This window comes from Mytilus edulis, chromosome 10 (genome assembly GCF_963676685.1).
Source record: "Mytilus edulis chromosome 10, xbMytEdul2.2, whole genome shotgun sequence".
Lineage (NCBI taxonomy): Eukaryota > Metazoa > Mollusca > Bivalvia > Mytilida > Mytilidae > Mytilus > Mytilus edulis.
The window spans coordinates 81,168,348-81,240,436 of record NC_092353.1 but is presented as its reverse complement, the minus strand read 5'-3'; the positions used below and the strand labels follow the sequence as shown (position 1 = coordinate 81,240,436).

The 72,089-nt window shown below is 33.3% G+C and overlaps 3 protein-coding genes across 3 annotated transcripts; all 3 read right to left on the bottom strand.

Annotated features, from left to right (window-relative positions):
* Positions 1–18,515: 18,515 nt before the first annotated feature.
* On the bottom strand, positions 18,516–19,589 carry LOC139493036 (uncharacterized). Its single transcript, XM_071281177.1, has one exon. The coding sequence runs from the start codon at positions 19,587–19,589 to the stop codon at positions 18,516–18,518; it is 1,074 nt and encodes a 357-aa protein (XP_071137278.1).
* A 25,248-nt stretch (positions 19,590–44,837) lies between these two features.
* On the bottom strand, positions 44,838–59,260 carry LOC139492016 (uncharacterized protein PF3D7_1120000-like). The gene is made up of 2 exons (XM_071280051.1): positions 59,126–59,260; positions 44,838–46,605 (listed from the first exon to the last, which is right to left on the bottom strand). The coding sequence occupies exon 2, from the start codon at positions 46,599–46,601 to the stop codon at positions 45,156–45,158; it is 1,446 nt and encodes a 481-aa protein (XP_071136152.1). The 5' UTR covers positions 46,602–46,605; positions 59,126–59,260; the 3' UTR covers positions 44,838–45,155.
* Positions 59,261–69,804: 10,544 nt separating this feature from the next.
* On the bottom strand, positions 69,805–70,959 carry LOC139493035 (uncharacterized). The gene has a single exon (XM_071281176.1). It carries the CDS (start codon positions 70,957–70,959, stop codon positions 69,805–69,807), a length of 1,155 nt encoding a protein of 384 aa, XP_071137277.1.
* Positions 70,960–72,089: the final 1,130 nt, after the last annotated feature.

Here is a 72,089-nt window from a genome sequence, read left to right as displayed (position 1 = left end):
AATGGTTCCAATAAATATAGATAATAACTTTCAACATTATCAGACCAAAGCACACCACAGTATTCTTCCGAAATCCATTCCGAAATGTATATCATCAGAACGATTTATCATTTATCATTTATTAAGGTTATTCGAATAATGAAAATGTTAACGGCATTTGTTTATTATTCAACATCGTACACGAACGCTTCACTTGCTCTATTTGCGACTTTAAGGAAAAACCTCATCTACATCTGTTGTCGTCCCACTACAAACACGTTACCGTCATGGTCTACAGATATACCGAATGGTGACTTCTGAACACTTTTATCACAGAACGTCCACAGTATATTACCGTGGTAATTACAACAAGTAACACTGTCATCTGTATAGTTTGTGTAGAAAAGTTTGTCGCCGAATGTTGTTACGTACGCCAAAGTTGACAGTTTGTTATCGATAACATTGGTTATGGACTCATTACTCAAACTTATCCTCTTCATCACTTTCTCTCTTGCACAAAATATCAAACATCCGTCTTTAAACACTACTCCATCGTTATATGAATTCACTTTTATTGATTTCTTAAATTTGTGCTTTTTAAAGTCGATTATTTTAATCTCATCTGATAGTCCTGGTTTTACTGCGACAGAGACATCACCAATAAATACCACATCAAATGTTTGACCTATTTTCTTTATTTCGAAATTTTTGAACCGTTAGCTTTTAATACTTTTATTTTATGCTGATCATGACAGGAAAAAAACATCTTACCACCAGGGAGAAGTGAACAACCTCGGACATCTGGCACCGTTGTATTGATACGTTTCTGTAAAGAAAGAGTCAGGTTGTCGATATTTCTGGTCGAAACAGCTATGATTATCTGTGCTTGTCTGTCCTTCCGTTTCAAAATGGAAAAATCACAATATTCAGAACGGACATTAATTTCTCCAAATCTCTGTACGCTGGCCGTGATTTGCTGTAAAGACTTGATAAGTTGCCATGAAATATTGACTTGATTTGTGGTGTCACTTGTTGTAAGGGATTGAATAATTTTTTCTTCGACTGCAATATCTTTTTCGATATTTTTCATGATTAAAAATGTTTGAAGTTCAAACGCATTCTGTTTAATACTTGCAACGTTTGCCTGTGATTGAATGATCTCTTTTTCTTTTTTTCCCAAAGTAATCAATATTTTTTCTAATTTTCTGCCTTCCTTTTGTTAAACGGTCATTAAATCTTTCATCAAATTATCCTGAAGTGTATCGAGGTGTAGATTTAAATTGGTCCTATATTTTTTAATTTCTACTTCAATTTCCATTTTCTTGTTTTCTAACGATTTTAAATTTTCTTTCCGATTAGCAGGGTTTGTTCAATCTCGTTAAAGGTGTTAGATGTTTTGATGTTGTGTATGACTTCATTTATGTCGGTTAAACCTTTACAATCGTTGTGAGATTTCACACATTTCTTACAGCACGGACAATCATGTTTTCTACAGAAAAGCTCGTACTTCTCATTATGTACTTTGCCAACTTGCGCGGTTTGCAAGACTTCTGCAGGTAACGTTGTGTATTCATCGATGGCAACAGTTTCATGTTATTTTGTTCCTTTGGAAATACTATGATGTTCCTTGCAATCTCCACATAGTAGCATATTAATCTATTGTAATAAGAATTCATAATATCTAATAAAATTTGTAGATTTAGCTAACAAGGTCCTTATATTTGTATAAAGTAACATTTGTTTATAGTGGAAAGTTGTTTTAACGTTAAATAAGCTACAATTAAAAATTGCTTGCTAGTTCTCTCTGTGATTACCTTTAGATAACCCTGGTTCATTTCCCAATCAATCTATCATGAAGGGAAGATAAAAAATACGAATTTCAATCATAGTCTTTTTCAAAAATGATGGACGGTTCTTTATATTGGTATGTAATCATTTTAAACGTTTCAAATTTATGAAATTATATTCGTACATCAATGTTTTTGATACACAAATAACAAAAACTGAAATATATTGAATTGATACATTTTGTAACTATTCAAATTTATATCAGAAACCTAAACTTAATTATAAAATAATGAACCTGTTAAAGGGAGACAATATTCGCATAACTTTTTCGAATTGGCACATAATACAACGGAATGTCACTCTTGCATACAAATGGCACATCAATATAATTAATTAACTGTGCAATCGCGCTCCACCTTCAATGATGATTCTAAATTATAAATATAACCAAAAGTTGTTAATCTATAGATAGTAAAGACTAATGAAATCTAACCGACTGTTAAAATATTTTTTTGGATTTTTTTAAAACTTCCTCAGTAAAATGCTTGAGCCACTTGACTTTCATAGCTCATAATTAACGTTTTTACACAATATCTAAATAAAGTAGCTAAAGATTATTCGCTTCTCAAAGTGTAAGACGCAATAAAAATCGTATGCTTGCACCATCTTACCCCAAAACAGATTAAGTTAAGTTCTGAACATTTCGACATTTCTTCGTTAAAACCGGTTTTAAACAAATCACAAGTACGTGTTAAGATCCGACTAAATACCCATATCCCGATATCGTAAGGTAAATTTGCTACACATAGTCCTTCGTCACATTCGGAACACCAGACTACTGATGATTTTGTTATTTGACGATTATCACAAACACCACAAAGACTCCAATTACTGGCCATGATCCTGCAACATATATATTTATAAGGAATTTTTATGTATATGATTTTCTGTCATTCAATGTACATTTGATTGTTTTTACTTACGCCGTTTTGCAAATATTTCATGCATATTCAGTACCAGAACAATAACAAAAAAAGAAAATATTTGTCCGTTGGACACCATGCCATGCTTGTATTATCTTATTTTCATGTAATTGGGGATAACCATTAAATTTTGTTATGTAGGGGATATTTATAGCAGACGGTATGATCATTTTTGTATTTTCTTGATAGTTATCACAATAGCAATATACATTGTACATGTGTATAAGATCTTCTTATTTCAATATGCATCCGTCTTGACTGTGTTTTTATGTTCATAAACACCAAAAGAGTGACTATGGATTATAGTTATTGTCACCTAGGTCTTTGATTTGGGTTTTGAAATATTGTCATTTAGGTATTTGATTGGGGACTAGAAATATTGTCACGTAGGTCTGTAATATTTGCCACAAACCGTTAATCAACCAGCAATCAACAATCAAACAATCTATGTTTGTGTTTATCTTTAGCCTTCTGTATGATTAAATAGAAATATTTCATCGCCAATGACCTTCGCAAAATGATACCTTTCAATTACAACACTTTCCAAAAGGCTTCTCCATGACAATGCAATTCTGTGGCCCCATTCTTATATTGTTATTAGTGTTGTCAACGGTTAACCGGTCGAACGACCGAATACCGAATACCAAAAACGCTAACCGGTTAACCGGACTTTTTTCAATTTTGATAGATTTGTTATAAATTTGTATTGAAATCATTAAATAGTTAGGTTTTATTTAAAAATTGTCGTTGTGGTAATTAGTTTGACAGATCAATTGTTCAGTAAATTGATTGCTATTGTTAATCATATAAACATAAAATTAATTAGAACTTGTTTCTCAGCTCGGGTCAGGATCTTAAAGAAACATAATTAGTATACATGTTTTTTTAACAGTAACTCTAAATCAGTAATGCGATTAAATTTTACGATTTACTTCATTATTTCGTTTCTGATCTAATATTGTGTAAACCTACATCTAATGTGCAACCTCCGTCGTGCAAGGCTTAGTCTTACTTTAAACGAAATGCTAACTCAAAAATTGTGAAATGCAAACCAATGTGAATGTACTCAATGTATACATGATAGTACGAGTAACATGCAAACAAAGTAAAGAAACAGGCCGTACGGTGACCTATAGTTGTTAATTTCTGTGTCATTTTGATCTCTTGTGGAGAATTGTCTCATTGGCAATCATTCCACATATTATTTTTATAATTATTCATTCAAACCGAAACACTCCACATCATTTTCGGAGACAACAAGTGAAAAGGAAAGAATAATCAGTTTCAGACATATTCAATTATAAGAGATCAAGAAGTCTTTTTTTTTTATTTTTCAATCTAAAGTTGGTACAAACGCTTTTGTTGATACGGTGTAGTTGGTTATTAAAAGTCAAACTTCGTCAGAAATCCTCACAGACAAGCCTTATAATGCCAGAGGACAAACTTCAATTCTAAAAGCGTAAATTTATGATTTATGATAAAATGTTGTCAAATTGACTATCATACCACATCTTATATCTAAGTGTAGGGTACTACAAGCACCAACTCAAACTACCGGTTAACCGGTTAATCGGTCGAACGATTATCCGAGTAACCGGTTAGGCAAAAGTGTACGATTTGACAACACTAATTGTTATGATACTTAATTACAGACTAGCAATATTATCTGACTATTTCCATTTAGAATCCTTATCCAGATATATGATGAGACACTCAACAATATTTCGCCAATATTTATTTTCTGAGTTAGTGCATATACCCTGTAGACCACGTTTATATGTACAGTTGAGTGCAGACCAAGCATTACATGAAGACGGGCAGAAAAAGTTTACGCGGCAAAAATACGCGATTCTACGCCAGAGGTTATGTCAAAATTGCGATCCGGTGCAAGTGCTTAAAATATCTCGATCCTTTATGTGTTGATTTGGCATTGGACGTCTTTTTTACTGGGGGGTTGTTGTGGTTGTGACACGGTGTTGACTGTTGTACCCCTTTTTAGACATTTTAACTATTATGTCTGTTTGTTTTATTCACGTATTGTTGTAAATTTAATGGAATGTGATGCGACTATGATACAAGTGAGAGGTTTAGCGCTTTAAAACCAGGTTCAGGAATATGACACGAAACAAACAACAAGCAATAAAGAGAAAAAAGACCATAAACACTCTACATAAAACTGTAAGAGTCAACCAAAAGCGTCGGGCGATCGAACAGGCTACCATTTAATTAACACTGGTTCAGTGGTAGAGGGAATACTTTGAAAAGGTTGACGTAAAAGAGATGCGTTAGATATATATTATCATTTAAATTCTTATTTGTCTTTGTTTTCTTTCATTTATCCTTCCTGAATATCTTATTTAATGATGAAAATGGCTTTGTAAATTATCAAATTAGTGAATTAATGTCGTCTTGAGCAAACATACTTTTTCAGAAGGGATGTGTTACATTTCTTAACTTCAATGAATAATTTCTATTATTCGTTGATCACTTGTCATGTTCTTGTACAAATGAACAAAGTGTGACCTCCGTTTAGTTCAGCGGAATGTTTCAAGTACGCAGCCATGTCAAATTATCATGGAGACGAGAGAGTGTCATGCTCGTAGCACGTTAAGAACCCTTGTGTCAAATCGTTGGCGGTCCATAGTTGTTCTGTTTCTGTCCCTATCCGTCTCATTCTCATATTTCAGATGGCAGTCTAAATTTCCCAGAAGACCCCAAACGCCCTCAATTACAGTTCCTACCTATTGTATCAGTCAAGAGAAACAGGACGGGTGGCTAATTGGAAGCAGAATCTTTTCGTGTTGAGTTTTTTATTGATGACATCCTTGTCGAGACTTTCCCATTATTTCGTCATTTGGTCAAGATCATAGTATTTAATGGGTTTTTTTTATCTTGTAACGCAGAAACATGCCATTACTAACCTTGTAGTGTTCTTTTCACACAAATATTTGCAGATATTTTTTTTTAATATTGATGTTACTTGTTGTTAAATCTTTCTTCTTCATGAGCATGAAAAATTTCAGTGGCGATAGAAACTATGAGAAAACACAGATATGAGGAGAGGTACTGATAAAACTGTGTCACACTAATTACATTTGACTTGGTCAATAACTAGATCACAAGAATTTGTTACAAATATTTCTTGTCTATCTTTACCTTCTATTTTTATCAAACATTCATATCTTATACACCACTAAAATATGTCTGCGCATGCCTCTTTGTTTAACTTAACTTGACAAATTTAAATTATTTGTATATAAAGCATATACCTTTGTTTATAATTGTATCGACAGGTACATTTTATTGCTCGGTTGATGATGTCTCCTCTTCATGATCTATACACTCTTTCGGTTGCATTTGTGTGTTTCTTTGTATCGTCAAGAATTTAGCGGTCAGATCTAGATTTTGGCGCTAAAAATAATAACTATTGAAAAGTATTTTTATAGATATCGCTCATTCTTCTTGTTTCGTTCAATTTGTCAACAGTCTTGTCGTACTGAAATAATTCTTCAAATTTTTGCTGATTTAGTGCAAGACACTTATATGAAAATATACGGTTGACGTTTGTTGATCTTGTTCATTAATGTTTCTCGTTTCTCGTTTTTTATATAGATTAGACCGTTTGTTTTTCCGATTGAATGAATTAACACTAGCAATTTTTGAGGCCCTTTATAGCTTGCTGTTAGGTGTGTGCCAATGATACGTGTTCAAGACCGTACTATGACCTATAATGGTTTACTTTTACAAAGTATGACTTATTTTATTCCATTATGATGGAGAGTTGTCTCATTGGCCCATACCACATCTTCCTATATCTATATAAATATATGTATAAACGCATAAAAAATGTATAAAACAACACCAATTTTGTGTACATATATCCTTACTCGTAACGATCACACGCCATCGTAAGAAAGATCGTCTTGCACTGTGCCCGACGCGTTATACCACTCGACTACAAAGTTAGGTTCTACAAAAATAAAGTTTTCGTTGGCCAGGTGTTACCTTTCCTCGTCAGTTTTGATATAGCGTCGTAACACAGTAATTGATATATTAGGCATGTGATGGAAATTTTACAAATCAGCTGAATTACCCATAGTACACGGGTGTCAATCGATTTAACGAGAGAAATGATCATGAAAGAATATCTAACGGAGGTCAAGTATCGCGAAACGATCGTGAAAGCTCTGGGAACGGATCATGAAAGAAATTTAATCGAGAAGACATATGAAAAGTCAATAAATAATCTAATTTAACTAATTACACAGACAAATTTACAACAAAGTAAAACTGTCTGTCAAAATGGTTCAACATTATGATCAGTATGTGAGAAAATCCTGTTTTAAAAGTACACAGTTGTTACAAAACAACTAAAGTCAGATTCCTTCTCGACATTTCAATGACATAAAATATGTAAACAAAAATGATTTTTTCACAAATTCGAATAAAATAAACTACTTTTATCCGAAAAGGGTTATTCTATTTAAATGAATCAAATGCTTCTTATAGTTATTTTGTATAAACATAACCTGAAACATGACAAAAAAGAAAGATCTGATGCTACGAAGACGTTCAAATTTTTCTTCAATTATATAATAATTAATATTTGTTATTTGGTATTGAGAAAAACGAGATTGGCCAAGATCCTCATTAAATTTAAGCATTTCAAAGTATTAATATTTTCAGAAACAAATTAGTATTTGTGCATTCGTGAACATGTTATTTGTATAATAGTTGGCTGATTGTAGGATGAAGATTATAATTGTCATGCGAAATACTCACTTAACCCGAGTTATAGGTAAACTACATTTTTTATACTGGATCCTATAATCTACATGTCCGTCAGACAGGATTCATCTGACCTCGACTTTGCCTCATTTCATGGATGAAGATTTAGTTGTGTGGTCAAGTCCGTATCGCGGATTCGTTTAGCTTTAGGATAACTGTAAGGTGTACATTTTCAACTTCTTTAAGGTTTCAAATAACATTGACCTCATTATCATGCATCATTTGGCAATGTGTTCGTTTTATATTGTTTGACCTTGTGCTTAGATACATTGCACCTGTATGCTATAGCGCCACCGTATTTGGTGTATGGTGTACATGTCTGTCAGTATCTTTCATATATGACGTAAATTGTATTTAATATATTTAATGATAGTAAGATGTCTATGTCTGGCTGTCGGACAGGGTTCATATACTTTCGACCTTATGTTCCGAATTAATTGGCCAGTTTGCCCATTCAGTTTTGTCATTCTAATTTCTAATTTGTACCAACGACCTCACAGCCTTAACACATTCGGGAAGAGTATTAACGTCTTTTTTTGCATTTATCCCTTTGCCTGGCATATTCCAGAGATGGAATACAACAGATACAGTTAAGTCTGCGTCATATCTTGACTAACATCTAGAAATTGACAATGAGGGTTGGTTGAAACAAAATTTTAAGACAAAAGAGATGATTTCAACTTCCGGATTGTGAACTTTCCATTTCTATGTAGCAACATAATGTCTGATCTATGACAGGACATACTTTTTTAATCCTCCCTTTTGTTTCAGGAACATATACCAATCGGCAAATGTTACACTATAAATTGATAGAATCTTCCTCTGATTATTTATGACCATATTGCCAAATAAGGTGGCAACTGGATGAAAATAATTCAAGTAAGCATCAGGAAATAAAAATGACTTACAGACTGGCGGATATACAAACAGACGGATAGACGGACGGATAGACGGACGGACGGATTAGGGTAAAATAATGCATTAGTATATGTGCCGCAAAGGAGGTTCGATACCGAAGTTGTCTAGCTTACAGTATGCATAGTTTTTGAATACACGCTGTCCGGCCCCATTTTAGGGAGCAAGTCATGCTTAAGAAATAAAACAAACGAAAAATGCATGTACCCTAAAATATATACAAAACTGTCTAAAACTAATGCAGTCAATTAAAAGTATATAAAATCTACAAGAAATCCTTAAAAGCAGTCCGAAATAAATGAGTCTTGAGTTGCTTTTTAAAAACATCTAAAGAATTTACACTCCGTAAAGACGATGGCAAATTGTTCCAGAGTGTAGGTGCAGCCTTGTCAAAACGCCTCTCACCGTAGCTTTTCGTTCGAACGTCATTTGGAGGATGTAGGAGCATACTATTCTCCGACCTGAGGGATCTACTTGGCTTGTATGTCGTAATTAAATTTTGAAGGTAACTAGGAGCCTTGCCATGCTGTGCTTTGTACACCTATAAAAGAAGTTTATATTGGCAACGGTAATGTATGGGTAGCCAGTGTAACGATATTAAAACAGGTGTAATTGAGTCAAATTTCCTTTTTCGTGTTATCAAATGTGCTGCTGTGTTTTGGACCCGTTGCAATTTACTGATAATGTTGGTGTTAGTACCGTACAACATTGCATTGCCATAGTCCAGTCTTGATGTAACTAGGGAGCACACTAGTGTTTTACAGGCTTCAACTGAAATAAAAGATCGATTTCGACCAATATTCCGAATTTGATAAAAACAAGCCTTGGTGATCGCACTGGCTTGATGTTCCATACTGATGGTTTTATCAAAGTACATTCCCAGATTTTTCACACAAGAAACGTTGCTTAAAACTGTTCCATCAAATGTCAGACGAAAATCTGAAAGATGCTTCAATTGATGTTTTGGTGCAAAGATTATTAATTCTGTCTTGTCTTCATTACGTTTCAGCATGTTGGCACTCATTCAATCACCAATATCAGATAAACATTTTTCAATGCGTTTGGACGGATCGCACCAGTCTCCTTTCGGTCTTATGATTTGATAAACCTGAGTATCGTCTGCGTATGAATGGTATGACATTCCGTGGCGCCTACAAATTTCGCCTACCGGTTTTGCAAAAATACAATACAGTTTCGGCCCTAAGACCGAGCCCTGTGGTACACCAAAATCGAGTTTGATATCGTCAGATTGTACTGATCCTATAGCAACACGTTGAGTCCTGTTCATAAGATACGATTGTAACCATAGCAAAGCATCTCCGGTAACGCCAAAAGAATATTCCAAACGATCAAAAAGAATCTGATGGTCGATGGTATCAAAAGCGGCCGATAGTTCGAGCATGAGCAAAACGGCACAACAGTTATTATCTAATGCATAGGCAATATCGTGATGAACACGTAAGAGAGCAGTTTCCTTTGAATGACATGTACGGTAGGCTGACTGAACACTATCATGTAGAGAATGTGAACTCATGTGATTTTCCAGTCGAATGTCGACAACCTTTTCCAGTGTCTTTGAAATAAAAGGTAAGTTGGAGACTAGTCGATAGTTTTTGAGCACCTCTTTATCTAGACTTGGTTTCTTAAGTAATGGTCTCACAACAGCTTGTTTGAACGACAGTGGTTAACATTGTTCTGAAAGCGACCTGTTGACTATATCTGTGATTGACGGCAACAAATGATCCACACAAGGCTTAAGAAGTTTTGTTGGCAACGGATCAAGTTCACAAGACGATAAAACCTTCTTATTCTTAACTAAATATGGTACTGAATTTGACCCATCGAACTTGAGATAAAGAATACAACATATACAGTTTAGTCTGCGTCATATCTTGAATTACTTCTAGAAATTTAAAATGAGGGTCGGTTGAAACAAAACTTTTCGACAAAAGAGATGATTTCAGCTTCCGGATTGTGAACTTTCCATTTCTATGTAGCAACATTCCAACAACGCCTGCATACGGAGTACATATCTTCCAGTTAATACGATATTCAATGGCTTGTGTTTCCTATCATAATTTCCTTCATAGAGGGTTGCTGCTCACAAAGAAGCTATAAAACTAAGAGTTTCGAGTGGTGAAGTTGAAATTCTACCTTTGTAATTTTTTACGAACGCCATCACGAATTGATTGACTGTTATAGAATATTTGTTTCCAGATGATAGCGGATATGTTCATAATGTCGTAACTACCATCCCGTTGCATTTTCCTGTATGTGACCTACCGAATTAAACTTATTACCAGGTGTGTACTTACATGAGCAACACGACAGGTGCCACAGGTGGAGAAGGATCTGCCTACCCTTCCGTAGCACCTGAGATCACTCCAGCTTTTGGTTTGGTTCGTGTTGCTCAGTCTTTAGTTGTCTATGTTGTGTTTTGTGTACTATAGTTTGTCTGTTTGTCTTTTTATTTTTTAAAAGTTTGAAAGTCAATTTGGCATCGTCCGCCTCTTTTTTGACTGCAGATTTTTATGTATGTCTGTTTTAAAGTTGCGATAATGCACAGATAGAAACATGTAAGTTTGTATCTATAATTAGAAATACAGTTATGACATCACGAAAATGCCCTTTTACGAGTTTTAGTGAAAAATAAACTAATTTTGAAAACTTTGACATAGTTTTTGAACCCGCGACTAGTTGCGCATGCAAGTACCAAATAAGCAATTTACCACTGTGATAATTTTTGACAAGTTAACAACCCTCAATAAAAAAAAAAATTTTTGGGGTATTTTTCAAAATTTCCAACTCATAATACATGTGAAAATATGTCATATTGTATATTCTAGTAGAATAATTCAATGTTTGCTATATTTCGACTATAATTAGTTATCAAAGGTACCAGGATTATAATTTTGTACACCAGACGCTCGTTTCGTCTACACAGGACTCATCAGTGACGCTCATATCAAAATATTTAAAGGCCAAACAAGTACAAAATTGAAGAGCATTGAGGATCCAAAATTTCAAAAAGTTGTACCAAATACACAATTCCGCAGGTTTTCACAATATTATAAAGTCAAAAATTTGCTTATACCTAATCGCTTATTTTTAAGCTAATATAACAAGGTTTTGTAATTTTCGTGCTGAAAAGGGCCCTAAGCGCACCTACTTTTTTAATATAATACATTACAACAACGACTGTCATCTTTTTGCAACAGACTAAGTAAAACAAAAATTTAAATTAAAGAAATGTCTATAGAAGATCTGTATTGTTGTTTAGTAGGTAATGTGTAAACCCTACTTCAAACCATGTATAATTTGACATATTCATATTTGTGTTTTCCGAATTCCACAAGGATATATTTTGCATGTTCGATAGGGTGTCAACAACATAAAAATGTACGTCATGGCATTTGCGGATTACATATACAATAGGCACGACAGATATACCTGAATTGTATGCAGAAGTTATCATTGTAAAGATCCATCTTCACTAAACCAAGGGTTTATTCCACTAAATATCCATCATCACTAAGCTAATGATTCATACCATGAAAGGTTGTGAGACTATTTTTGGCGATGACTTATGTCACAGTTTTGGTTGCTGAATCCTAGTTATGGCCACGTTAACCAGTAATGTCTGTTTGGATTGCTCATCCAATTTTGTCAATATAACAGAACTACTAAACAACTATCCTACAAGTGGGAGGTTAAATAAACTCATCATAGGTTAAGGTAGCTATCAAATCAGGTTTCACTCCTGGTTTTGGGGGAAATACTGTACCAACTAAGGAGTATGACAGTTGTTCTCTATTCGTTCCGTTGGTTGATAAAGTCGAGGTTGTCAAGTCTCATGGACTTCCCCCTTTTTTAATGTACCTTGGAGTTCGGTATTTTTGTTAATACTTTTTTTTTCGGTCCATTTTTACGAATTGTGATCATGACCTAAGCGATGATATAAAATTCAATGAGAATTCTTCACTGATGAAACTTAAAGACAGGTTGTGAGATTATGTGTTACGAAGACTAATTTCAATCCATTGTATTTAACTATAAAATTGAACTTAGATTTCTTTTTAAGTAATATGCATCTTCATTTCATCGTATTTGATTATATATCAAAGTATGGTTGCAATTCGATATAAAGAAATAAAGGAAGTATCCAGAAGCCACTTTTCATGCACAAATATCTGTTTATTTTTTGTAACTTCGAACTTGACCTTGAATGTTGCTATCTCAGATAAGATAAGAATCGTCCTCTGATTTTATTTTACGATATCTATAAGTATGGTTGCCTTCCGATACAACGCACCTGAGTAAGCACCAGGAAAACGCTTCCCATGTACAATAAACTCATCATATACACCAGGATTGAAATTTTATATTTGCGCCAGACGCGTGTTTCGTCTACAAAAGACTCATCAGTGACGCTCGAATAAAAAAATGTATGTCTTACCTTAGAAATTTCGACCTTTACCTTTGACGTAGTGAACACAAATAAATAGGGTTTGGCCTCTCATTATATATGACAATAGTGTGGTTGCAATCGAATCTGATACAAAGCATTGGAGTTGGAAAACACTTTTCTGCACAATTTTCTATCTGTTTTAGAAACTTCGACCTTAACTCAAACATTCATTATATTTGACTAAGTATGATTAAGATGGGTTTTTTTAACAAATACTTGTCGAGTTAAATTTTACGTACGATTTCAACGATTTCACGCGGAGAATTTGTAATTACGTACGATATCACACGGATATCTTTTGCTACATAAAATAATGTAGAGGATATTTCTCATAGGACATTTGCTATTACGTACGATTTGACGTGTGGTATCATTACCTACGACATTAGGTGGATCTGTTATTACCTATTTTATCATATACATATCCGATCATCTTATTTACATATTTGCCGAGTAACGACGAAATGCCATGCAATAACGTTAGGGAAGTGCATGTGATAATAGCCGGAGGCATGTGATATTTTTTTCATATCAGCCCGCTAAACACCATTTTGGAAAATATGGAATTCATGTAAATTTTATGCTATTATCATAATGCAAGAATTATAAGTTATTTACTCTAAGTATATTATAAGAAAAATTTGTCAATTACTTCCGACTATTATCACATGCCTTTCCGTAACGTTATCGCATGACATTCCATCGTTACTCGGAAAATTCCGGAAAATACACCTTAACGGTACGTTTTCGGTGAAAAAACATTACACAGTAGGGTATAAAACAATGATTAGTAAACAGGAAAATATATAATGTAAAATGCAAAAAAAAATAAAAAAATAATACAATACAATAGATGCATATTTCAAAGTTTCCAGCATAATTTAGAAAGTTACTTTACAAATATTGACTTTTCCAAATAGCGTTCATTATATCTTGTTGAATTTTTTTTATCGTCAATATAAGAATATATTATACTGTCGTTTTCTCCTCTGTTGAGGCATATGATAGACAGATTTCATATCGGATGTATTACATTTGGTGTCCGACGTCCGTAAATAAAGGCAACAGTAGTATACCGCTGTTCAAAACTCATAAATCAATGGATTAAAAACAAAATCGGGGTAACAAACTAAAACTGAGGGAAACGCATTAAATATAAGAGGAAAACAACGACACAACATTAAAATGTAACACACATACACACACGCACACACACACACACACACACAGAAACGGACTAAGCATTAGACAAAATCCTATGAGAATAACAAATATAACATCAAAAACAACATGACCAAATACATGAATTTGGGATAGTTAAGTACCGTGACACGTCTTATAGTAATGTGAATTCACACTCAAAAATAAGAGAAAACAAACGACACAACGGAAACACAATGTTAAAATGTAACACACTCAGAAACGAACTATAATATAACAATGGCCATATTCCTGACTTGGTACAGGAAATGTTTAAAGGAAAAAATGATGGGTTGAACCTGGTTTTGTGGCATGCCAAACCTCCCTCTTTTATGGCCATGTGAAACTTTTTATTAGGCAACGTAAACTTTTCATTTTTTGAACTTCTAATTGAGAACCACTTAAGAGGATCAATATGTTAAACTGTTATTTTTCTCCGTTGTTGAAGCATATGATAAAAAGATCATTACATGTCATTTTTTTAGCCTTCTGCTCTTGGGCTGATATTGAACCTTGGGCTGATTATACATCTGATATGAAAAATGCAATGTTATACTCTGATAATTAGTACGTTTTTCTGTGAACATCTGATATTACGTGCAATCTAATTCGGACATTATTTAATTACATACGAATTAACACGGAACATCATTTATCACATCCGATATGTAATACATACAATATCAAATGAGATATCTTTTTACGTATTATATCAAATGGAAGATATGTGATTATGTCCAAGATTTCGTTAGGCATCTGTTAGTGTGAACGTTTATAGTTGTAATTGTAATTATTTCATATCAATTAAGAATAAGCTTATCTTATTGGATAAATAGAGGCCACATGACATTCTTTATTCTTCAGTAATAAGTTCCATCGGTCATTAACAAAACAAACGGACCGGAAAACCGGTCATTAACAGACTTTTACATGATAATGACCGATGGGGCGTGGTTTGTCTGTTTGAGTGACGTTCCGTAATAAAACGCAACGCGATTCAGACATGTTTGCAGTTTACAGTTAGGAAAATTGTTGAGAAAGTCTGCACTAGCAGACAACTCTAATGACCGTTTTGCTATTGATGAAATTATAGTAAACTTTATTTTTTATTTCAAATATTGAAGTGACTTATATAGATATCTAAATCTATGACAGATCTGCACTCTTCCTAAAGAAATTGTACATTATCTAGAGGTTACTTTCAACGATTTGAACATTTTATATATTTTTTAAAACATAGTTTCTCAATGAAATAAACATAATAGATATTGAAAACTGGTCATTATCGTGATATATGGACAGCCCGTAGGACGGTAGTATTGACTGCGACAGCGATAATGACCTCGCCTTTGGTTCAGTCTTTATCGCTGTCTCAGTCAATACCACTTTCCTGTGGGCAGTCCATATATCACGATAATGACCAGTTTTTCAATAACTATTATGTAATTATTTCATATCAATTAAGAATAAGCTTCTCTTATTGGATAAAAAGTGACCACATGACATTCATTATTCTTCAGTAATAAATTCCATCGGTCATTGACAGAACAAAACGGACCAGAAAACCGGTCGTTAACGGATTTTTACATGATAATAATCGTTGGGACGTAGTTTCCGTCTGTTGATGACCGTTTGGGCGTGGTTTAACTGTGAATGACCGATGGGGCGTGGTTTCTCTGTTTAGAGAGATGTCCCTTTAATAAAACATTTACATGTTTTCAGTATAATATTTTTAAGTTGTTGAATTGTTTACCATATGTTTTCGTAAATTATAAAATTATAGAGAACTTGATTTAGTATACTGAAAAATTGAACTAAAATGAACGGCAGTATTACCACGGCTAGTCTTCAATCTTTGTCATAGAAAGCGCATGTAACTACTCGAGTTTTCTTTGGACATTTTGAATTTATGAGAATTTTTAAAAATATGGTTCCTCAATGAAATAAACATAATAGTTTTTGAAGAACTGGTCATTATCATTATCTTAGTCAATACCACTGTTCTGTGGGCAGTCCATGTTTAAAAATTCCCATGCATATATATTTGCCGATAACAAAAAAATATTACTATGCAACATAGCAATCACATAGTATGAAGACGACAACAGACCCATACCATACAATTTTAAGTTCTATAGTTATGTTGCAAAACATTTCTTTTTTTTAACCGCTCCGGCTAATTTATATATTAATTGGAAATTACGACGACAGATACATACAGATTATACCGTTTTTGAAACTTCAGAGTTTAACGTTACCGTGAACAACACGAATAGTCAATGACGTCATTGTTGCTCAATGAGAACTAAGTATAAAAAGTCCGGGAAGTATGATTTAAAAACAATCACCGGGGTAATAGTCTTTGAAAGTGATGGAATTAAATGGCACAAATGTTTAAGTATTTTATAAATAGAAAAAAAACCATACTGAGGTATAGTTAAACGTCACTTTTAACATCAGTTATAATCTACGTTCGACAAATCGACATCTAGGATTTAAAGTTTGCATAAGTTTTACGATATTAAGTACAAAATGTAGGGTATCTGTTAATACGTCCGATATCACGTTGTGCTTTAGTTGATAAATACGATATCAAGTAGGACATCTTTTGAAACATCCGAAATTACCTTATGCACTAGTTTATACGTCCGAAATCACGATGTTTACTTGTTGATACTTCCGATATCAGGTAGAGTATTTGTTGATATGTCTGCTATCACGTTGTGAATTAGTTGATATGCCCGATTTCAAGTAGGGTATCTGTTGATACGTCCGATATCACGTTGTGTATAAGTTGATACGTTCGATATCAAGTAGGGGAACTGTTGATACGTCTGATATCCCGTTGTACATTACTTGATACGTCCGATATCAAGAAGGGCATCTGTTGATACGTCCGACATCACGTTGTGTATTATAAATATAGCCTTTGTATAAGGTCGATACAAGCTATGATATATTGACCTGAAAGAAGTATCTTGACTGATGACGAAGTCCGAGGTCGATATACTTCTTTGGGTCGATATATCCTGTATTGACCTCATACAAAGGCTATAGTTGTTATATTATTAATTTCCGTTCATATTTATATCAAAATCGTCATTTGATTTTGTTGAAATTTTATAGATATCATATTGTCTCCTTGACAATAGCAAAATATTAGTTGTTATTTATTTATTTTTTTTATTTATTGACATCTTATGAAATAATTCTGTATTTGAAGATTGTTTTCGTCAAATAATCGATCACAGATATCCTTTGTGCCAAAACGTTTTACAATATCCTGAAATTTACTAGATGACGTCACTAAGTATATCGGTTTTTAGATATTCTAAAATAACCGGAGGAGTCCTTCAGCTGGCCCCTAAACAAATATGTTACTAGTTCAGTGATAATGGACGTCATACTAAACTCCGAATTATACACAAGAAACTAAAATTAAAAATCATACAAGACTAATAAAGGCCAGAGGCTCCTGACTTGGGACAGGCGCAAAAATGCGGCGGGGTTAAACATTTTTTTTGGAGATCTCAACCCTCCCCTATACCTCTAGTCAATGTAGAAAAAACAAACGCACAACAATACGCATAGTAAAACTCAGGTTAAGAAAGTCCGAGTCCAATGTCAGAATAGGTTACAAAAGAAACTAAACAAAATGACAATAATACATAAATTAACAAAGGACTACTAGCAGTTACTGACATGCCAGCTCCAGACCTCAATTAAACTGATTGAAAGATTATGGCTTCATCATATGAATATCAAGCACAATTCCTCCCGTTAGGGGTTTTGTATTATACCATCATAAAATATATGAGAAGAACATAACCCGTGTCATGCCAACAACTGGTTTCAGAATAAATATGTTTAATTCCGATGCAAAGACCCTATAAGTAAATCAATATTAAAACCAAAATGTGCAATATTTAATGACCTGACAACAGTATACTTTCTTCCATTCCCCCTTTTTGACGCACATAAGGCCGCATATAGTTATCTTACAGTATCATATCTCTTTATTTGACCATTTATAAACGAGTCTGACAAACCAATACCAAAAATAGATAAAAGTTAGAAAAGATACGTATTGTGAATGCCCTTTCACTGTGATAAATACGCAGGTGTTTCTTTAGGGATACATGCATTCACAATTTAGGCTGTCATCTGTATAGCCTTCACACACTTAAAGAATTAAACAAATGTTTTATTTTTTTATATTATTATAATTCTTGTTTTAAACTCAAACATTTATAATTAATACATGTTGTATTACTATGTACATGGTCTCAATTAACAAATTCTATAAAAGAAACCAAATCAGACAACACCAAATAATTCAAAATATTGTTTTGTAAGGTTATCTTAATACAGGGAATATCAATCATCACTACGTATCATTTAACTCTAAACAAGAACGCATCATTGGCCCTATTAGCAACTAACAATTTTTTATTAGATTGGTCATAATGCAGAACTTGCGGTCTGAACAGTCCATCTTCATGTGATAAAATTTGCCTGTATCGTTGTCCATCAGACGAGATGACGACCACATTGCTAGATCCAAATCCCACTACAAACACGTTTCCATCATTGTCTACAGATATACCGAGTGGATGACTCAGAACAGTTGTATTACAGAACATCCACAGTATGTTGCCATGGTAATCACAACAGGTTACACTGTGATTTTCTCTGTTTGTGTAGAACAGTTGGTCACTAAATGCTGCAACGTAGGCACGGGTCGGAAGTTCTTTATTGATAATATTTGTAACGGATAGATTTTTAAGACTAATCACCTGTAATCCTTTCTTCTCGGCACAATAAATCAAATGGCCATTTTTGTATGCTACTCCATCGTTTTGTGGATTCACTTCTATTGTTTTTTTCACTTGTTTGTTCTTCGTGTTGATTATGTTTATCCTATATGATTTGCCAGATGTAACAGCAGCACAATTATTACCGATAAATATCACATCAAACATACAACCGATATTGTTTATTTCAAAATCTTTGAATCCATCAGACCTGACTACTCTTAATTTGTTTTGGGCATAACAAGAGAAAACCATCCTGCCATCAGGGAGCAAAGAACAACCTCGGACCATGGACAACCGTGTATTGATACGTTTGTGTAACGTCACCGTCAGGTTATCGATACTTTTGGTGGGATAAGGTACACTAATTTGTGCTTGTTCGTCTTTCCGTCTCTGAAAATCGTATTTTCTACAGAAAACCTCGTATTTCTCATTCTGTTTTGTGCTGACCATTGCATTTTTCGTGACCTCGGTAGGTAACTTCTTGTATTCGTCGATGGAAACGGTTTTGTGGTTTTTTGTTCCCTTAGAAATACTATGATGTTCCTTGCAATCTTCACATAGTTGTTCTTCACAGTTAAAGCACCACAGTATTGATGGTTTGGTTATCTGACGATTTTCACAAACACCACAAATACTCTGATTATCTGTCATGATCCTGTCACAAATATTAGAAAAGAAGATTTCATGTTTGTATGTATCAAAATATACATTTATTAACTGCCACCTGATAAAAATAACTTTCACGCAAAATGTTTGTGTAATTGATAGTTTGATTGTTCTTTACATAAACTCTAGTGGCAAACAGTTCATGATTACTTAGAACGAGAACAATTAAAGAATGGATCAAAGACTCAAATTTCCGTTGATGGAGACATATTTAAAATTAACATTTGAATATATGGTAACATGAAACTTAAATAGAAATAAAAACGGTTCATGAATTTAAAGGTAAAGCAGAGATTTGATTTAGTTGAAAAGATAAAACTGTCAAACAGAAAATAAATGACACCCTTATCATAAAAGTGTCCACATTTTGAGTTATATCTAGTAGAATTTTCTATATCTTGTATACTATTTGTCCAAAAAGTTTATAAATATCTAAAATTCTTATAAGGAAATGCAGGAGGGATTTGTTTAATTTTCATGAACTGTTTAAAACAGTGGACTTTGGGTATAATCACTGTGTTCTTGGAAAGAAAGAAATAATGACTTAGAAATGTACAAAAACTTAAAAGAATGAAACACTCTACATAAATGTAGTGACTGATGAAGGCTGATAATGGCGATGATAATTATGAATTGATGTTAAATGTCCAGTGGCAAATATGACAATCATATCCAGACTACCAAATATAAATGTGATATGAATATGAAAGCTGCTTTGTACAAGACTAAAAGTTCAGGTTGATTTTTATACGGGCTTCTACTTGTGAACCTTCGCTGATTTTTTACGCCAGTAAAACTGAATTTGCGATCGTTGAATGTCCAATTGACGGTGGCTACTCTTCAACTTCAGTATAGCTATTCCTGCTACTGCTGACCGATTTTCAATTCTAACTTATAAAGTGTGTGGACTTTTTAACTAGTATATTATACCGTGGAAAATAAAAAGTAATAGACATGTAATATCGTTGGGTTCTTTTATCTTAAATTAAGAAAAGCAGTGCTGGAGTTGGACATGAGACGGTTGCAATAAAATAAAATTAACGGTACCAATTTTCTTGCACCAGATGCGCATTTCGACAATAGATGCTCGTGGCCAAAATATTTGAAATCCAAAGCTTATGTAAAAGATGACGAGCTATTATCCAAAAGGTCCAAAAAGTATAGCCAAATCCGTGAAAGGAATCAGAGCTTTGCATGAGGGAGATACATTCCTTAATTTATAATAATTTCCATCATTTTGTAACAGCAAATTTTAAAAACACAAAAAATCCGAATTTTCATGCCAGTACCGAAGTACTGGCTACTGGCCTGGTGATACCCTCGGGAACTAATAGTCCACCAGCAGAGGCATCAACTCAGTGGTAGTAATAAAATTAACGGTACCAATTTTCTTGCACCAGATGCGCATTTCGACAATACATGTCTCTTCAGTGATGCTCGTGGTCAAAATATTTGAAATCCAAAGCTTATGTAAAAGATGAAGAGCTATTATCCAAAAGGTCCAAAAAGTATAGCCAAATCCGTGAAAGGAATCAGAACTTTGCATGAGGGAGATACATTCCCTAATTTATAATAATTTCTATCATTTTGTAACAGCAAATTTTAATAACACAAAAAATCCGTATTTTCATGCCAGTACCGAAGTACTGGCTACTGGGCTGGTGATACCCTCGGGATAAATGGAGTTTTACTGGCGAAAAAAACATACGCGAAATTTCATAATGCTTTTTAAAACAATAATGTCATTGCAATACATGACGTCATACGAATGAAAACTATAAAGCTGAAGCTTATGCTTTAACATGTACCATATAAATTCGGATAATTTTTTATTAATACAACGTTTATTTGTAGGTGTTGTTTTATTTTTGATTTCATTGTATTTGTCGAAAATCTGTGGATTTCAGCAATTCAATATGGCGGCCCACGTTTTAGTTACGACATGTCAATCATGGAATTGATTATAAATAGTAGCCATTGAAACACTAATATTATCATACAAGTGAGAGGTTTATCTAGCTTTAAACTCAGGTTTGATCCACCATTTTCTACATTAGGAAATGTCTGTACCAAGTCAGTAATATGACAGTTGTTTTACATTCGTTTGAAGTGTTTGGGCTTGTTATTTTGTCATTTCTTAAAGGAATTTCCGTTTTTAATTTCCAATGGAGTGCGGTATTTTTGTTATTTTGCTTTTTGTTACTTAAACATATCATTAGAAATGGAACTTTTTAGTACCGACATTTGCCGAGACGATGCAATTATAAGGGTCATTTTTTGCATTTGTATAAAAGGCTGTGGAACGGAGAACTCTGCAGAAATTTTCTCACAAATATTCTATGAATATTTCCCTATGAAAACTGAATCCGTATATTTACTGAGACACCGAAATTTTGACAACCGTCCGCTGTATTTTTTTTTTTAAGTAGGTGTTTTTATCCCTTGTTTAGTTGAAGCAAACATTGTTTTTTATTAGTTAAAACTGGGCAGTGAGCTAGATTTCAGTAGCCGCGAGTACTCGTAGATCGATACTTTCTGTCTTTTTGTCTTTTTGTCTTTTTGTTAATTTAGAAGAATGCTTTATAGTACACTGTTTGTGTATAAGGAATTATAATGGACTGAATATTATAAGCCTTAAACAGATTTAAAGTCAATATCATTCTTTTATCTACTAATCATGCATAGTGTGTGTGCATTTCTACCATGATGGTATATATTCCTAATTATCTTTGGGTAAATATGTTATAAGTCATTATGTAACAGATTTTAGTATAAGAAAAATTCGCATGGCTTGACTAATGATTTTTTTTTTAAATACGAACACAGCAATGAAATTCAAAATACAATCTCTTGAAACGAGCAAAACTATTAAAACGATAAACCTAAGTCAACAATTTACCTCCTTCACGTGGATGTATGATACATCTATTCTACTAAAATATCGAGGTCCAATTTTTAGCCATGGCGGCAATCTTGGTCGGTTAGCCGTGTCATCGGACACATTTTTTAAACTAGATACCCAAATGATGATTGTGGCCAAGTTTGGTTAGATATGGCCCAGTAGTTTCAGAGGAGAAGATTTTTGTAAAAGTTAACGACGGACGACGACGACGGACGAAAGACGTCAAGCGAGATAAAAGCCCTGTCGGCCAGGTGAGCTAAAAAAAAGGATAAGGTCACCCCTCATGCCACACAAATGTCATAGCAACGAAGTTGAAACCGGTTAGGACATACTGTAGTAAGAAAACCAAGCGGATTCAAAGAGAAAGATTATGAAAGCAGAGAAAATTATGCACCTTATAATTAGCATGACTTTATCAGATGAAAATACGAATTTTAAAATTCCAGGGTGAATATAAGCGTATGTACTTCATTCAGTCACGTATCCGCGCGGGTTTGTTCTAGTCATTTATAAATTCATTATCAATATCGATGTTCACTTATAAAGATCCTTTAACGTTATTGTTATTCTGAAAGTACTTAGGTTTAAAACTATAAAACCAGGTTCAATCCACCATTTTCTACATTTGAAAATGCCTGTACCAAGTCAGGAATATGACAGTTCTTGTCCATTCGTTTTTGATGCGTTTTGTTATTTGATTTTGCCATGTGATTATGGACTTTCCGAATTGATTTTCCTCTGAGTTCAGTATTTTTGTGATTTTACTTTTCATTTGTAGTGCGTGTATATTTGAATTAATGCCGACTCTATAAAAGTGTTCTACCTTGGCGTTGGAACCGTTTTGCTTTCTGAATATTGTTCTTTATATGACGTTGAACATGTTGAAGGGCTTTCCTTTTGTTCTGATCTGTTATGATTGCTTTACCGTAGTGAAATGTCACATGATCGTCTGGGGTCAAATCTGATAAGTATTTTGCAAATGACAAAACAGTCCTCATCTGAACGTTGGTTTGACATACTCATGTTGTGTTATACAGTATTTTTCTCATAAACAATTTTTTAATGCAACATTTTTTTTACCAATTTCAGAATATGTTGGGTTTTTAATCAAACAAAATGTCAAAACTGTATTTGAACATTGTAAATTTTGAAATGAAAATTGAAGCGAACAAATGTGAAGGATATATTTCTGTTCATCCTATTACTGCTTCGGATGTTAAATAAGATAACAAATAATTAATATCTTTTTTTTGTGAATACTCCGTTATTAAGGTGTCAGACCATCAATTCACTTACTCCAATTAAGAACGTATGTAAAAGTAGTCCTTCTCTGACAAAAAGTCCAACTACTATATCACTAGCCAGTCAACGCTGAGGTTGTAAGTTCGAATCCACCACGGGGCAGGTGCACTCGACCCCAATCTTAATCGACTTGCAATGTCAGTTTTCCTACCGAACGTCGGTGGTTCTCTCCGGGCACTCTGGCTCCCACCACCAATAAAAACTGACCGCCACGAAATAGCATGAAAGTGTTGAAAGTGGCGTTAAACACCAATCAATCAATTAATCAATCCCTTACCAAAAATAGCTAGTTTGATGTCGCTGTTAACTTCAACTAACCAACAAATTTGCAGAAATGAAACTGTTGATGAGGGAGAAATATATTGAAATCATTTTGAGCCAAAATTTACCTAGCCATAAGTTTGCATTTAAAATTGAGGATTAGTGCGCTCCATAGTATACTTATTATAGATTTTTCAGAAAATCATAGGTTATTTTTAGTAGTAGATAACTTCTGAACGTTGGTATTTTAATACAAGACTTTAAACATTGGTTGAAAATTGGCATGTAGAAAGGTGATACATGTACAATTCGGGATAAACATGGTTTCTAAGAAGTTAAAATTAAGTTTAAATATTAAGAAAGCTGTGAAAATTGAAAAATTTGATTGTCAATGAATCAATGTTTTTGCTTTGTCTGACCAATGCCGCAGTTATCAGTGAAATCTAAAACAAAAGACACAGAGTGTAATGTTCTCTTTAGAACATATGTGTCTGTAATGAAATAATTTGTCTTCAGGTCATTTATCACACCCAAGACTATTAGACTGTTACAATTAGACATATACAGGAAATTACTTTGCTCTGTACCAATACCAAAGAGCATAAACACTGAATTTTGGGAAATACGTTTTATGTTCTCTTGCGACATGACTATGAGTTTAATGAAAAAACTTAGTCCTGTAACTTGGTTGCACAGTATCAGCCTTAATATTTTTTAGGGTATTCCCCCACCAATTAAAGGCCCCGTCGTAATCACTTCACATTTCTAAATTTAAATATAAAATCTGTTACCACCGTAATAAACAGAAGACCATCAATTTATCAAGTCAAATATTATAATGCTAAATGCTTTTGGGTTGTGTTTGGTATGACACTTATTAAAGGCTGTCTTTTAAGCTTAGTAGTAAGATCTTTACTATTGTTTTATAGGTACTAAAATGAGTTTTATTTTAACAGGTAAATATATAACTAAACATGTATTGCTATCCAAGTATTAGCACTGATTGTCCTAAATCATGTCGATACTTATAACTCTACATTGCACAAGGTAATCCTTTTCCGAAACTGCTCGTGACGTCTATATACTAATTCAATCGGATGCGTCCTGATTTATATTTTAGTTTGGGAGAACATGATTGATTTGGTAGATTAAATTAGATTTGAACTTGCTTTCAGTTCCTATATGTATCGTGTGTGTCCTTTGTCTGTTTGGGTAAGTTTCAATCCGATGAGTCAGTTCTTTATGATGTGATATTGCACCATTTTACATGGTTAGGAAATCTGCAATCCAGTGGTTGCCGTCTGTCATACTTGTTTATTTTTAAGTGTTTTAGTATAGATGAAGCAGTTGTTTTGTTCATTCGAATTGTTTTACATTTTGTTATATAAGAGTCTTGTTGAGATTATTAAACGGTATGGGTTGTGCTCTTTACTGAAAGCCGTATACGATCACGTGTTATTGTTCACAACTTTGTCCTCTGGTCTTTATGGATATTTGTCTTAATTGAAGGCATTCCACATCCTCTTATTAATATAAAATTAACCGTGTGTTTTATTTATCTTGAAATAAACCGAACCAGGCATAGGGGTCATACTTTTAACCTAATACATATAACCAATTAAGGCAGATCCTATCTGTCTATTTACCTGAGATCTCCCCTATTTTTGATTTGTTAGTTTTCGCTTTTATGTTTCATCTTTTCTTCGATTTTTTTTAAATAGTTTTGTCGGTTCCTCATCCTCTTTTTGTTTGCCCATTTGGTATCCTCCGCCGCTTTCGAAAACTGGATGTAAGAATGATTGTATTTAAACAGAAAAGAAGTGAATAGATGCCTTAAAGCTGAAGAAATGACACTTTTTAATGCACCTTGAGCATGGATTATTCAAAATTTTCATTAGATACGACAACTCTTATTTCGATATTTCACGGGAAATGTACTTTAATATGAATATGGATACAATACATTGTTTTGAAATAATAGTACATTTAAGGAATGACTGTAATATGTTTTCTGTCTATGAAGAAATAACATAAAAAATTTGGTACACACTGAATATCGCGCGTAGTGTTATTTCGAATAGACAGAAAAAATATTACAGTCATTTCTTATAATTTAATTCTAAATTCCATTTTAAACCGTAGAAAACCATGAAAAAACGTTGATGACGTCACGGTCACATGACTAAATTATGTCTATGGGCTCATAACAAAATAACGTCAGCCAATCAGAAGACGTGTTACATCCAAAATTAAATTATTGCGATTTGTATAGTTTGCATCTCTTTTCATTTTGAATATCGTTGCGAGAAGCAAGTCAGCCAAATATTTCATTGTAACAACTAACAGTTTAATTTTAAGTGTAATTTAATTATCTCCCTTTCTAGCTATATCTTAAGCGTTTATTGAAATCTGCAACGTAACATTATTTAGATATAGTAATAGTAATTCAGATTTGAACAAGGGGATAGTTCCTTTTTGAAAAACTCAATATAAGATGGATGAATAAATAAAGGTAACAGTAGTATACCGCTGTTTAAAACTCATAAATCCATGGACAAAAAAACAAAATCGGGGTAACAAACTAAAACTGAGGGAAACGCATTAAATATAAGAGGAGAACAACGACACAACATTAAAATGTAACACACACACAAACAGAAACGGACTAAGCATTAGACAAAATCCTATGATGATAACAAATATAACATCAAAACCAAATACATGAATTTGGGATAGATAAATACCGTGACATGTCTAATAGTAATGTGAATTCACACTCAAAAATAAGTGAAAACAAACGACACAACGGAAACACAACGTTAAAATGTAAAACACACAGAAACAAACTATAATACAACAATGGCCATATTCCTGAATTGGTACAGGACATTTTTAAAGGAAGAAATGGTGGATTGAACCTGGTTTTGTGGCATGCCAAACCTCCCTCTTTTATGGCCATGTGAATATGTCAATAGTGCTTAAGAATTATTTCCCCGGCATACAAATTTTACAGCAAAGCTATCACACGTATTTCTTTTTTTTTTTTGCTAATCCGAAAGCTGTTTTCTTTTATCTTGATTTTCATATATTCTTAATAGATTTTATGAAATTTCATAATCGGTAACCGCACTGTTTGTTTCTAATTTATTATATAATGATATATTTTCTATCGTAAACACATTTTTGAAGGGTACTTCATCAAACACGGTTTTAGGAGAATGAATTTGAAAAGCATAAAATGAAATACTAGTACAACATCTCTTGAAATGCTTAAATGTACTAATCAACTCAGCGGAAAACCTCTTTTATTATTTTCTTCTGATTGACATTTGTTAAATGATCTTAAAGGATAATTACAACTTAAAAGTCAAATTCTTAAAGAAAGGTCAATTTGTTCCTTTTGCTTACTTACTCTTATTTATTTATTTTATTTATTTCTTTAATTGTATGTGATTGTATTTTGTAATTTACCTCTTGTTTCACATGTCAATGTGACGGAGTGTTTTTGAAATAAAGCATATTGTATTGTATTGTATTGTACTCATTAAATGAACCATTATTGACGTGATTGACGGGATTATGAGCATAATTAAACTGCGAATAGAAATAAAAAAGTGTGCTTCCAACTTTCGTAGTTTCTTTTTTTTTTTTTCTTATCTCTCTTAATACATGTTTAAGGGTATTTAATGCAAGCTTGTTTGGGTTTCATGACTATTTGCTTTAGATGAGGTTTGTACATTTAATTGCTGGAAATGGATTGAAGCTATGCACAAAATGACTTATTAAATTATTAATAAATGGACTTCGTGGTACGTTGTTTTGAAGTAATCACTAAGCAGAAGAGAAAGCTTTACATCAAAGTTGAATCATTTAACAAAAATACAAGTGAAATTAGATATGGTCGTTTATAAAACTCGATCATTTGAAAAAAAGAAAGAGGACTTTTATACTTTTATACTTATACGCCTCGTTGATTTTTTTCATAATTTCTGTTTAAAACAAAGATTTTATATTGATATTTTGTGATTATTGTTTAATGAATTGTTTCATTTAACTGTTTATCAATGCATTGTTTAATGACAATAAAGCAATTTAAACTTTAAATAACTTAAACCTTTCAAGTCCTATATTGTCAGTCAAACATTATTTCATTACATAATTCCTTTATTGTTCGATTTTTCAATTATATTAGAAACAATTAAGTATGGTTTTGATAAAATCTAGTGTCCTTTTGAATAATCCTTTGACATTCATAATCAAATATAATATGCTGAAGTAATATAAAATTAGACAATTAAATTTTCCGCTCAACACATGCAAATCCGTGGTCTCATTAAGTTAGATTTACCTCCATCTGAAAAGCCCAAATCTGCAAATTTAAAACTTAAGGAAGTCTAAATACTTGAACCCCAGGCCCTCATGAGCTATATATGAACAAAATGGACATAAGAATAGTAGCCAAGTTGGAACCTTTGTTTCTTAATGATTTTAAATTTATCAAACATGTAAAATAAATATGACGGGGTAAGTTCCTATGGAAATTTTTTTTTTCAAGAGTATACATTTTCAAGTAATGATAAAAACTGATTTTTTGTTAATAGATGATTTCGTGGTTTTGATAGATTTCGCATACTAGTAAATAAACTCATCAAAGATACGAGGACTAAATTTTATATATACGCCAGACGCGCGTTTCGTCTACAAAAGACTCATCAAAAGCATGAGGGAAGTTTTCAAATGAATGCAACTTAAATTAACGAAATGTACAACCTCACCCACATAAAAAAAAATCAAGAGTATCGCTTTGTGTGCAACTAAGAGAAATCCCCACAAAACGCAAAAAAAAAGTCATAACGCACGCATCCCCCTTTATTTCAGTGTCTTTTAAATCTCAATTGCGAAAAAACACTTACCAGAAACAGCAAAAACTCAACTAGAGATAACCACACTTTAAACTACCTGAACATTAAGAAGAATACAGTTTTCCTGTGTCAACCTTTTGTGTAACGCATTGCTAATTTAAAGGTTACAATTCTACTTTGTTTTGGATTCAAGACCCCATGTATAAAGGCCGTTGGTGTTTAAATGCAAATACAACAAATTATATTCAATAATGTGAAAAAAGTATGCAAATAATAATAAAATGAATTTCAGATGTTCGTATACACTTACAAAGTATGCAGTTATACATATTATACAAGTTTGTAAAAACTTATAACCTAGAACAGAGATATTGTTTTAAAATCTAACTAATTTAATTTCAATGGACTGCACATAGAAATAAGAAGATGTAGTATGAGTGTCAATGTGACAACTCTACATCCAAGTCACAATGTGTAAAAAGTAAACAATTATAGGTCAAAGTACGGCCTTCAACATAGAGCCTTGGCTCACACCGAACAGCAAGCGTTAAAGTGCCCCCAAATGACTAGGGATAAACAATTAAAACAGAAAAATCATCGGTCTAATCTTTATAAATTAAAAATTAGAAACGAGAAACACTTATGGACCACACCAACAAACAACAACCACTGAACAATAGGCTCCTGCCTTAGGACAGGTGCATACAAAACATGTTTTTGAGCGTTCAACCCTCACCTTATCTGGTACAGTGGTGTAACATCACAATATAAGAACAACCAGTAAAATTTAGTTTGAAAGAGAATGTATAATCAGATCAACAGAAAAAAACCCACAATGTATCCATCTAAGTGTACTCACAGTGACGAGTAAGGCAGGAAGAAAGAGACACATAACAAAGCTAGTTCAAAGCTAATTTCAAACTTATAAGTAAGCCATGTTTTGCCAGACTAAAATATCTATCTGTACACATCCAATGGATTGTTTACACATTTTTCCATGCCCTTACTGTTCATAACTTGCAAAACAGTAGCGGTTTTGTTGCTCATTGGTGAATGCAGTACAAGTACGGTACTCATAATTGTCTAATTGGCAGTTATACCACATTTCCTTATCTTAATTTTTGCTATATTGAACTCGCATGAAAGATCGTTAATTGAATCTTCGGCAAATCTAATATACTTTCAACGTCAAGTGTCCCTTATATAAGTAACGTGGCATTCTTACAAAAATGAAAAGTATGCAAAAAAGAGGGAAAAGCAAGTGGTTTAGAGACATGTTTGTTACCAAAATTGTAAACTGTTTAGAACAAAAGTAATGATATATGTAAGTCTTCTAGAGACAAACTTGTTGACAAATTGGTATGGAGAGAGGACATAATATATTGTGCCACGCTAAACACCCAAAATAACGGATTGTTTATCGGCTTTTCAAGTTTAGAGAACCCCAACACATCAATTGGAACCATAACTTCAAAATAATTATGGATTCCATTGAGGACTACGCCAGAGCATGGGCTTAGCGATAAGATGTTGAACTGGACACTTTGTCAGAATGGGTTTAAACTATCAAATCTCTGATAAAACGTCGCATTCACAAGTTGAAAAACTGTGTGAACGATCGACCAAAGTCCGTTTTCAGAGACAAAGAGGCCATGAAATGTCTATCATCTCTTCATGATAAATATGTTGTTGTTCCTGCGGACAAAGCTTCAAATAATATTGTCTTTGTATGTAAATCGTATTACTACGAATGTCTTGTAAAATAATTGGATATAAAGGAGCACTCAGGTAATCCCACATACAAAGACATATCATTTGACAAGGATGAGATTTTAGAAAATCATAAGTCCTTCATGGCTTCAATAAACATTACATTGAACACCAAATCGGAGGACTTACCTTGTTTGTATTGGATACCAAAACTTCATAAAATTCCGTACAAACAACTGTATATTGCTGGCTCATCTTCATGTTCCACTAAAGAATTGACCATTAGTTTGACTAAAATTCTATCCGCAGTGAAAGAGGGTCTTCAGAAATACTGTGAACTGTTTACTCGCGTAGTGGTATTAACCATATGTGGATTCTTAAAAATTCTAAAGAACTTCTAAACAATTTTAAATCTCGGTCTTTTTCTGAAGTTAGTTCTATCAAAACTTTTGATTTTTCAACCCTGTATACCACCATTCCCCATGTGAAATTGAAAAATCGCCTAAAAGAAATAATCCACAATGCCTTTCAACATAAAAATGGTAGCATACGCTATAAATTTATTACTTTGGGATTTCATAAGGCATATTTCGTTAATAGTGACAAACTAAAAGGTAAAACATGCTACACAAAAGAACAAGTGGTCAGTATGCTGGAGTTTCTTATCGACAACATATTTGTTGAATTTGGAGGAAGACTTTTTCAACAAATTGTCGGCATTCCTATGGGAACGAACTGCGCGCCTCTCTTTGCTGACAACTTCTTATTTTCATATGAATCGGAGTTCCTTCAGACACTTGTAAAAAACAAGAAGATCAAAGAAGCCAGGTTATTTAATTTCACTTTCAGATATATTGATGATGTTGTTTCCATTAACAATCCGAACTTTTCTGATTGGGTTCCATTATGTATCCACCAGAACTAGAAATTAAAGAGACAACAGACACGACTTCCTCCGCCTCATTTTTAGACTTATACCTCGAATTTGACATACACAGTCATCTTAGAACCAGAATCTATGACAAACGAGACGATTTTGATTTTGAAATTATCAATTTCCCCCACCTTAGTAGCAATATACCAACTTCACCTGCATATGGAATATAAATTTCCCAACTTATTCGGTATTCAAGAGCTTGCAGCTCCTACTCAGACTTTGTAAAACGTCACCAATGTCTGAGCAGAAAGTTGATGAACCAGGGGTATGTCAAAAAATGTCTCGTCCTTTTTCTAAAAAAGTTCATCGGAAGGTACCCAGAACTTGTTGATAAATATTCAGTATCAACTTCACATATAATACACGATGGTCTTGAAGTATAGATTTTGCGTACTGACGTTGTTTATCATCTTAATAACGTGTTATATTATTCTTTTATTTGTCTTTATTAATATTACTTTTACTGTTAAGTCTGTTTTTTTAGATATCCTTTTTGACTTAACTCTGTGCTTATGTATCCCATCATACTTTGAACGACAAAATTATTTTATGATGTGACTCTGTACCTATGTATCTTGTCATACTTTGAATGACAAAATTATTTTATTTATTAATAGTACTTTTACTGTTGACCCACTTTTTTGTGATATACATTTGACGTGACTCTGTACTCATGTATCCCGTCATACTTTGAACCACACTATTATTTTATTTATTATTACTTTATACTGTTTAGTCAGTTTTTTTTATATCTATTTTGCGTGACTGTATTTATGCATCCCGTCATACTTTGAACGACAAAATTATTTCATGTCTACCTGTGCGAATTTTAAACGCGCAATTTTACACTAGTACTCAAAACCCTCCTTCCTTGATGGGTGCATTTTACATAGACAAATAAAATCGTATAATATAATCAAAATGAGGATGTTAATTTGATGTGTGCTTATTCGTTACATTTGTTGTTTTTATAGTGATTAATATGATAACACAATGTTGACTGCTGTACCCCTATTTTTGACTATTGTGTCTGTTTGTTTTGTTCAAACATCGGTGACAATATAATGGAATGTGATACGACTGTCATACAAGTGAGAGGTTTAGCTAGCTATAAAACCAAGTTCAATCCACCATTTTCTACATTTGAAAATGCCTGTACCAATTCAGGAATATGACAGTTCTTGTCCATTCGTTTTTGATGCGTTTTGTTATCTGATTTTGCCATGTGATTATGGACTTTCCGAATTGATTTTCTTCTGAGTTCAGTATTTTTGTGATTTTACTTTTTCAACGTTTGTATAAGGTTTTGCATTTTCAAATACTTTGGCTTTGAGACCCAGTCGAAATGCGCATCGGGAGCAATACATTTAGTACCGTTGATGTACTTCTGCAACTGGGTTGATACCTCTGCTGGTAGAATGTTAATCCCCGAAGGTATCATCAGCTAGATAGGCAGAACTGCTGTAATGGCAGAAAAAAAAACCGGATATTGTTTTTTTCGAAATTTACTGTTATAAAGCTTTTGGAATCATTTTAAATTTTGGAATATATCTCCTTCGTGTATAGCTCTGCTTCCTTGTCCAGGATGACTTTACTTTTGTTCCTGTTTTGTTTTTTCGACTCTTTGACTTTGTATTAGGTATTGTATTTTCTAATATTTTGGCCTTGGGCATTACTGTAGCGACATTAATTGTCAATATGCACATCTTATGGAGTTATTTTTTTACCGTTCATTTATTACTACTACTGGATAGATAGATACCTCTATTGTGGAGTATCAACAGGTCGGTATCCAGTATTTCTGTACTGGCATGAAGAATTAAGGCAACTGTAGTTTACCAATGTTCATATTTCGTAAATCGCTTAAAAAGAAACAAATCACGATAACGAAAAATAACTGAGGAAAGCGCATGAACTCCAAAAGGATCCAGAGCGGGTGCGCCGACAAGATAAGCGTCTCCTGATATGCATGCATCACCCGCCATGCTGAAACATATTCAGTCAAAATGTCACAATCACAAGCAGTTTAATTACAGATCAGAAGACTATACTGGTAATTAAAGGTAAAGTTCCGATACATTATATCGGTCAGCAAAACCGTGAGGGTGGCCGTAATTCTTAATGTAGTCGATTGATTTCAGTCGTTCTTCCTCATAACTCTGTAGGAACAGATTTTGTGTAAGGAGCACACCCTGTTAATTAAGTATGTATAGTGTGAACATGAACGAGCGAAAAGTATTAACTGAGATATGTAAGATATGTAAACACCATACGATGGCACAGAGGATATGTTATTGCTGAGAAATTGAAAGTTGACAATTGGAATGTTTATATCATCACGTTTATCAAATATTCTAGTTGGTAGCAATTTTTGTTCAAGTCATTGCTGGGTTGTTGTCTCATGGGCGTATAGATTTCACCTCCTTGTATTTATATCATGAATATTATTGATCAATTTGAAGGTTATTATCTCCTTGACGCATACCAACACCTCCATCTTTTTTTTTTCTTTATGATTGTTTTGTTCAAGTTGTTGGGTTGATGTCTCATTGACGTATATAACACATCTCCTCGCATTTATATATACTTAATGTCTCTTTGTATTTATATCTATAATATTTTGATCAAATCCATGGGTTGCTGTCTAATTGATGTCCATCCCACATCTTCTTGTATTCATATCTTTTTTAATATTTTGTTCAAGTCGTTGGGTTGCTGTCTCATTGACATATACCACAAATCTTCTTGTAATCGTTCTTTTTTTATATTTTGTTCATGTCAATGGGCGGTTGGTTCATTGACGTTTATCCCACATCTACCTGAATTTGTTTTTATAAAATTTGGGTTTAAGTCGTTTGGTTGCTACCCCATTGCTTAACACCTTGTTGTATTCGAATCTATAGAATATAGTATGGAAAACGGAAAACCAAAGAGCAGAAAACCGGCAAAGGTCACCAATGTGTCTTCAACTCAGAAAGAAAATCCCTCACATAATACTCCATCAATCCCCTTGTATTCTTATCTATAATATTGTTGTTAAAGTCGTTTATTTTCGTGGGAATCAATTTTCATTGATTAAGAAAAACTTACATTTTCGTGGATATTTGATTCCGTGGTTTTGTCAATCACTACAATTTTTTTTTTATTCGAGCGTCGCTGATGAGTCTTTTGTAGACGAAACTTGCGTCTGGCGCAAATACAAAATTTCAATCCTGGTATCAATGATGAGTTTATTTATGTAAAAGAGGGACGAAAGATACCAAAGGGACAGTCAAACTCATAAATCTAAAACAAACTGACAACGCCAGGGCTAAAAATGAAAAGGACAAACCAAACAACAGCACACACGACACAACATAGAAAACTAAAGAATAAACAACACGAACCCCACCAAAAAACTAGGGGTGATCTCAGGTGCTCCGGAAGGGTAAATAGTTGTATCAAATACACTCATCATAGATACCAGGATTAAAATTTTGTTTTTGTGCCAGACATGCGTTTCGTCTACAAAAGACCCATCAGTGACGTTCGAATCAAAAAAAGTTAAAAAGGCCTAAATGAAGTACGAAGTTGAAGAGGATAATATCAAAAATTCCTTTTGCCAAATACAGCTAAGGAAATCTATTCCGGAGATAGAAAAGCCTTAGTTTATCAAAACTTCATTGTTTTAAAACAGTCAATTTATAATGATGACCATATCAAAAGCATCTAAATAAGCAATAACAAACTATTATACATTCTTGGATAAGGTAAGTGATGTTGATATAAGAATATGCTGATCCCAATTAACAAAGAGTGTAAAATGTGAACAAGTCTATATAAAACCAAATGACCTCTCTGAAATATAATTAGTAACCTCGAGCAATGTAGGTCTGTGACGAATGCTTGAACCATTAAACATCACAACTTATCATCTAACTTCGTACAAGAACGCGTCATTGGCTGAATTTGCCACTAACAATTTATTTGTAGATGTATCATAATGCAGCACTGGTGGACTTTTCAGTCCATCTTCGTTTGATAAAAGTTGTCTATGGCGTTTTCCATCAGGATTGATGACGACCACATTGTGAGAATGATATCCCACTACCAACACGTTACCAGAATTGTCTACAGAGATACCGAGTGGTAATTTCAGAACACGTGTATCACAGAACGTCCACAGTTCGTTACCATGGTAATCATAACAGTTTACATTGTGATTGTCACTGTTTGTGTAGAACAGTTTGTCACCGAATGTTGTAACGAACGACAAGGTCGTAAGTTTGTTATTGGTAACATTTGTAATTGGATTCATCACTAAGACTTATTATCTGTGACCCTTTCTGCCTGGCACAATTAATCAAATGTCCGTCTTTGTATACTACTCCCTCGTTGTATGAATGAACGTTTATTGATTTCTTCAGTCTGTGCCTCGATCCTTAACTCGATTATATTAATCGTACCTGATTGGCCGGATGTTACAGCAATAGAATCATCACCAAAAAAACACATCAAACATATCACTTATTTTCCTGATTTCGAAATATCTTGATCCGTCTGGTTTGAGTGCTCTTATTTTATCTTGTTTATAACAGGAGAATACCATCCTACCATCAGGAAGAAGGGAACAACCTTGGATTTCTGACAAATCTGTATTGTTTTACATTTGAATTCGTATGTGTTTAGAAAAGGCTTGATTCTATACCTTAGAATTACTAGTAGCATTAAACTTAAACTTTTATAACACAAAATATTGTATGGTTGATAATATATTTTGTATCACAAATAGTAACTAAACTTTTATGATCTTATATATTTAGTTCAAGCAACTGAATTGTTTGTTACCAGAAAAGACGTTAGTTTGTTTTCATTTTATATCATATTCACTCAAAAACGGGGTTACATTCGAAAAGAAACAAACTCAGATCAACTGCTCGAAAAACACGTTCTAAGCTGGACACTATACCTACCGTGATTAAGTTATTATCACTGGTGTAAAGCTGATGACCGTAACTGCATTCACGGTCATCCCAAGATGTCGGATGAAAAATTAGGTCAGTATTTGTATTGTCTGTTCAAGTGTTTCTATATCATTTTCTTTGCAAAGCAAACATTGGTACGATGTAAATGTATAAAAGAATTACACGGAAATCACATATTACTACCGAGAAATGTGTATGAAACAGGAAATTTGAATTGAAAAAATCGCTAAGATGACCGTAAATCGTCATTAAAATATTTTCAAGATGACCGTAACATAAAACAAGGATGACAGTGATTGGTAAAAAGATGACCGTAATTTATAAAGGATGACCATCGATTCTAACAAATATCCGTATTTGTATTACCTTTTTGTATCAAATAATTAATCGTTGTTAAAATACAGGGGCCCCTAAGTATGCGACCTGAGCTACTTAGGTATTTATATATCAGGAAATGATTGAATAAAATATTTGTTATCGTTAAAAAAAAAAAAAAATCGTGTTGGTATAAAACGTATTTATAAGACTGCATTATCCTATTATTCAATTTTGGATGTAACACGTCTTCTGTTTGGCTGACGTTATTTTGTTATCAGCCCATAGATATAATTTTGTCATGTGACTGTGACGTCATCAACGTTTTTTCATGGTTGTCTACGGTTTAAAATGGAATTTAGAATTAAATTATAAGAAATAACTGTAATATTTTTTCTGTCTATTCGAAATAACATAAAAAAATGTGGTGCACACTGTTAAATAACCCGCTACGCGCGTTATTCAGTGTGCACCAAATTTTTTATGTTATTTCTTCATAGACAGAAAAAATATTACAGTCATTCCTTAAATAGGTAGAAGAAAATAAGACGCTTCAAATACATAGTTCACCAACTGTATTAAATTGTATCCGAATGAAAGAGGAATCGTGCTAGCTTTGAACATGAGCTATCTTGTAGACAATGTGCTTACTATGTAAACATTTTAACCTGCCTGTATTATAACCCAAGGAAACAGGTGTATATATGTTGTACCTGCTTTGCACGATAGTATATAGTATATATATTATTGGAGGGCACCTTTTATATTGTACAAGGGAGTTGGAGTGTTCAACAATTTTTACATTTCTAAATCTATCCGATGTACAATGTATATAGTACTGTAAAAAAATCTAAATTATAAAAGTGAAAACCAAATTATAAATTTAGAAGAACAAACTATAGCATTCAAAAGATGTTCCTAAAATTTTAAAGTCAGTGGCGATTATGTCCAAGAAGGGTGTCCAACGGAATTAAAAATGAACTTTATTAGGTCGTTAGTTTTCTCGTTTGAATTGTTTTACATTGTTATTTAGGGGCCTTTTATAGCTGACTATGCGGTATGTACTTTTCTCATTGTTGAAGACCGTCCGGTGACCTTTAGTTGTTGATTTCTGTGTCATTTTGGTCTCCAGTGGAGAGTTGTCTAATTGGCAATTATAGGACACATTTTTTTTTTTTATATTTATGAACTGTTGCCAAATATTGAAGCAAAACTAAAAGAGACTTCATTTCCGTATTGAAATCCTTATCTAATGAGATATTTACTGAACATGTTGCTTTTCATTTGTTACTAAATGTCGGAATGTTGAATCTCAGTCAAACCAACTGAATTCAGAATAACTTTGGCAGTTCCATTGGATCCGGTGTTGTCAATGCACTGTTTATATATTTCATGGCAGATGTTAAGATTTCAATCTGATTCCGCTGGATAATCATTTGTTTAATCAATGGGTTTTTTTCTTCAACTTTTCGTCGTATCGCTGTCAATTTGTATTATATTCTTCCCTATACAGTTTGGAGTTATACAAGGAGATAACCCAAGTCCTAACCTGTTTAAGATTTTCATCAATGACCTTCCCAACTATTTGGAAAAATCTCTAGACCATATAAATATTAATAGGCATATTATCTCTAAATCCTTAAAAACTAGTACTTTATGCATGTTTTTGATCATACTATTAAGCTTATTCTTTTCTATGGAAGTGAAATTTGGAGCTCATTCAATCCCTTGATAGCAAAATTTAGATATGGAAACCAACTAATTTGCGTGGATAAAATTTATTCAAATTGTACTTGTGAAAAGCTACAAAGTAAATTTTGTAAATTCATTCTGGGTGTGCACAAATAAAAAAACACAAATTGTGCAGCCTTATCTGAACTTGGTCGGTTTCCACTGTACTTTTAATTAGTGAGGTCTATTTTGAGTTATTGGCTTAGACTAGAAAAATTTCCTTTATTACAAGATGCATACTCAGCATTCAAATCTCTATGTTCTCAGTATAAATCGTCATGGTATGGCTTTCTCCAACACATTTTAAAAACTCTTCCTGGTTTTGCAAACCTAAATGATGGGAAAAATATTTCAAATAATACCATCAGGAAAATTTTGAAAGAGACGTGCATAAAAAATTTGGAAGGATCAACTGACCAAGAAATCAGAAGGAGAGCTCCGCACTTATGTGAAAGTTAAGGATAATTATGGTTTGGAAAATTATCTATATAAATAGTATAACAAAATGTTAGCTTAGGAGATCATTTACAAAATTGAGGGTGTCATCTCACCATTTGCAGATTGAAATAGAACGATACCAGGGTACTCCTCAAAACCTTAGACTATGTCAGCAATGTAATTCTGGTAATATTGAAAATGAAGTTCATTTTCTCTTTTATTGCACAAAATATAACGAAGACAGACACCATTTATATCACATCTGAATCATGTTCCAATTTCATTAACTTAAACTCCCAAGAGAAATTGCTATGGCTGCTGTCTTGTGAGTACTCAACTTTATGAAAAGAGTTGTGTATATTCCTGGTTAAACACTGCAAATAGCAGATTTATATTCCATGTTTCGCAAAATTAGCTATTGTTGTTATTTAAAAAAAAATATTTGTTAAGTGACAGAATTCAGTTTCTCTATTTATTTGTTCATCTGCTTCTGACACGGAGAGGATGGCTATTATTGCCTATCGCAATCAACAGTATATCCTACAGCATCGTACCTTGGTGTCTCCTACAGATGAACAAATTTCCATCTTTATAAATAATAATTTAAGTCTGTTCAAACTTTACTTTTAATGTGTTTTTTTATTGGTGCATTGTTGGACATAGAAATAATAATGATTACAAGGAAGGAAGGGGGAAAAAGTACTTTTAATGTATTTTTGTTATTAATGCTATTTTCATTTGTCTATTACAATATCAGTCACGATATATAATGTACAATAATTATTGCATATACTATCATTATTGGTAATTTTAAATGCCCCTATGGGACCCTGATTGGAAAAATAAAATATTTGAACTGTATTCAAATTTTAACGTTGTTATCAATAAATATTTAATTATTTACGAGAAATATGCAATTTACTATCATCTAAATACGGCAAATAGTTGAAAAGAAATTGATAAAACATATTTATAACCGCTAAACGAAGCCCTATTGAGACAAACTCAACAAACAGTTATGAATACAAATATGAATATTTCTTAAAATTGACTGTCATCCTTTAAAAGTTACGGTCATCCTTCACAAATTACGGTCATCTTTTAGCCAATTACGGTCACCCTTGTTATGAATCGCTGATCCTGTTACGGTCATCTCGATTATGATTAACGGTCATCTTAGCGATTTTTTCAAATCCAATTTCCTGTTTCATACACATTTCTCGGTAGAAATTTGTTGATTCCGTGTGAATCTTTTACAAATTTACATCGTACCAATGTATGCTTTGTAAAGAAAATGCTTTATAAACACTTAAACAGACAATACAAATACTGACCTAATTTTTCATCCGACATCTTGGGATGACCGTGAATGCAGTTACGGTCATCAGCTTTACCCCAGTGATTATGTAGGACGTTAAGCGCCGAAACTTTTTACCTATTGACAATCCTACCATTAACTGCATTGTATTTAATAAACAAAGAAATAAAGAATCTGACACGATCCTTTTGAAATAATAATAATAAAAAAGAATAAATGTGTATATAATATGCGTTCACCTCACAAATATGCATTGTCAATTTTTATTCTTTTAATTTCTGAAGCAAATGAAGCTACGCTGGTGCTTTATTACTGTATGACCAAGCATAACACACGCTTGATCAGACCACTCTTCACAGTAGAAGCAATTAAACCTTGTTCTTGATTTCCATTTCTAGAACGATAAAACATTATTTCTTATGAAGCAAGAATCTTGCAATTACCCGGGTGTAAATAACACCCCATCCTAGTTCACCATGGAAAAAAATATATGTCAAAATTTCCAACAAAAAAAAAATTGTTGCCAAAATTATGAAAATTTGAAATTTTGGAAAAATATAATAATAAGAATAAAAAAAAAAAAAAAATTATAAAAAAAAATTTGCCAAAAAGCCAAGTTAAGAAAAAAAATATTCTTCAATATTCCCCAAAAAAGTCAAATTTTCAAATCTTCCTCAAATGAAAAATAAAATAAATAGATCATACTTGTAAATGCACAGCAACGCCGGTGTTGAAAAATGTGTAGTGTAAGTTTGTCATCAGAATTTTTTTCAATTTTATTTCTGGGAATAAAAATAGTAAACGAACGCTAATTAAGAAATAAATTCGTTATCTTGGTGCAATCAGGGGTGTATGGAATTTTACACCGGTGTAGAAAATGCATAACCACCTTCGGCTTCGCCTCAGGGTGTGTTCTGAAACATTTTAACATGCTTTCCATACATACTTTTTATGTGATTATCTCCCTTTATCAACACAACTCGTGTATGCTCGCTTCAGAACTTTGGACCAATTCTTGGCGTATTATTGTCCACCACACTGTCAGTTATGCTATTTTAGTATTATTATGTATATTTTCATATGTACCGTTAGTTCCACAATGATTTTTATGACGATTTGAAGTAATTTCACATGTTTCACGTAAAAGCCTTTGCAAACATCCGATTTTGATTATCATACATTGTATCATTTTTTGGGCATTAAAGCAAGTTAAATACACAGTCCAATCCCCTTTTTGTGAAAGTATTTGGCCTGTATCGCCCTCTAAAATTTGTATTTTTTGCTTTGTAAAGTGTCCCTTTTCGATCAAATTTTTGTATGGAACGCCATTTGTGTCATAGATTTTTGTAAACAATTTTGACATTGTATTGAAAATTGTATTTTTGACTACGTATGTGTTTGTAAAATTACTTAAGGTTGTTTTTATTTTATCTTTTGTAGTTTTTACCTTTTGACATCCAATAAAGATGTGTTTGGAGAACTTTGTGCTTTTTTCAATGCATGTTGGATTCAACCGGTTAAACTAACTGTCACCCCCGGGATCGGACAGAACAGGGTGTTTTGATTTTCAACACCGGTGTAAAATTCTGTACACTACTGATTACACCAAGATAACTTATATTACTATCAAGACAAATAGTAAATGAAACATTAAGGATATATTTTCTGTAAAACACATTTACTCGCTTTACACACTATTCGTACGTACCTCTCAGTCCAACATGTCTGAGCTGACATAAAGATTGTTTACATCCCGAAATATTTACTGTATGAAATTCATATTGGTACACTAACATGAAGATTTCTGAATGCAAATGAACGATGATTTTTTATGAAATGTACGTGTTAATACAGCATTATCAAACTGGTTTAATGCATTGTTTCGTGCTTTGAAAAGCGGGATTTGGTTTTTCACTCGATAAAACAAAGACACTTGAAAAAACACGGATATATGAAAATGAATTTACTCTCCAAAATGTCCTTTTCATTTCATGGCAAAAACAAGAGAATTTGCGTAAAATTTCTGTATATCTAAGTATATATGGATTCCATGTAAACATTTCCGTTGACATTTGCATTTGCATGTGTATAACAATGGCTTAAATCTATATTTTGGAATATAGCATTGTAAGCCTAAAACAAACGTTTTTAAAACAAAATAATGTAGGGTTGATAATATCTTTTTATCAAAAATACTAATTTACCTTCTATGATCTTGTAGATAATTCGTCTTTTTTCATGTTTTACCAGAAAGGAAGTCTGTTTGTTTACATTTTGGATCTTATTCACTCGAAAAAAACTATACGTTCTGAAGTTGTTGGTCTGCTGTATCATTGACGTATACTCTACATTTCCTTGTAATCGTATCTATAATATTCTCGATTAAGTCGTTTGTTTGCTGTCACTTTGACTGACAGTGAGGTCGTTGATACAAATCAGAATTAAGAAACTGAATGTGTCTATCAATGCCCATGCTACGTCCATCTTTTAAGACCCAAATGTTGCAAAACACTTATCCTACCTCCATGACAAATATGTTGTTGTCCCCGCAGATAAAGTCCCAAACAACATCGTTTTTGTGTGCAAAACTCATTACATTAACTGCTTGATAAACGAATTAGGTATTGACAATTCACTTGGAAACTCAACATATACCCTAACGACACTTACCAAAGAGGAAATCCTGGATAATCATAGGTCTGTTCTATGTTCCTTTGGAATTTCAACCAAAGATGACGAACTGAATCTTCCATCACTGCATTGGATACCTAAACTACATAAGTGTCCTTACAAACAACGGTATATTGCTGGGTCTTCCAAATTCTCCACGAAACCTCTTTCTAAATTATTAACATCTATTTTATCAGCAATCAAAGATGGACTTCAAAGTTATTGTGAAACTCCCTATTATAGAGGTGGCGTGAATCAGATGTGGATACTTAAAAATTCCAAAGATCTTTTAGAGTACATACAATCTAACTCTCTTTCATCTTGTAACAGTATTAAAACATTTGACTTTTCTATTCTTTACACAAGTATTCCACATTCCAAACTAAAAGACAAATTGAAAGAGTTGGTATTGCTTTGCTTCATTAAAAAGAATGGCCAACGTAGATACAAGTATCTTGTCTTAGGGAGGGATAAATCTTACTTTGTAAAGGATCACTCTGATTCAAACAAAAAATTCTCTGAAACTGATATTAGCAAGATGCTTGATTTCTTGATTGACAACATATCTGTTACGTTTGGAGGACGTGTTTTTCAACAGACTGTCGGCATTCCAATGGGAACAAATTATGCCCCTCTACTTGCCGACTTGTTTCTTTGTTATTATGAGGCTGACTTCATGCAGGAACTTCTTAGGAAGAAAGATAAGAAGTTGGCAATATCCTTTAACTCTACTTTCCGCTATATAGATGATGTGCTTTCACTAAATAATTCAAAATTTTGGTGACTATGTGGAACACATCTATCCCATCGAACTAGAGATAAAGGATACTACAGATACAGTTAAGTCGGCCTCATATAATGACTTACATCTAGAAATTGACAATGAGAGTCGGTTGAAAACAAAACTTTACGACAAAAGAGATGATTTCAGCTTTCCAATTGTGAACTTTCAATTTCTAAGTAGCAACATTCCAGCAGCACCTGCATAGGGGTATATATCTCCCAATTGATACGATATTCCCGTGCTTGCATTTCCTATCATGATTTTCTTGATAGAGGGTTGCTGCTCACAAGGAAGCTATTAAACCAAGAGTTTCAAATGGTGAAGTTGAAATCATCCCTTCGTAAATTTTACGGACGCCATCACGAGTTGGTTGACCGTTATGGAATAACCGCTTCACAAATGATATCGGATATGTTCTTTACGTCGTAACTACAATCCCCTTCCCTTTCATGAATGTGACCTACCGAATTAGACTATTAACCGGATTTGTTATCACATAAGCAACACGACGGGTGCCACATGTGGAGCAGGATCTGATACCCTTTTGGAGCACCTGAGATTACCCCTAGTTTTTGGTGGGGTTCGTGTTGTTTGTTTTTTAGTTTCCTATGTTGTGTCATGTGTAATATGGTTTGTCTGTTTGTCTTTTTCATTTTTAGCCATGGCGTTGTCAGTTTATTTTCGATTTATGAGTTTGACTGTCCCTTTGGTATCTTTCGTCCCTCTTTTGACGTATATCCATATCTCCATGTATTCGTATCTATAATATTGTTGTTCTAATGTGCTTTCTGTTGAGAACCCTTTTTTACTTTACAATTAATCTTTTTTTTTATAACCTCAGTATTGTTAAATCCTCCAATATATTTGACTGGCCTTACTTTCCTGTCTATCTCATTTTTTCAATAAGTCTGTGTAAGATAAATCCTTTTTCTATTAAAATCATTAATATAAACCATGCCATACATTTTTCAATTAGGCAAATGATGTTTTTATGAACAAATACTGGTCCCGATTAGCAAGGAATATAAATGCAAACAAATTTAGATAGAACCAATTGATCTATTTGACATATAGTCAGTAATCTAGATCAACGTAAGTCTTAAGACGAATACTGGAACCATTAACAACACTACTAATAATTAACTTCATACAAGAACGCGTCATTCGCTCTATTTGCTACTAACAATTGATTGGTAGATTGATCATAATGCAGCACCGTGGGTCTGTTCAGTCCCTCATTACGTGATAAAAGTTGTCTATAGCGTCGTCCATCAGCTGAGATGACGACTACGTTGTGAGTAAGATATCCCACCACAAATACGTTACCATCATTGTCTGCACAGATACCGAGTGGAAACTACAGAACATTTGTGTCACAGAATGTCCACAGTATGTTACCATGGTAATCACAACAGGTTACACTTTCATTTTCACAGTTTGTGTAGAACAGTTTGTCACCGAATGTTGTAACGTACGACCATGTCGGAAGTTTGTTTTTGATAACATTGGTTATGGATTCATCACTAAGACTAATCATCTGTAGTCCTTTCTTCCTGGCACAATAAATCAAATGTCCGTCTTTGTATACTGCTCCACCATTGTATGATTTAACTTCTATTGATTTCTTCAGTTTGTGATTCTTTAAGTCGATTATATTAATCTTATCTGATTTTGCAGATGTGACAGCAATAGAACCATCACCAATAAATACCACATCAAACGTAAGACCAATTTTATTTCTTTCGAAATCCTTTGATCCGTCAGACTTGAGTACTCTTATTTTATTTTGGTCATAACAAGAGAATACCATTCTTCCATTAGGTAGGAAAGCAAAACCATGGACGCCTGACAACTTTGTATTGATACGTTTCTGTAACGTCAAAGTCACGTTATCGAAATTTCTGGTTTCTACCATAATTTGGGCTTGTCTCTCCTTTTTTTTCTGAATGGAAAAATCACATAGATCAAAACAGACATTAATTTCTCCAAACTTCTGTACGCTGGCTGTGATTTGCTGTAAAGACTTGTCAATTTGACATGAAATATTGACGTGATTTGTGGTGTCACTTGTACTAAGCGATTGAATATTTCTTTCTTCGACAGCAATATCTTTTTCGATATCTTTCATGGTTAAAAATGTTTGAAGTTCGGACGCATGCTGTTTTATACTAGTTATATTTTCTTGTACTTCAGTGATCTCTTTTTCCTTCTTTTTCAGAGTAGTCAACAATTTTTGTATTTTGATATTTTCTTTTTGTTCAACTGTAATTAATTCTTTCATCAAATCATCCTGAAGTTTATCTAGGTGATCATTTACTTTGGTTCTAGTGTGTTTTATTTCTGCTTTAATTTCTATTTTCTTGTTTTCTAGCGATTTCAAATTTTCTTTTCGGTTAGTGCTGAGTCTTTTAATATTCTCGATGACTTCAAGCAGGTTTTGTTCGATTTCGTAAAAGGCGTTGGAGGTTTTGACGTTTTTTATGATTTCATTAATGTCGGTTAAACCTTTACAATCGTTGTGAGATTTCACACATTTCTTACAGCACGGACAGTCGTGTTTTCTACAGAAAAGCTCGAATTTCTCATTATGTTTTTTGCAGACTTGAACGATTTGCAGGACTTCGGTTGGTAACTTTTTGTTCGCATCGATGGAAACAGTTTCGTGGTTTGTTCCATTTAAAATAAAGTGATGTTCTCTACAATCTTCGCATAGTCCTTCGTCACATTTAAAGCACCAGACTACTGATGATTTGTTCATCTGAATACTATCACAAAAACCACAAAGACGCCAATTACTGGCCATGATCCTGCAACATACATATTAAAAAGGAATTTCATGTATATATTGATACATTATATTAAAACAGGTTACTATCATTGAGTCAACGTGCTTATTTCAAACATTTTTACGGAAATGTTGTTAACCGTGCTCGGAAATTTAGAAATAATCCTGGTAAACTTATCGCTCCTTTAAATAAACTTATTCTAAAAGGTTACCAATTCAACACTGTAATAAGATCATTGAATATTGTTTTTATTTGTATAAATATTGATTTTTGTTATCAGTAAATTAAAAGCATACTAACTATTACTAGTTGTTATATACATATACACATTCATGGATCTACAATCTGTCGATACCTGTATCTTGGCATTGCAAAAGGTAATGTTTTTCTCTGACTGTTTATAACGTCTTTACACTAAATCAATTGGATGTTGGATGTGTACGGATTGATAATTTAGTCTTAGATGTATGATTTTTTTTTATTAGTTGATAGTTGCTTTGAACTAGCTGTCAGTTAACTGCGAGTACTCTCAGATCTGTACCTAGTGTCTTTTTGTTGTTGGGATGTACAAGTACCCGGCCACGTTCACTTGTATTTTTGTCCATCTGATGAGTTAAGCCCTTTTCAACTGATTTTTATAGTTCGTTCTTATGTTGTACTGTTATACCACTGTCCCAGGTTAGGGGGAGGGTTGGGATCCCGCTAACATGTTTAACCCCGCCACGTTATGTATGTATGTACCTGTCCCAAGTCAGGAGCCTGTAATTCAGTGGTTGTCGTTTGCTTATGTGTTACATATTTGTTTTTCGTTCATCTTTTGTACATAAATAAGGCCGTTAGTTTTCACGTTTGAATTGTTTTACATTATCATTTCGGGGCCTTTTATAGCTAACTATGCGGTTTGGGCTCTGTTCATTGTTGAAGGCCTTACGGTGAACTATAGTTGTTAATGTCTGTGTCATTTTGGTCTCTTGTGGAGAGTTGTCTCATTGGCAATCAAACCACATCTTCTTTTTTTATATTGTGTATTTACCTGTGAGGGATGTACAAGTTTGAAGTCACCCCCGGTCAAATTGGAGACGTTAAATCCGATGCCTCGTGTAAAAAGGGTGCCGCGCTCCTTTCAACTTAAAAACCCTTACAACAACAAATTTGAGGGGTCCGTAGGTGGCCTTTTGCAAGGCAAAATTTCTGTCTCTATCCAATATACCCTCATTTTCCAGTGGCAGTCCAAATTTCCCCGACCTTCATCCCGGACGGTCTCTATTACAGTACCTATTGTATCTATAATTCTTACTTTGTTCTCGTCCTGTACAGGCAAGAACTATTTGTCACTGGACGTTAAGCATCTAGCAATAAACAATCAACTTTCTTAAAGTATTCACATAGGTTTTTTCACTATCGATATCATTTTCGCGTCAATTTTGATTTATGAACACATTTACGATGGTTTTTTTTTTAAATCTGTTACCTTCTGTATATACAAATAGAAATGTATAATCCCCGAGTCATTACCGGTAGCTTATTGATACTTTTCAGTTTCGACCGTTTCTTTATTAACATGTAATTATAAGGTCCCATTCGTGTATTATAATGACCAAGAGACTCGATACGGACTATAATTTTTCTAACCAATATGCTCTGACCATTCCCATTTAGAATACTTATCAATATATTTTAAATGAGACACCCAACTACTAAAAACTGTCCGACGATTTTTCCTTTGTGAAGTAGGAGTGTTTATCCTTTAGATCACGTTTATACGTATACTATAAATTGACAGGTTCTCGGTGGCCTTTTAGTATAATAAAATATGGTTTATTTATAATTTGAAATTTAGGACTTTGAACTAATTAACAGATACTGTAAATACTCAAAGATCAATATTTTGTGTCTCTTGTCTTTTTCTTGTTTTGTGCTTAGTACAATGATCTGTATCTCTACCAAATGTCGTAAAAGTAACAAAAACAAGAAAAAAATTGCTCAGAAGATACAGAACCACAGTTAATAAAGAAATAAACGTATAGTAGCGATTTTTCCTTGACTGTATTATACAGACGGCCAATAACATTAAAACTGGTTAAGTGGGGGTGGGAAGAAAATCTTTTAAGAGGCTCCTGACTTGGGACCGGCGCAAAAATGCGGCGGGGTTAAACATGTTTTGTGAGATCTCAACCCTCCCCATATACCTCTAGTCAATGTAGAATAAAGAAACACACATCAATACACACAGTAAAACTCAGTTTAAAAGAAGTCCGAGTCCGATGTCAGAATAGGTAATAAAAGAAACTAAGCAAAATGACAATAATACATAGATTAACAAAGAACTACTAGCAGTTACTGACATGCCAGCTCCTGACCTCAATTAAACTGATTGAAAGATTATGTCCTCACCATATAAAAATCAAGCACAATCCCTATTGTCTAGATTGCATTGCATATATTATTGTTCTGCAAATGTTTTTAAAAGATATTGTTTATGTGTTATATGCCCTACTGGGACCCTAATTTAGTGAATACAAATGTTTTATTCTGTTCTATACATACAACGGATAGATCTGGTTTCTTTTCCGTTTTTTTGCAGCTATTTTATTGGATGATTTTTTGTCGGAAGAAAAGAAGATAATAATGAAGCGTCAATGAGAAGCAACCCAACGACAAAAAAATATCAAATGAGATATATAGAATTTCAGTCAACAACAATAGACAGGTGTTTATATAGTTGAGATTTTGGTATTGCTTGAATGATTGTTGTTTTTTAGTTCAGTGACAATTATTTCGTGCAAATTCTGGACAAGAACAATTCAAACATTAATTTGAATGTGTATGATGCGTATAGTTTATGCAAGGTTGTTCAAATGTAATGATGGGCAGGATATTTTACTGCCAGGGCAGAACTACTGCTTTGCAATATAGTTGCTTTTGACCCTTTAAAGAGTTGCTGCTAGGGTTATTTCAACTGGTTGACAGAGAGCATAACCTACACAACCATTCAATGTCTTCTGATTGACAAACATATCACCTTCTTCTTATTGACAACCATACCCCATCTCCTAATTGACAATCATGCCACATTTCATTATTGAAAATCATACCACATCTCCTCCTTATTGACAATCATACCACTTCTCCACCTTATTGTCAATCATACTACATCTCTTTATTGACAATCATGCCACATTTCATTATTGAAAATCATACCACATCTCCTCCTTATTGACAATCATACCACATCTCCTTCTTATTGACAATCAAACTAAATCTCCTTCTTGACAATCATTACACATCTCCTTATTGACAATCATACCACATCTCCTTATTGACAATCATACCACATCTCCTTATTGACAATCAAACCACATCTCCTTATTGACAATCATACCACATCTCCTTATTGACAATCATACCACATCTCCTTATTGACAATCATACCACATCTCCTTATTGACAATCAAACCACATCTCCTTATTGACAATCATACCACATCTCCTTATTGACAATCATACCACATCTCCTTATTGACAATCAAACCACATCTCCTTATTGACAATCAAACCACATCTCCTTATTGACAATCATACCACATCTCCTTATTGACAATCATACCACATCTCCTTATTGACAATCATACCACATCTCCTCCTTATTGACAATCATAACATATCTCCTTATTGACAATCATACCACATCTTCTTATTGACAATTGTAAAGATTGTTGCCAATCTTTAATTTAAAAACAATATCTTTGGTTTCTGGATATTAAATAATGACTAAACAACTTTTAAAAGTATCACAGATTATTATTATCAATAATAATAAATACAGGTAAATGAAATACAATATGTTAAAACGTTTGAATGTGTTTTTCGTGTATGCGTTATTACCTCTTGGATTCTTTCAAGCTCGGTTCAAATTCGTTTCGTTATAAGAAAAGTCCGGTTTTTATAGTTCTTAGCACGCCTTATCCTTGCGTGTAAGAATATAGTCCTTTGCCGGTCAAGGTTAATCATGTAAATAACTGTTAGACTATAAGTACGTACATAAATATGAATTATAAATAAAGCAAGCATAATTTCGTACGTCTCGACACCGATTCAATAATATCACATTAAGGTACAGTATTCGACAATCGATTAATACAATAACAATTGACTTTAAAACATCGATTGATACGGTTGATCACGATTGATAACCAGTTTTCAATTTTATCAACTAACTAAAAAGTTCAAACCATAGATCGTTACGATAGATACGATTGATTATATAATATCAACTTAATCAACTCTATACGAAATACGAACACTCGATAGTAATGATCAATATGATTGATCACGATTGATTACCAAAAATCAACTCAATCAACTCAATAAGAAATACAAACTCTTAATCGTAACGATCGATACGATTGATTATCATATATCAACTCAATCAACTAAATACGAAATACAACAACTCGATCGTAACGAACGATACGATTGATCACGATTGATTACCAAAAATCAACTCAATCAACTCAATACGTAATACAACGACTCGATCGTAACGATCGATACGATTGATCACGATTGATTACCAAAAATCAACTCAATCAACTCAATACGTAATACAGCGACTCGATCGTAACGATCGATACGATTGATCACGATTGATTACCAAAAATCAACTCAATCAACTCAATACGTAATACAACGACTCGATCGTAACGATTGATACGATTGATCACGATTGATTACCAAAAATCAACTCAATCAACTCAATACGTAATACAACGACTCGATCGTAACGATCGATACGATTGATCACGATTGATTACCAAAAATCAACTCAATACGAAATACAAGCACTCAATCGTAACGATCGATACGATTGATCACGATTGATTACCAAAAATCAACTCAATCAACTCAATACGAAATTATAAACACTTGATCGTAACGATCGATACTATTGATTACAATTCATTACCAAATTTGAACTCAATCAACTTAATAAGAAATGCAACAACTTGATCGTTACCAATGGAAGGCTTTGGTGAAGCGTAATCCAAAAAGACTTGTGTATTCGACAACATAGGTGGAAATAAATATTATAAAACGGTTTTCATACAATTATAATATTAAAATAGTATACTGAGTATGTATTTTTTTCAAGGATTTGTTAGTTTGTATATATACATATAAATAAGAAGATGTGGTATTAGTGCTATTGAGACAACTCTCCATCGAAATAACAATGTATATATATAAAGTTAACAATTACAGGTTAAAGTACGGACTTCAACACGCATTCATAATTTGGCTCACACCGAACTGCAAGCTATCAAGGTCCCAAAAAATGACTAGTGAAAAACAATTTAAACGGGAAGAGCAGCAGCCTATTAAATTTGTATACAAAATGAGAAACGAGAAACACTTATGAACCATAACTACAAACGACAACTACTGAACAACAGACTTCTGACCAAGGACATTTGCATAAAATTGTATTTATACTGGTTATTATTTTTGTGATTTTTTTTATTACAATATGTTGAAATAAAAGTTTTTCATAATTGTTGATGTTGTATAAATAATGATGCTACTAAACTTTTATATTAAAAATAGTTCAAACAAATTAAATTTTATTTATTTGAATTTTATTTAGATTGGATGTTTGTACTTATTATAGCAATGAAAGAAATTATATATTTTGTAAATGTATGATTCACTAAAAAATAATTCCATTTCATTCATTTATGCAAATGATATTTTTATTAGTGTAAAAGATAAGATATTATCACTTGTCTACGCCAATATCTGTTACTGTTTAATGCACTAAACATTAATGTAACTGATCATCAATGTAACTACTTGTATTTTTGTCCATCTGATGAGTTAAGCCTTTTTCAACTGATTTTTATAGTTAGTTCTTATTTTGTACTGTTATAACACTGTCTCAGGGTAGTGGGAGGGTTGGGATCCCGCTAACATGTTTAACCCCGCCACATTATTTATGTATGTGCCTGTCCCAAGTCAGGAGCCTGTAATTCAGTGGTTGTCGTTTGTTTATGTGTTACATATTTGTTTTTCGTTCATTTGTTTACATAAATGAGGCCGTTAGTTTTCTCGTTTGAATTGTTTTACATTGTCTTATCGGGCCTACTATAGCTGACTATGCGGTATGGGATTTGCTCATTGTTGAAGGCCGTACGGTGACCTATAGTTGTTAATGTCATTGTCACTTTGGTCTTTTGTGGATAGTTGTCTCATTGGCAATCATACCACATCTTCTTTTTTATATGAACAATATACATAGGTTTCTTTATGAATGAAAACAACATTGTTTGTACATGCATATATAAATTTTAATATTAAGCTATTTTTTATTAATTGTTTACAGAAATACAGACAGAGACATATTTCTTAATAAATGCATATAAACAAGTTATTGTAATGATTTTTGGGGAAAATTACATTTTTTACAGCACTAATGGATAATTATACATTATTAATATTGTGTTTTAATACATGAATATGTATGCGTAATTAGTATTTGTATGCACCTATAATCAGTAATGTTTCAACTTGTCATAACATTTGATTTTGTGATGTAGTTATAAACAAATGTACTTGAAAACGAATTAAAATATTTTATTAATTATAATTATCACAGTATGGTGTGGATGGGGTTTACAGGTTAGAAACAATAAGGAATGCTGGAATATAGGTTAACACATAGAGAATATAGAAAAATTAACGATTTAATTAACACTTGACAATAATGGAGTGCAAAATATAAAGAATAAATGCACAAATTAATGAATTTAGTAAAAATATACTAAGTGAAGAATGATTACCAATTTTAAACAAATAATAATAAATGGCAAATGAAGGATTGCTGCACATATTTTTTAACAGTAGTACAAAAATAATTTAATTCTTTTTGTGCAGATTTGTTTCAATTATATATTACTATTACATGTACCACAAATATGAGATTTAATAACTTTACACAGATTTAGGTGTAATTTTGAAAAATTATGGGGATTATAAGCGCTTTACACTTTTATTCTTCCTAAAAAAATAAAAGATATGAGTTACATTTACTATTACGTTTTTGACTTAAAACGATTAATATTAACAAAAAATAATGAATAATAATAATGTATTGTTTTAAAGAGTTGTTTACTTGATTAAATTATTTTGACTGCTAATATAACTAAAAAAAAGATTACGTATATTTTGGAAACTTGAGAGTATTTCTAGTGAAAAAAATGCAACAAATTAACTATTAAACAATCAAAAACTGAAAAACTTTAAAAAATCATTCAGTTTAAAAGAAAAACAATAATTAATAAAGTGAAGTACACGAAATACTATACAGAAACAGATATTGATTACTTATATGCATTATCAGTATTGGAAATACTCATTTAGTCATATACTAGTCAACAAGAGAAACGATACAATACAATGTGTCTTCAATATATTAAACTTAGAAAAGGCCCAAATGGTCCAATGTTCAATTTTCGAATTAAAAGCAATGATTTCAGACATAAACACAAACAAAAATTGGTTTTGCAATATTTCAGATTTTAAAAACGTAATTTTTTAACTAAAATTAAAAACAAATACTTACTTTAACGCAAAATGTTTTACATTAGCATAGCTTGGTTAAAATGTTGCATATCTTTGAAAAAAATAATATTTAATTAGTATTTTTAAAATGGGGTCTCTATTGTAGATACTTTTTTCTATAAACATAATTTGATACCTATGACCTTTTAAAGAGGATCTGGTAATTTTCCGAAAAATTAAGATTATTTCAATTATATGCAAACACTTTGAAAATTAATTCTGCTTTTAATCGTATTCCTCACTTTGTCTTATATATTACATTTTGTGATATATTACAGTTCAGAGGTGTGTATGGCTACTTCTGCTGACTAGAATATAAATGTAATTTACGTTTTATACAAGGTATACACAGTTACAAGCTCGGCTTTGGCCTGTTATATGACCTTTGCAACCATACATTTTTTGTAGTTGGGAATGCCACATTATATCATTTGTTTGAATCGCAAATAGAACATAACATAGTTAACATATAATTTCAATACTAACAGTTTTTTGCATATTATAAATTTGTATAGCTTAACTTCTGTTTTCTTCTGTCCTTTCATTAAAGTTATTGTTTATGATAATGAAGAATAGTTTTCTTTTTTCCCGTATCATCATCCTTGTTGAATGCTTAAATCTGTTTAGTCTCTTGAATGCTTGTTCACAACTTTCTGTGTTTGAACCATGTATATCTACAAACTTTTCTAGTTTTGGGTGGAATTCACATTTGGGATTGTTGTGTAAAGGCATATCCTTGAAATACAAAAGATAGAGTTGATTGAGTTGATCAACTCGTAATCGATCGTAACGATTGAACACGATCGATACGATCGTGACCCTTGAAATACAAATGATAGAGTTGATTGAGTTGATCAACTCGTAATCGATCGTAACGATTGAACACGATCGATACGATCGTGACCCTTGAAATACAAAAGATAGAGTTGATTGAGTTGATCAACTCTTCATCGATCGTAACGATTGAACACGAATACGATCGTGACCCTTGAAATACAAAAGATAATGATTGAGTTGATCAACTCTTAATCGATCGTAACGATTGAACACGATCGATACGATCGTGACCCTTGAAATACAAAAGATAGAGTTGATTGAGTTGATAAACTCTTAATCGATCGTAACGATTGAACACGATCGATACGATCGTGACCCTTTGTAGAGTTGATTGAGTTGATCAACTCTTAATCGATCGTAACGATTGAACACGATCGATACGATCGCGACCCTTGAAATACAAAAGATAGAGTTGATTGATTTGATCAACTCTTAATCGATCGTAACGATTGAACACGATCGATACGATCGTGACCCTTGAAATACAAAAGATAGAGTTGATTGAGTTGATCAACTCTTAATCGATCGTAACGATTGAACACGATCGATACGATCGTGACCCTTGAAATACAAAAGATAGAGTTGATTGAGTTGATCAACTCTTAATCGATCGTAGCGATTGAACACGATCGATACGATCGTGACCCTTGAAATATAAAAGATAGAGTTGATTGAGTTGATCAACCCTTAATCGATCGTAACGATTGAATACAATTAACTTTAAAAATAAAGGATTGATTGAATAGATTCACTGAATTGACTACAAATGATAGTAATAATCTGACAACAATTGATTGATCCTACAGCAGTAGTCAATTGATTTGAATTGACTATACAATAGATAGTAATGTTTGTAAACTGTCTATTCAATCGATTGTCGAATACTGTACCTGTACGAACGCCACATGTTGGTGGAATTTCGTAACGTTGTATCGGCAACTGTCAAATTTGCCGGGAACGACGTAACGTTTACAAAAAGGTACTGCCGCGATATTAAACGTTCACAACAACAATCATAACACATCTCCTTATTGACAATCATACCACATCTCCTCCTTATCGACAATGATATCAATCTCCTTATTGACAATCATACCACATCTTCTCCGTATTGACAATCACACCACATCTCCTGATTGACAATAATACCACATCTCCTCCTTATTGACAATCATACCACATCTCCTCCTTATTGACAATCATACCATATCTCCTCCTTATCGACAATGATACCAATCTCCTTATTGGCAATCATACCACATCTCCTCTTTATTGACAATCACACCACATCTCCTGATTTACAATCATACCACATCTCCTCCTTATTGACAATCATACCACATCTCCTCCTTATTGACAATAATACCACATCTCCAAATTGACAATCATACCACATCTCCTTATTGGCAATCATACCACATCTCCTTATTGACAAACATACCACATCTCTTCCTTATTGACAATCATATCACATCTCCTTATTGACAATCATACCACATCTCCTCCTTTTTGACAATCATACCACATCTCCTCCTTATCGACAATGATATCAATCTCCTTCTTGACAATCATACCACATCTCCTCCATATTGACAATCACACCACATCTCCTGATTGACAATCATACCACATCTCCTCCTTATTGACAATCATACCACATCTCCGTATTAACAATGATACCACATCTCCTTATTGGCAATCACACCACATCTCCTTATTGACAATCATAACACATCTCCCCCTTATTGACAATCATACCACATCTCCACCTTATTGACAATCATGCCACATTTCTTCCTTATTGACAATCATACCACATCTCCTTCTTGGCAATCATACCACATCTCCTTATTAACAATCATAACCCGTCTCCTTATTGACAATCATACCACATCTCCTCCTTATCGACAATGATACCAATCTTCTTATTGACAATCATACCACATCTCCTCCTTATTGACAATCACACCACATCTCCTGACTGACTTTCATACCAAATCTCCTCCTTATTGACAATCATACCACATCTCCTTATTAACAATCATACCACATCTCCTTTTTGACAATCATAACACATCTCCTCCTTATTGACAATCATACCACATCTCCTCCTTATTGACAATCATACCACATTTCCTCCTTATTGACAATCATACCACATCTCCTTATTGGCAATCATACCACATCTCCTTATTGGCAATCATACCACATCTCCTTATTGACAATCATAACCCATCTCCTTATTGACAATCATACCACATCTCATTATTGACAATCATACCACATCTCCTTATTGGCAATCATACAATATCACCTTATTGACAATCGTACTCCATCTCCTTTTGACAATCATTCCACATATCCTCATTTTTATATATGCACATGATGTCTTACTTTTATTGACAACCATTCCCATCTTCTAACTAATATTATCTTACCTCCTATACATTTCTAGGAGATTTATCTTACCTCCTATACATTTCTAGGAATATGATTGGGTAAAAGCAACCACGTGGACCCTTGTATATTTCATATGGTGTTAGTAGGCGGGGCTTATTTCAATACACGGTTAGTAGTGGTGTTACGTCCCTTTATAAAAACAACTCGGTGTTGAGGAAAAATCTGAAAGGTATCAATAGACGAAGAAATTGATGATGAATGATTGAAATAAATTCATACATGACATTTAAAGCTAACAAGTTGTTAATGTTGGCATTTGTTTTTTTATAGACCTACTTGAGCCACATATAATCATCATCATCATCATCATCATCATCATCATTATCAGACACGTTATTTATCGTTTAGTTAAATTGTGTGCGTATTTGAGCTTGTGTGTGGATGTCTGTGTAAATTGTGAATGTATTATAAAGGAAAGTAAAAAAAAAACTACAGAGGGCAACACATAGTCATTAACAAAAGACAGATGTTTATACAACATATCAAATGTCAAGAACTAAATCGTCTAGTGTTAGATAGAAGTAGTGAATTAATTTCACAGAAACTATCGAAAATCTACCGTCAACGCCACATTCTCCATCTGACGAAAAAGCATTTATACGATGTTACTGACTTGTGACGGTCGTTCGGCAACTATTGACGACGTTTCTGACTTGTGAACGGCATACAGTAACTACTTACAAGGTCCCTGACACAGGACTGGCACATGGCATTGTCTGACAAGGTTTCTGACTTGGGACTGGCATTCGATGACTACCGTTACGCGGTTTCTGACTGTGGACCGGCATACAGCAATTTTTGAGGGGGTTTTTGATTAGAAAACGGCATACGACAACTTAAGACAAAGTAACTGACATGGAACCGGCATACGAAAACTGCTTTCGAGGTTATTGACTTTGAACCGGCATACAGCAACTACTGATGAGGTAACTGATATGGGACCGGCATATGTCAACCACTGACGAGGTTTCTGACTTGGGACTGGCATTCGATGACTATCGTTACGCGGTTTCTGACTGTGGAATGGCATACAGCAATGTCTGACGAGATTTCTGACTAGGAAACGGCATACGACAACTTGAAACAAGGTTTCTGACATGGGACCGGCAAACAAAAACTACTTTCGAGGATATTGACTTTGAACCGGCATACGGCAACTACCGTGATGAGGGTACTGACATAGGACCAGCATATGTCAACCACTGACGAGGTTTCTGGTAACTGACAAGGGACTGTTATTGACAATGTTTAGGTCACCAGTTATAACGTGGCCAGTCGGATTTTATATGAATATGAACTAGTACAGATGCAAACAGGAGGTTAAGACTTGAAGTCCATTATTCAATCATCAAAATAATATTAAAAACAGGCGGACATATTTATATTCATATACAAGTTGTATTGATGAATTATACATTTACATTATACATGAGTTTGTGATTAAAACGAGTTGTCTCGAAGCTTTCCTGAAGAAAAATAATCGTAAAATTATAAATTGAAAAACTGCTAAATGACAGAGGTTAGGCAGGTACAATAAGGAAGGAAGAATGTTTTATTGGTTAAGAGCAACCGATATTTCATATCTGATGAGAAATGCTTATTTTAACTTTACTTAATTTAATCTTACCTAAAATTTGTTTAAATTTATCAAATTAAAGCTCCATTTAAAATCACTTGTATAAGAAATTAGAAGTATTGATTACAGATTGAACATCAAATGCACTGCATAACGTCTTTTTAACTGTCATGTTTCATAAAAGACGAACGATCGTATCTGTGTAAACTGCTTTAATCATATTGATTATACACAAAGACTGCTGAGTTTAAATCCGTAATAAAACAATAATTTGTGTGACCCTTTACGAAAACCTTTTGATAAATATTACATAAAGTAATTTTTGTATTGAATTTCTTACTTAAGATTTGTCATCGTTAGTTTTATATATACTTGTATGATGTAATCCTTAAGCAATGTATTTTAATCTTTGGTATAAAAAAAATTCTGTAAAAACAATACAATACTAATCATTTACCAGCACATGACTCGTAAACAATGAATAATTATGTCGACCAATGGTGGCAATATAGCTACGAAATCCAAATCAAAGCAAAGCATTATCAGTATTTATCGGTAAAAAAATATGCTTCACGTCAATATTCAAGTATTCTTTAAAAACCTCTATTTAAGCCTTTGAACATGTTCTTTAAACGATGCAAATCTTAGATTGTCTTAATGAACTTGAATAAATAAAAGTAGTTGAAAAATATAGTTCATATAAGACTTTGTTATGTTGAAGATCTGTTGTCACATTGTTATCCGGGTTGTTATCCGAGTGTGTATACAACATGGAATCTGCTCATGTGTGAAGCCGTATGGTGACTTGTAGTTATTAACTTTCTGCTTCGATCTATGGTTTAGAATTGTTCCATTAACAATCAAAAGTGACATTTCATTAGTCATATCGTAGCACCAAAATTGAACAATGAGTATTTCCCCAAAAATAGACTCAAATGAGTAGATTCATAGCAAACTATTATGTACATCTTGCAATCACTACTAGATCAAATAAACTTCCTAAGTGATATGCATTATCATACACGTGAGCAACACGACGGCCGCGACATTTTGAGCAGGAATTGCTAACATTTCCGGAACACTTTAGCTCACCATCTGATGTTAGTGGGGTTTGAGTTGTAGTTTTTTATGGGATTGGTTATTGTTTTTTGTCATGGCGTTGTCGGTTTATCGTCGTTTTATGAGTTTTGAAATTCCCCAAATTACTCGGCATAAATTTGCAACATGCAACATGTATATGCAGCACCTGCAATACGAATCCACTCCCAATAAAAATGTAAGAATCGGAAAAAGTACACAATCGGTAAATTACAAGATTAAATAATTATTCTGGTTTCCTAGCATCTAAGACCTCCACAAAATGTCGCTTGCGAGTTGAGATACTGACTTTGAAAGGCTTCGACGTGACAAAATGTAAAACAATTCATTCACGAAAACTAATGTCCTAATTAATGTAAATATTTATGTTCAATCTTTTTCTTCAAATTATATTAAAACTATTTACCAAAGATTAAATGACATGCATTTCGGTAACTATAGTCACCGTACGGCCTTCAACAAAAAGAAAAATACTGTATGGTAAACTATAAAGAGTCCCGATAAGACAAAATGTGACACGTTTAAATGAATACCTCATCTCATTTTTTCCGTCTAAAATATCAACCAGTACGCATCCAACAAATTAAGTGTAAGACTCTTCCCAGCATAAAAAGTGTCATCTTTCGTGATGCCAAGGTATAGGTATCGGCAGGAGAAAGACCAAAATTGTGTGTAAGTGTCTAGAACACATTAAATATATCTATAAACATACTTTTAAAGTTGAAATACAGTTCTACGTTCATGAAAACACAAACCAAACAAAATAATTATGTTCAACAGTAGACAATGATCTGGCAAGATGACAGGGAGGTCATGACCCTATAATTCTACGTTAGACCATATGTTAAAATATTCTCCTGTGGTACCACAGGGAAGTTGTGTTTTTTTATAAACGGCTTTCTCTTCTTTACCAGAGCGGCCGGTTCATCACTGTTACCAGTTTTGAATTTTATCCTCCAGGTACCGAGGAAGCGTTATTCAAGTTATGGCCTAGCGTCAGTGTGGGGTCGTGCTCCTCGTTCACTCTAATTTTCCTTAGAGGAACTTTTGTTACTTCTGTTACCAGAAGAACACCTACTTGCCAATATTAAAAATGCCGGCGGTTTGTATCGTCTTGCCAGACCTCGTTTACTGTTTTTTCCCTGCGGCCGATTTTAGTCCACTTAAAAAGATTTCTTAAATTATTTAGTTTTTACGGAGTTGCGGAATGATCGCCTATGAGACAACTCAATTGTACAAATCAACGTTGGTATTAGCATCTAAAGGTAACCGTACAACCTTCAACAATTAGCAAAACATTTACCATATGCGACCGGTTTTATTCCACACATTATTTCTTGAATTATTTTAATCTTTAATTAACCATGTATACAATATTGCATTGACATATGTGAAAAATTACTTGTAAAGCTAACATATTTAAAATAACTTGTTATCATTTAACTTCAAACAAACACGCTTCATTGGTTCTAAATGCAACTAATACATTGTAATAATGTTTTTGTAGATTGATCATAGTGCAGAGCCTGGGTATTTATCAGTCCATCTTTACGGGATAAAAGTTGTCTGAAGTTTTGTCCATCAGGAGAGATGACAACCACATTGCGAGAACTCCATCCCACAACAAACATGTTTCCATTCTTGTCTACAGATATACCGGAAGGAGACAGCAGGGCACTTATATGACAGAAAGTCCACAGTATGTTACCATGGTAATCACAACAAGTTACACAGTGATTGTCACTGTTTGTGTAAAATAGTTTATCCCTAAATGTTGTGCACAACGTACGAAAAGACCGAAAGTTTGTTGCTGGTAACATTAGTAGTGGATTCGTCTTTGAGACTAATCATTTGTAGTCCTTTCTCCCTGGCACAATAAATCAAATGTCCGTCTTTGTATACTACTCCATCATTGTCTGAATAGACTTTTATCGTTTTCTCGAATTTTTTGTTCTTTGTGTTAAATATTTTTATTGTAACTGAATAACCAGATGTTACAACAATAGAATCATCACCGATAAATAACAAAATCTTTTGATCCGTCTGTTTTCAGCACTCTTATTAAGTTTGGGATACAACAGGAGAATACCGTCCGATCATCAGGTAGCAATGAACAACCTCTAACTTCTGACCACTCTGTATTGATACGTTTCTTTAACTTCAGAGTAAGAATTTCAATATTTCTGGTTGGAAGAGCTAAAATACTCTGGGCTTGACTATTCTCACGTTTCAGAATTTGCAAATTGCATCGTTCAGAACTAATACTGACTTCTTCAAACTCTTGAATGTTGGCTGTTATTTGATCTAAAAATTTGTTAATCACGACTGAAATTTTGATTTGACTCATAATGTCTTTTTTGATCATCGATTGAATAAAGTTTTCTTCAACTATAATATCTTTTTCTAGAATTTTCATGTACAAACATGCTTTTAGATCCGATTCATACTGTTTGACTTTATCAAAGGTTGCTTGGTATTTTGCTACCCCTTTCTCTTTCTTTTTAATAGAGGTCAACCATGTCCTAATTTTTATGCTTTCTTTTCGTTAAATGTACATAAATCTTTCAGCAAATCATCCTGAAGTTTATCGAGATTATTATTCACCCTTGTCCTGGTTTGTTTTATTTCTTCTTCGATTTCTATTTTCCTATTTTCCAGCGACTTTAGATTTTCTTTCCGGCTAGTACTGATTCGTTTAATATTCTCGACAACTTCAAGCAGAATTGGTTCGATTTCATAAAAGGCATTTGAACTTTTGATATTCTTTATGTTTTCATTGATGTCGGTCAAACCTTTACAATCTTTATGTGATTTCTCACATTTTTTACATCATGGACAATCGTGTGCTCTGCAGAATAGCTCGTATTTCTCATTATGTATTGCGCAGAGTACAGCGATTTGCAGAACTTCGGTCGGTAATTCTTTGTACTCGGCAATGGAAACGGTTTCATGGTTATTTGTTCCTTTTGAAATTCTGTGATGTTCCTTGCAATATCCGCATAGTCCTTCGTCACATTCAGAACACCAGACTTCTGAGGTCTTTGTTATCTGACGATTATCACAAACACCACAAAGACTCCGATGAATGGCCATTATCCTGCAACATTATTATTTGTTGGACATTTATCACATTTAATAAGAGATTTCATTGGTATATAATGGTATTTATATTCAATTGTTAACTATCCTGGATAAGTGTGTGTATGATTGATAGTTTGATTGCTCTTTACTTAATGTCAAGTGGCAAATATATCATACATATTCCAGCTGAGAACCAATACATTTAAGTAAAAGGATTGTTTAATTAGCCAAAACTTTTTTCATTGTTTTTCTTTTGTTTACTTATTATTAATGTCTTTCTTGGTTGGTTTTTTTTTATCGTTTTTGGGTGTTGTTTTTTTTTTTTTTTTGTCTTTTTTGCCATGGTATTGTCAGGTTCTTCCTTTTTGCGAGTTTTGATAACTCATAGGTATCTTCCACCCATATTTATTTATGCATATATATTTGAATTAAATTTGAAGTTAAATAAAAAAAAAAAAGTCACTCCAAATCCGAAACGTCGGTCGAATAGCTTTGCATTTTGTCCGTAACTGTTATTCATTGGATTAATAAGATCATGATTATCACTCTGTTTGTCGTCTGGATATGCATGAAATAGTTACAACTGGACATAAAATTAAGAACAATCAAACTATCAATCAAACAAGCACGTACCAGGATAGTTAACGATTTGAATACAAGTACCTTTATAGATAAGATAAGATAAGATAAACTTTATTTCCAAAAGAGGACCCGTTAATCGCATAATCAGTTCATTGATTTTCATACAATTGCAATAGACAATACGCAAGAAAATAAAAAAATAGAAATACAACTGAATAAACCATGAATTATAAATTAAGTAAATAATACATGTAGTCACGTACACCAGTATGTTTAATTTTCATTGGTCATGAACTAGAGGCGGCATCATATCCATTATATATATATAAAAAAAGCTTTTGAGTTAAGTCCTTTCTCGCGGCTGATGCTTATATGCTTGCGACTGTCCTACAAGTGAGAGGTTTAGCTAGCTATTAAACCAGGTTCAATTCACCATTTTCTACACATGAAAATGCCTGTACCAAGTAAGGAACATGACAGTTGGTATCCATTCGTTTGATGTGTTAGAGCTTTAGATTATGCCATTTGATTAGGGACTTTCCGCTTTAAATTTTCCTCGGAGTTCAGTAATTTTGTGATTTTATTTTTTGCATAAAAGAAAACTTAAAATTGAAATCTTGTTAAATCCGAGTAAATGTTTTATAGAGGAGACGTCTTGAGCTTGAATAGAGGCGACAGATACCAAAAATTCAAACTCACAAGTCGAAAATTAACTGACAATGCCATGGCTAAAAAAAAGAAGAAAAACACACAGACAGACAGACAAAAATTAGTACACAAAACACAACATAGAAAACTAAAGCCTGAGCAACACGAACCCCACCAAAAACTGTGGCCGGAAGAGGGAAGAGGTAATGTGCTAGCCGTTGCTTTTCACCATGTCAAACAAGTTAATAACTAGTATAAGCCTAACTGACATGTGCAGAAATTTCCGGTCAACAATGAACTAATCGACAATCTACCTGTACAATGTATCAAATAAAACGTTCCGTCCCGTCTTGACGTGACTGCGTCTTTATACATTCTACATAGCTATACGACTTTAAATGATTATCAAACTCCTACGTCGAAGACAAATTGACAACACCGTCGAAAAAAAAATGAAAAACGACATAAAGACAACTTAGAAAACTCAAGACTGAGCAACACCAACTCCACAAACAAACAAAACCGGGGATCTCAGGTGCTTCGGAACGAAAACCAGATCTTCTTACACATGTGAGACCGGCCATGTTGCTCATAATTGAATGAAATAAAAAAGATAAGTAGATTTAAAAAAAAAAATATGTGGTATGATTGCCAATGGGACAACTCTCTACAAGAGACCAAAATGACACAGAAATTAACAACTATAGGTCACCGAACGGCGTTCAACAATCGGTCCAATGGTGTAAAATAGTAATCAAAGGTACCAGGATTATAATTTGATGAGCCAGACGCGCGTTTCGTATACATAAGACTCTTCAGTGACGCTCAAATCAAAAAAGTTACCCAAAATAAAGTTGTGCCGAATCCGGCTAAGGTAACCAACTCCTGGGATAAGAAAATCCTTAGTTTTTCGAAAAATTTTAAGTTTTTTAAACAGGAAATATATAAAAATGACCATATAATTGATATTAAGTCAACACCGAAGTGCTGACTACTGGACCGGTGATACCCTCGGGGACGAAACGTCCACCAGCAGTGGCATCGACATTTCTTACACCATGAAAAGTCATTGATCAAGTTGGCATTTTATTCCAGTACAGTGATTTTTTTAACCGGTAGGGGACAATGTAGTGCTAAACTAGAATAAAGACTTTTTATCTGAGGTTATTTTGAAATACTGCATGTTTTATGGTTAGGGAATTACCTATTAAAATATTCTGCTATGATGCATTTTAAATATATATATGATCCGTTCATCCTATATTGACTCTTAAAATTCAAGAGTATCTGAAATGAGGGTAAATTATATGGCCTTCCAAATGCCGTTTCGATCCCTAACATCACTGAAGAGACATACTAGTATATTGTCGAAATCTAGATCTGGTGTACAAAAAAATATTGACACCTTGTGTTTGTGGCATAACATCTTGGCCACAAGTTTTCTGTTTAGTATTAAATTTATATTAAGATCCATTTTGTTACATCTCGTGATCAATTTTATTTGGCACTCGCCAATGGTAGTCAGCAGGGTTTAAGAACATCGGTTGTTCGACCTTTTAGTCAAATGCGTTTTGTTTAAATATACTTTTTCACTTTTTTGGTCTTTTGGAAAATGTTGTTTGTGCTGTTTTTAGACCCTTCTACAACGGAATTTGTTTTACATGCACACGTATAAAAATTGCGGTTTTTATTCAAAGCAATCTTAGGTTTGAACGTAGTTTTCAATTTAGACTCGTTTATATTTTTTCGTTTGGGCTTGTATCATATTTTCCCTCCGGTTTATATGATCCGTTCATCCTATATTGAATCTTAAAATTCAAGAGTATCTGAAATTGAGGGTAAATTATATGGCCTTCCAAATACCGTTTCGATCCCTAACATCACTGAAGAGACATATATTGTCGAAATCTAGATCTGGTGTACAAAAAAATATTGACACCTTGTGTTTGTGGCATAACATCTTGGCCACAAGTTTTCTGTTTAGTATTAAATTTATATTTAGATCCATTTTGTTACATCTCGTGATAAAAAAATTTTGGCAATCGCCAATGGCAGTCAGCAGGGTTTATGAACATCAGTTGTTCGACCTGTTAGTCAAATGCGTTTTGTTTAAATATACTTTTTCACTTTTTTGGTCTTTTGGAAAATGTTGTTTGTGCTGTTTTTAGACCCTTCTACAATGGAATTTGTTTTACATGCACACGTATAAAAATTGCAGTTTTTATCCAACGCAATCATAGGTTTGAACGTAGTTTTCAATTTAGACTCGTTTATATGAATTAAAATTCCACAAAGGAAACTAACCGGACCTCATTTCTTTAAACCATTTAGAGACGATAACAATTCAAACAATAATTCATATAATCATATTGATTTTGATATCTTTTTACATACATGCATGCATACGTACAGTGCATGCGTACGGTGACCTAAAGTTGTTAATTTCTGTGTTATTTGGTCCCTTGTGGAGAGTTCTTTCATTGGCAATTATACCACATCTTCCTTTTTATATTGCAAATTTCGAGAAAATCAACGATAACCATCGGAATAAAACAGCACATCACTGATAAAATTAATAACACATTCGGCGATTATTCCTCGTTTAGCATGAAGTGTGAATTCTGGTTACAAAAAAAGTTTTCCCAATATTTCTAAGTTCACTGTGCGATGAAGTCAAAATCAGGAAACGTTCTTGGTAAATAGGATTAATGTTAAAACTTGAAATGAACCAAGTCAACAAACAGATAAAAAAACAAAATTAAAGAAATATAGTGTTTCTCGTTTCTCGTTTTTTTATATAGATTTGACCGTTGGTTTTTCTGTTTAAACGGTTTTACACTAGTCATTTTTGGGGCCCTTTATAGCCTGTTGTTCGTTGTGAGCCAAGGCTCCGCGTTGAAGGCTGTACTTTGACCTACATTGGTTTTCTAATTCAAATTATGACTTGACTGGAGATTTGTCTCATTGGCACTCATACCACATCGTCTTATATCTATAAGTACTGGGAGTAGATCTCACAAACTGATAGATCCCACACCCACACCCCTGGCTTGATACCTAAGCTATATCGAAGAGATTAGAGACTTACTTATCAGTCTATATTAAATCATTCAAAGAATTATGTCCCCAGACTTTAACTATTTAAAGTCATGTGACAGTTTGTTGGTCCTATTTTTAATTCGCCAAGCTTAATTGTTTGCAAAATAATAGAACATAATGTTGTCACGTCAGTAACGACTCAAAAGAAAAGAAAAAATAGGATATCTAATGAACATACAGAAGACTGGATCCTATATATAATGTCAAGTTATATATGGATAGTGACCTCACATCGTGTTTTTGTTTTTACGAGGGGCTAGAAATGTCATATCTTTTGTAGCAAGAACTTCTGAAACCTGGGAACAAACGTTAGCGGAGCTTTACTTTTGGCCTCGGTGGGGCTTGTACAAATCAAACCTTAGATTTATGGATAGTTTATGTAGTTGAATTGTTGTTTTGTCAATTTGTTTCGTGTTTTATAAATATTAACCGTGATATTTATCATTGATTACTGATATAAACTCTCACTTATGTTCTAATTCGCCAAGCTTAACCGAACATAAATTATTTAGTCAATAAAACACAACACATGTATACTATTGGAATGAGCTCTCCTTGTGAGTAGCACACTTTTTAATACTTTATTTTTTCTTCAAACATCAAAACCATTCATATATTCATAATTCAATATTAATTCAAATGTTCATCTGCATCTAATACCTCATCCAAGAACATCACACAAGATACCTCAATACAACAGAGTCCGTATCGGGACTCCATCCAACTTAAAATCAATCCTATATATAGTGTCAAGAACAGCAATCTATAAAACACAATAATTACATTATTATTACAATTTATCTTGCGACATACAATAGCCAATCAATTCATACAATAACAAACCAGGTATGCAACCATGTGCTCATCAACACGTGTTGAACATAAACAAACACAGACATGTGCTTTCGATACTATTAATAAATATATTTCTTTTTTCAACTGCTTGCATTTTCTTTTCTATCAACTTCTATAACGCCATCTTAGAGTTCATGCTGTTCTGTCATGTCTAGTAAATTGCAATTCTATCTTATTAACTTACTTACCCGATATGAATTTACTCATCCACAGCATTAAAAGAATTATTGTAACGAGAAGAAATTAATGTTGGAAGATTTTCCATTAGTTTTTACTGACTTTGAACTAGCTGTCAGTAACTGCAAGTAATCTCAGTCGGTAAGTTGCTGGCTTAGTTAAATTATAATCAATATCTCCTTGTTATCTATAATATTTTGTTAAAGTCGGTAAGTTGCTGTCTCATTGACATATCTTCAAAATCTCCTCGAATACGTATCTATAATATTTTGATTCAAATCGTTGGGTTGCTGTCTAATTGACGTGTACTCCACATCTCCTCGTATACGTATCTATAATATTTTGATTCAAATCGTTAGGTTGCTGTCTAATTGACGTGTACTCCACATCTCCTGGTATTCGTATCTATAATACTATTGTTCTAACGAACTTTCAGTTGAGAACCCTATCCTTACCCTAAGTCAGAGGGTTAGCGCTATAAAACCAGGTTTAATCCACCATTTTCTACATTTGAAAATGCCTGTATCAAGTCAGGAATATGACAGTTCTTGTCCATTCGTTTTTGATGCGTTTTGTTATTTGATTTTGCCATGTGATTATAAACTTTCCGAATTGATTTTCCTCTAAGTTCAGTATTTTTGTGATTTTACTTTTTTCTGTTCCAATCATTGTCTTTTTTCAGATAGTTTACTCTTATAAAATTAGATAAAAGATTATATAGAGGTTAAAAGTGCATTCAAAATATTAATAGTGATGACATTAAAAATGATATTTAAAATATAATATAAATAATAATAATTGAAAATAAATTTAAAAATTTGAAAATATATCCAAACAAGTACAAAGTTGAACAGCATTGATGTCCCAAAATTCCAAAAACGTTGTGCTAAATACGGCTTAGGTAAAATACGCTTGGGATAAGAAAACCCTTAGTATTGTCAACGCAGAATGATAGTTTTCAAAAAATTAGGATTATTCTGCGTTTTTTTTTCTTTTTCATTTGTATTTAAAATGCATGATAATTGCAGTGTTTCCATTTTCATTTAACGACATATTGGTGTCAATAAATAAAAACTAGTGCTCGTTTTAATCCCCAAAAATTGTACATGTACACAAATCAAGATCAAACTAATGGTTTACCCTAAAAAAAATAGCTAGTCTTTACTTGAACAATCAAATGTCATTCCTTATCATTTAACTTCGTATAAGAACGCATCACTGGCTGCATTTGTCACTAATAATGTATTGGTAGATATGTCATAGTGCAGAACAGTTGGATCCACCAGTCCATCATCACGTGATAAAAGTTGTCTACAGCGTTGTCCATCAGGAGATATGACGACCACATTGTAAGAAAGGCGTCCCACTACAAACACTTTACCGCCATTGTCTACAGAGATACCGAGTGGACACTGCAGAACACTGGTATCACAGAACGTCCACAGTATGTTACCATGGTAATCACAGCAGGTTACACTGTTATCGTTAGGGTTAGTGTAGAACAGTTTGTCAGCGAAAGTTATAACGTACGAAAAGTTAGAAAGTTCGGTTCTGACAACATTGGTAATGGATTCGTCACTAAGACTTATCATCTGTAGTCCTTTCTCCCCTACACAATAAATCAAATGTCCGTCTTTGTATGTTAATCCTTCGTTAGCTGAATTTACTTTTTTTGATGTTTTCAATTTTCGCTTCTTTAAGTCGATTATATTAATTGTTTCTGAACCACCAGATGTAACAGCAATATCATCATCACCGATAAATACCACGTCAAACGTAACACCAATCTTACTGATTTCGAAATCTTTTGATCCGTCTGATTTGAGTACTCTTATTTTATCTTGTTTATAACACGAGAATACTATCCTACCATCCGGAAGCAGGGAACAACCTTGGACATTTGACAAATCTGTATTGAGACGTTTTTTGAATGTCAGATTAAGGTTGTCAATATTTCTGGTTGTCAGAGCTACCATAATCTGGGCTTGTCTGTTTTTCTGTTTCTGAAGGGAAACATCACATGGATCAGAACTGACACCAACTTCTCCAAACTTCTGTAAGCTAGCTGTGATTAGGTATAAAGATCTATTAATTTGCCATGAAATATTGACTCGATTAGTTGTTTCACTTGTGCTGATGGTTTGAATAAATTTTTCTTCGACTGCAATTATGTCTTTTTCGATATCTTTCATAGTTAAAAATGTTTTAAGTTCGGTCGCATGTTGTTTAATACTAGCAAGGTTTTCTTGTACTTCGCTGATCTTTTCTTCCTTTTTTTTCAGAGTAGACAACAATTTTTCGATTTTGCTGCTTTCTTTTTGTTCCACTTCTAATAATTCTTTCATTAAATCATCCTGAAGCTTATCAAGGTGATGATTTATCTTGGTCCTGGTTTGTTTTATTTCTGATTCAATTACTATTTTCTTGTCTTTTAGCGATTTTAGATTGTCTTTCCGGTTGGTGCTCAGTCGTTTGATATTTTCGACGACTTCAAGCAGGGTTTGTTCGATTTCATAACAGGCGTTTTAAGTTTTTACGTTTTTAATGAGGTCATCAATATCGGTTAAACCCCCGCAATCATTGTGAGATTTCGCGCATTTTTTACAGCACGGACAGTCATGTTTTTGACAGAAAAACTCGTATTTTTTATTATGTAGTTTGCAAACTTGGTAGGTATGCAAGGTCTTGTTTGGTAATTTTTTAAACCCGGCGAGGACAAAAGTTTCATGTTTTTTTGTTTCCTTTAAAATACTGTGAATTTCCAAACAATCTCCGCATAGTCCTTTGTCACATTCGGAACACCAGACTACTGATGATTTGGTCGTCTGGCGATTATCACAAACACCACAAAGACTCCAATTACTTGCCATGTTCCTGCAACATTATCATTGGTTAAACATTATTTTGTAAGAGAATTTATGTTCATGAAATGTATATTGTATTCAAACCGGTAACTATCCTGGATAGTGCTCGTTTTTTCAATAGTTTAGTTTTCTTAACTTCACCATGTTAAAGTCCAGTGGCAAATATTTCATGCATTTTGAAGAATAAAACAAATACATACCAGTATTTGTATCCAATTGACGCAATTCCTCCCTCACACTTTCAGATTTTCATGTATTGAACCCTTAAATTGGGTCAAAAAAGTAATATGACATATAGTTTTAAATGTCCGTGATGTCATATGAACTTTGTTCATAAATTGTTGTTGTAAGAGTACATTTCTAGCAAATTCCATTAGTAAACTGTATATTAACATGTCAGGATTTTATGACTACACACTATGGCTTTTGTTTATTGTTGAAGTCCATAAGGTGACCTATTAAATGATTAACAACGGTATCTGGTTGTACACTTAATGTTCTAGTACCAATTTCATTTTCTGATTACGATTATAAAACAATGTCCCTTTTTGAAGCTTCCACATGGAACATACAAAAAAAAGATTTGCTTAAATTAGCCAATATTTTGCTTT

Bases quoted from the DNA above. Each gene is read 5' to 3' on its own strand.
- LOC139493036 (XM_071281177.1), bottom strand. From the start codon at position 19,589: ATGACAGATAATCAGAGTATTTGTGGTGTTTGTGAAAATCGTCAGATA.
- LOC139492016 (XM_071280051.1), bottom strand. From the start codon at position 46,601: ATGGCCAGTAATTGGCGTCTTTGTGGTTTTTGTGATAGTATTCAGATG.
- LOC139493035 (XM_071281176.1), bottom strand. From the start codon at position 70,959: ATGAAAGAATTATTAGAAGTGGAACAAAAAGAAAGCAGCAAAATCGAA.